Source organism: Castor canadensis, chromosome X, assembly GCF_047511655.1.
Source record: "Castor canadensis chromosome X, mCasCan1.hap1v2, whole genome shotgun sequence".
Taxonomy (NCBI): Eukaryota; Metazoa; Chordata; class Mammalia; order Rodentia; family Castoridae; genus Castor; species Castor canadensis.
In genome coordinates, this window is record NC_133405.1 from 54,347,035 (window position 1) to 54,419,123 (window position 72,089).

The 72,089-nt window shown below is 34.2% G+C and overlaps 1 non-coding gene across 1 annotated transcript; it reads left to right on the forward strand.

Annotated features, from left to right (window-relative positions):
• Positions 1-15,932: 15,932 nt before the first annotated feature.
• LOC141419983 (U2 spliceosomal RNA) lies at positions 15,933-16,121 on the forward strand. Its single transcript, XR_012444707.1, has one exon. It is a non-coding gene; the product is annotated as a U2 spliceosomal RNA (small nuclear RNA).
• Positions 16,122-72,089: the final 55,968 nt, after the last annotated feature.

The following is a 72,089-nucleotide window of genomic DNA, read 5'->3' on the forward strand; positions in this document are numbered from 1 at the left end:
TTTGATACTATTATGGTGTTGCAAATAAGGAACCGTGAATAAGAGTAGCAGAAGCCAAAGTTGAGACAATGGGCTAAACCTGACTGCTATTAGACACAGTACTTCTGTAGTAGAGAATGACAACAGAAGAAAGTTAAAGGGCAAGGAATGATACAGCCAAATAGCACACATAGTTTTCAGCATGTACCTATACTGAATAGTTACCTACTCAGAAGACTCATTTCTTTTTCCAAGAATAAAGTAATTACATTGTGATGTGGCAAAGGTTAAGAAGAAATAGCTGACATAATCATCAAAATAAAGCTACAAATACCATCGCTGTTTAAGTGTCCACAGTTTCTCTCTCTCTCTCTCTCTCTCTCTCTCTCTCTCTCTCTCTCTCTCTTTCTCTCTCTCTCCCTCATCTTGTATTTACCTTCTATTTATAGGTTAGAGTACAATCAACTTTGATCACACATACATATCTATAAGTTACATGCTATGTTCTATGATGATTTCTGTGGTAAAAAGGTAAACCAAAGGGTTTGATAATATCTAGAAATATATCATTTCTGGGAAAGTATTGGAGAGTTCTCAATATTATTAGAACTAATCTTTATGAATGCTTTGTTGTTTGCAAACCCTAAGTGCTTTGGGTTTAGAAATCCAGTCAGGTTTCTGATTTTATAAGTTGACAATTTCTTTGGGAAACTAGGTGCTAGAATTTCTCAATGCCAAATGAAAGAGTCTAAGCCAGTGTGAATACATTATCTAGATCAGACAATAAAGAAGATATTTTCCTAAACATAGATGAAGAAACAGCTCTAACCCTAATATATGTATGATAAAGATGAAATTTAATCAGGTGCCAGGAAATATTGACCTTTTCAAGAATACTGGGATGTTAAGCTAATATTGTCATTAAAATAGTCTGTTCGACCATGGTGATAAAGGAGTGAGAAAATTTAGTGAAACAATTCTTCAAAATTGGTGGAGGCTGAAATATAGACTGAAAAGTGGTAAACTCACAAAGTAACAGAATCCCAGTTGCTAGTATTTCTCAGATTTTGGGTTGTTGAAATTCAGTGTCAATTGGTAATTAAAAAAAGACAAATCAAGAAGTATTTGACTTCTGCATGAATTTCTCAAATACTGGATGTTTTTGTCTATTTCTGTTCATTTTATTTTTAAAAGTTGATGATTTTTTCCCTAGTAAACATTTTGTCCATTTGGTGGTGATATGATGCCAATACATAAGTATTACTTTGCATTTTCTTTAGGAAACAACTGGGGAATGTAGCAATATAATTAACAACCATTATAACTTGATGAATATTCTATTTCTAAGCATTTGTGTTTCCTTTGAGGCCCCCTGTGTTTAATAGTGTGAACATTGGCAGTAGCCATGAAACACTGCTCTTTGATATACTTAAACATTCTGAATGGAGCTTTTTTGCTTTATTTTTAGGCCTTGGAAAAACATTTGCATATGGTAGAATTAAAAGTCTGAAATAACTGTCTAGATTTCGCATTGACAGTTCAGTTTTACCCCATTGTAGGCACTTCTATGCTTCTGGGAAGAATTCCAGAACCACCAATTATGTCAAAATATGTTTTACTAAGATACAGTGCAGCATATAGTACATAATCCTATGATGTGTATTAAATCCTTGCCCTCTTTCCTGTTAAGTGCTTCTTCAAATAAATCACCTTAAAGTTCTAAAAAATGGAAATGAAAAATAGGAAAACCCAGGCTTCTGGTGCTGAAAAGTCCTCTTTCATTATGATGAAGGGATCAGAACCCTGAAGTGTTGTCTTGCTGAAGTTCTTATACTGGTCAAACTTGAAAGCTCAAGAGATTCTTCTTACATAGGAAAAAAAATCAATACACAAACCCATTAGGTTAGAAATGTTGGGAATGAAACAAAAAATTATCCACCTATATACTAAGATAGACTTTAGGAAAATAAATGGGAGAAGATATGGGAAATAAATAAGCATATGAAAAAGAAAAACATCTGACATTTAAATGAAAAAACCAAATGCCATTTTGAGAGGATTTGTTTAAGTCTTTTAATTTTTTGAAGAAGTGTCTTGAACTGATGGTAAAATCCTATGTGAACTAGAATAAGAAGTCATTTTCAATAAGTGAGTGCTTAAGGACTGTCTTCTTATGCAACTAAATGTGTGCCAAGTAGAGGCCAAAGAGAGAGAAATTCAATGTAGAATTAGATAATAAAAAAAATGGCCATTTATCTATCTTTTCAGATAGACAAAAGCAATACAAAGTATTGCATTTCAATGCAAAGAACTTCAGGGATCCATTACCTATAGAAAATGAAACCTTATATTCTACTATGGGAAGAACTATTCTTGTGGAATTTTTATTTTTATAATGCTGTAAAAAATCTGAATTGTAAGAAATTGGTAGAAAAGAGATTCTTGTCTTGGTTTCAGCTTTTGTTTAGGAGAAAAAATTTTTTAATCATGGAAAGAAAGAAAAATGTATAACAAATACATGGCTGTTTATTTTCTTAGAAAGTCTTCTTTTACTTTCAAGCTTATTTGCCTTAAAATAGTCAGCAGGGAGGACCAAGAAAATAGTAAATATGCTAACTGCTGTTCAATGGTCTGTTCAGTACCACATTTATTATTCTGCAATTCTTCTATGATTATTAAGAATACCATGTTTATTGAACATAATATATACCATATTTATATACTTACTTTAAGAGTAAGTATATAAAGCAAAATTTGAAGGAGAAAAAAAGAAAACATTTGCTTATTAATAAGTTTTGAAATTTAAATTAGGCTTGTTCTGCAAGCATCCCTGACTTTACCTGATTGCCTGCACTTAGAGTTTTACATTATACCACTGAGATTAATCTGTATTTTTAAATTGACATACATAGTACATGACACAAAGAACTCTGAAAATGTGGTATTTCTTTTCTCTCTCTAGTGTTTCATTTGTAAATATTGTTTTTTTGTGTGCATTGTGTAGGATATGCCACAACAGTATAATAAGATATTGGTCAAATGTTACCTATGAGCCACATAGATGTTCACTCTTTGGCTTCTGACTATAGTCACATTTCTAGTCAACTCCCCTTTACAAATATTGCATCAGAGGAGCACAGTAGTTTCTCTGAAAACTACTGCTCTGTACAATGCTCAAGAAAATGTGATCCAGGTTTCCGGTAGTTGAAGTTTCATTGCATGTGAGACATAATGGGTGCTAGCTGAGAGACTTCACTTTCTGCTGGTAAAGTGACAAACATTTATTAGTGTCAGGACTAGGGTTTTCCCTGGTAATGTGGAACTTTCAGTGGCAAACCAAAACAGAAAATTGAGATGGTTGATGTGGTAAGCTAACTTCTAAAATGGTTTTAAGACTTTTATGTACACACCTTATGTGTTTCTTGCTCGGTGAGTTGGCAGGAACTCTGGATGTAATATCACTCTTGTGATTAGGCCACTAATCAGTTGGATTGGAGTTAATTACAAGGGTTATTGTATTGGGTGGGTATGACCTAATCAGGTGAGTCCTCAAAAAAGGCTTGAGGAATTCCTTAAAAGAGAGAATGTCCCACTGACCATGAAGCCAGCCACCATGAGTTCTACTGCCACAGAATAGAATTCTGTCCCAAACTACTGAACTGAGGCACAGACCCCAAGCCTCAGATTTCATCACAAATGCAACCAGCACCTCAGTTTCAGCTTGGGGAGACCCAAGCAGACTTTCATGCTAGCAATGCTCACAAATGTCTGACCCATGGATGGTATTGTTTCCAGCTGCTAAATAATGCAATGCTCATTCTACTTTGGGATAAAATAAAAATTGTTAACTTGTCATCACTTCTTAGACATAAAAAGTATGCCAGAACCAGTTGCTATGGATAGGAAAACAGATGTAGGAAGACATACAATGAACATAATGTACTTAGAAGGAAAAAAGGAAATGGCCTCCCTTGTGGTGATGAAGACTCAAGCAGAGCATACAGTAGGGGAGAAGGGAAATGGATCACATTTTCTTAAGCATTGTATGGAGCAGTAACTTTTAAACTGTGGTTAGTGACCATCCAATGGGTTATGAAATAAATGAGAAGGTTGCAATTAGCAATGTAAGATATAATAGAATAGATTGTAATAGTAAATAACCAAATGCTTGCATAGTAGTCAGCATAAATATTTTTGTGAAACTTTTGTTGCAGTTTTTTATCTCTGTATGATATAAAATATGTATTTAATTGGGGATTTCAGCTAAATAATTACAGAGAATACTGATATAGTATAGTGACTTAGAAGAGAGCATTGCAAATTTGTTGCACAGTAGAAAAATTGTAAAGATTTTTTTGTTCCATTATTTATGCCTCAGCCCCATTATAAATTTAATTGAAATCTCTAGGAATTTGATCTCATTGTATATGTTTTTGAAAAGCCCCTTAGGTGACCCTGATTGCATTAAAGTTTGAGAGCTACTGGATTAGAGCATGTGCTTTGGGATTTGTACACTTGAGCAAAGTGAATAATCTTCAAAATCTCAGTTTCCATAGTTGTAAAACTGAGCTAAAATTTCACATACCTCAGAGAAGCATCCAGAAAATGAATGAGGATAATAAATAGAGAACATATAATGCAAGTTTGTGGCACAGAGTAACACTATATAAATGGGTACTTGTTATTAAAAGAATTCTTACATATTGGTGGGTAAGTATCATAAAACCACAGACAATGACCATATCATTCTTTATTAGGATACAGAAATTTTTCAGAAACAGGAAACCCTCCATTGTAAAAGATTCAGCATACTGTGGCATAGATTTCTCACGTATTTGCTAAAGGAATATGTGGTTAAAGGCTACATTGTCCACATGTGATACTGCCCTGCTAGACCTCAGAAAAATCACTAGATCTCATACAATAGTAAGTAATTTCCCAAGCTCTAAATATTTTGTCTTCTGGACCTATTGACCTTTCTGAGATAATTTACATTGAAAATTCATGAATTTTCATTAAATCAAATTTTTCCAGTGCTGTATTCCTTTAATTCTTAAGAAAAAAAAATAAACAAAAATTAAAAGTCATATTCTTATTTGGGAAAATAGTTTCTCATCCTCCATGAAGCTCAGCTCCTAAGAGCTTCGAACTTGCATCCTAAAACACTTTACAGACTTTACGTCATTTAATTCTTCCAGTAATCAAATGAGGTAATCATTGCCATTCTCATTTTGAAGAAATGAGGCTCAGGGTTTTAGGGCCCTATACGTGTTAGGGTGTAACTCAGTTGTTGTAGTAGAGGGTGCTTGTGTCAGGGATTGCAGAAGGATGGGGATGTGTACAGTTGGTACAGTAGGCTAATCAGCAGGTGGTAAGTGTAGAGGAAGGAAGGGTGACAGATAGAGGAAGGCAAGGAAGGGGAAGTGAAGTCAGAGGGAGAGAGTGGATGAAAAGCAGCAGAAAAAATAGTTGCAAGGGTAGAAAAATGGATTGTAGCATAAGAAAAGGAAAGTGAAGGGAGTAAGAAAAGAGATTTGAAAATAATCATAGTTGGATTAAAATAACTAAATAAAAAAGGGGGAAACTAAGAAAAGAAAAAAAAATGACAACAACAAAAAACTGCAGTGAGTTCAGTGAAAGTACTGGATTTATTCCTTTGGCATCCAATCCAGGTATTAGCACTGCCCCTCTTGTCAGACAGCTTTTGAGGGAGTGGGTGAGGAATTTTTAATACTGTTTTCCTTGGTCTGATGGGTATGTGTTATAAGTATGAGCTCTGAAGTGTTAACACTTGGCCCTAAAGCCCTATAACTCCCACACCCCTTCAGTCCCAATCTTATCCCCCTCTTTTTGCCCCACTTTTTAGCACCACCTTTTCAAATTATCCAAGTGTCTATCTCTATCTAAATAACCATTACCCCCCCAAGACATTTCCCACTGTTTATAGGTATTGTTACAAAGGATTTTCTATATAGTATGTCAACAACTGATCTGGCATTGAACTTGTGAATTTGTTACTGCTAATTTACAATTCAAGACCAGGGACAGAAATAACACATCAACACAGCTAACAACTGAGCCAGCCACAGTATAATAATTAAATCAATGGGAAGAAAACAGAGATTAAAATCACCAACTTGCCAATCAATAACATAAGAGCACAGCACAAATTAAGCACATGGCAAGAAGAAAAAGGCAAAGAAATTCTCCCTCAAAAGAATAATAATGCATTAGAGGATTTAGTGGGAAATGAAGAAAATGAATACCATTTTCCTCCTCCTAACAGAATGATGATAAATATGACCAGTGAGTTTAATGACAGCCACAAAAAATCTCTCAGAGGAAATCATGGATGAGCTCATTGAGATACTCATGGAGAAGTTAAACAGAATATACAGAATGAACTCAAGTAATATGAAGACACCATAAATATAAAAATCAAGAAGAAACAAAAACAACTACATGAACTTAGAGAAGACTTCAACAAACTCCAAAGTGCAACAAAGGAGACTATAAAACATGAGATATACAAAATAAAGTAGTCAACACACAATATGAAAGTGGACCTGAACAAAGATATATAAAATCTCAGAATAAAGAATGAAAAATAAATCATGGGGGCTGGTGGAGTGGCTTAAGTGGTAGGGTTCCTGTCTAGCAAGCAAAAATAAATCCTGGAATTAAAAAGTCCCTTAAGTCAAATAAAAAATACAGTGGAAGGCCACTCCAGCAGACGAGAACAAGTGGAAGACAGAATCTCAGGGCTCAAAGAAAAAATAGATACTAAAGAAAACCGGAAGAACTCTTAGACAAAAGACTCGAGAGTTATGAAAGGAATATGTAAGAACTCAGTGACTCCATCAAAAGACCAAATCTGCAAATCATGGACATTGAAGAAGAGGTGCAAGCCAAAGGGATGTGTAATATATTCAACAAAATAATCCCAGAAAAAAAATCATAGCAGAAAATTTCCCAAATCTTGAGAACAAGTTGCCCATTCAGGTACAGAAGCCTCTAGGACACCAAATAGACTTGACCAAAATTGAACCACTCCAGAGAGAAAGAATATTGAATGCTGTAAGAGAGAAAAAACAAATAACACATAAAAGTAAGCCCATCAAAATAACACCAGATTTCTCAACAGAAACCTTAAAAGCAAGAAGAGCATGGAATGAAGTATTTCAAGCACTGAAAGAAAACACTTTCAGCCCTAGGATACTCTACCCAGCAAAGTTATCATTCAGAATTGTTGGAGAAATAAAAGTCTTCCTCAATATACAGAAGCTAAAACAATGTATGACCACCACGTCACCACTACAGAAGATTCTGCAAGGAATTCTACACACAGAAGATGAAAACAAACAAAACCACGAAAGAACAGGAAGTATTAAACCTCAGCAGAAGAACAGACAAGTACACATAGAGTAGCAATGAATTGGCTGCACAACTCAAATTCTTAAACAACAAAAACAACTAAATGGCAGGAATCACCACATACCTATCAATATTAACACTGAATGTTAATGAACTCAATTCCCCTCTCAAAAGAACTATTTGCAAAGTGGATTAAAAAGGAAGATTCAACAATCTGTTGTTTACAAGAGACCCACCTTATTGGCAGAAATAAGCACTGGCTTAAGGTGAAAGGATGGAAGAAGATTTACCAAGCTAATGGCCACCAAAAACAGGTAGGAGTAGCAATACTTTTATCAGACAAAGTGGACATCAAACTGAACATTTTTTAAAAGAGACAAAGAAGGTCACTTCATACTAATAAAAGGAGCAATACACAAGGAGGAAATAAGAATTATCAAAGTATATGCCCTCGATGTCAGGGAACCTAACTTCATTAAACATACATTAAAGGACTTAAAATTACATATAGACTCCAACACAGTGATAGTGGGGGACTTCAATACTCAGCTATCACCAATACACAGTTCATCCAGACCAAAAAAAATCAACAAAGTAATCCTAGAACTAAATGATACCATAGGTCAAATGTACCTGGCAGATGTCTGCAGAATATTCCATCCTGCAGCAGCATAATATACATTCTTCTCAGCATCCCATGAAACTTTCTCCAAAATAGACCATATCTTAGGGCACAAAGTAAGTCTCAATAAATATAAGAAAATGAAATGCTGTCTGATCATACTATATGATGCATACTATCTAATCACAATGCAATCAAACTAGAACTCAACAACAAAAGAAGCAGCAGAAAAATAAGCAAACAACTGGAGTTTGAACAACACATTGCTCAACAATTAGTGGGTCATAGAAGAAGTAAGGGATGAAATAAAAAAAGTTCCTGGAATTTAATAAAAATGAAAATACAACCTATCAGAACCTATGGGTCACAGGAAAGATAGTCCTGAGAGGAAAGTATATAGCCATGAGAAATATCTCAAATAAATGGCTGAATGCTACATCTCAAACTCCCAGAAAAACAAGATCAAGCCAAACCCAAAATAAGCAGAAGGAGAAAAATGACAAAAATCAAGACTGAAATAACCTAAATAGAGACCCAGAAAAACCAAAGAATCAATGAAACAAAAAGTTGGTTCTTTGAAAACCTTAACAAGATTGACAAACCATGGGAAACCTAACTGAAACTATACTACAGATACATAACAATAAAAACAGCATGGTACTGGCACCAAAACAGATATGAAGACCAGTGGAACAGAATAGAGGACCTGGATATGAATCCATTCATCTATGCCCACCCAATTTTTGGCAAAGGTGCCAAAAACATATGATGGAGAAAAGACAGCCTGTTCAACAAATGTTGCTGGGAAAACTGGATATTTGCCTGCAAAAAACTGAAACTAGATCCATGTTTGTCGCCTTGTACCAGTTTCAACTCAAAGTGTATTAAGGACATTTATACCAGATGTGAAACCTTGAAGCTAGTATAGGAGACAGCAGGGAATACATTGGAAGCAATAGGCATAGGCAAGGACTTCCTGAGCAGAACTTAAGCTGCTCAGCAACTAAGAGAAAAGATTGACAAATGTGTGCCTAAATGCAATTAAAAAGCTTCTCCACAACAAAAGAAATGGTCTCTAAATTGAAGAAGCTGCCAACAAACTAAGAGAAAATCCTTGATAGCTGTACATCAGACAAGCAACTGATAACCAGAGTATACAGGGAGCTCAAAAAAATTAAACTCCCCCAAAATCAGTGACCCAATAAAGAAATGTGCATCCAAACTGAACAGAACCCTTTCAGATGAAGTCCAAATGACTAAAAAAAAAAACACATGAAAAAAATGCTCACCATCTGTGGCCATAAAGGAAATACAAATAAAAACCACACTAAGATTCTACCTCTTGTTAGAATAGCTACAATCAAGAACACAAACAACAACAAATGTTGGCCAGGATGCAGTGGAAAAGGAGCCCTCGTACACTGCTGGTGGGAATGTAAGCTAGTACAACCACTACAAAAACAATACAGAGGCTCCTTTAAAAACTGCCATGCAATCCAGCAATACCACTACTAGGGATATTTTTGAAGGAATGTAACTCAGGTTACCACAAAGGTACCTGCACACTCATGCTTATTACAGCACTGTTCACAATAGATAAGCTATGGAAACAGCCAAGATGCCCCACTACTGACAAGTGAATTAAGAACATGTGGTATTTAGACACAATAATAAGCCACAAAAAGGAATGAAATTTTGTCATTCACAAGTAAATGGATAGAACTTGAGAACAACATTTTAAGTAAACTTAGTCAGGTTTGGAAGGCCAAGAGCCACATGTTCTCCCTCATATGCAGATTATAGACCTAAAACAAATGCAACAATATTATGGGACACTGGTCACACTAAGGGGAGGCCACACAATGGAAGGATAGGACAAGGGAGAGAAAACAAAAAGTTGAATTTGTTTGATATGTTCATGGTACAGGAATGAATATAGAAATCTTAAACTGACCAGAGCCATGGGAAGGGTATTAGAAAGGAGTTAGAACTGGTAGAGATGAACCAAGTGAGATTGTAATACATATATGCATGAAACAACACAAGGAGACTCCCTGTGTAGCTATCTTTATCTCAAATAACAAAAACACCATGTTTCTCTTTTATGTTTTTTCTTCTACATAATCTGAGAACATGAGGTGGCATGGGTGGGAGGGAGGAGGTGGCAAGGAAGGGGGTAGGAGGATGAATATGGTGCAAATAGTGTGTGCACATGTACGCAAATGCAAAAATGATACCTGTTGAAACTGTTCCAGGAATCAGGGGAGGGGGGGATGAAAGAGAGCAGTGGAGGGGGTGAATTTATCTATGGTATATTTGATACATTGTAAGAACTTCTGTAAATGCCACAGTGTACCCCCATCCAGCACAACAATAAAAAATAATGAAAAGAAATGAGGCTCAGAATAGTTGAACTGGTAGAAGATCACAGATGTAGTAAGTTCTATAGCTGTGATAATGTATTCAGCATGGTTCTCCAGAGAAACAGAAAGAATAGGTTCAGTATATGTATAGAAGAATGGTATTATAAGCAATTGGATCACGTGATTATGGAACTGGCAAGTCCAAGTTTGCAGTGCGGGTCTACGGGCTTTAAATCCAGGAGAGCCAAGAGTGTAGTTATTTAGTCCTTCACCTGACTTGATAAGGCCCATTCATGTTATATAAGGCAATTCAATTGCTTAAAATTCACCCGTTGAAATGTTAATCTCATTCAAAATCACATTCCAATTTGACATAAAATTGGACCACAGATGTGGAAAATTAACTACAGATGTGAACCCAAGTAATCTAAGTAGAGATCTTAACATCTGGGGGCATTTAATTTGTAAAGCTTTACTGTTTAATCCTCACCACAACACTTAGATGGTTGTACTATTATCTTAATTTTATGGATGAAGACAGCAAGGCTAAGACAGTGAAAGAAACTTGCCTATGTGTCATACACATAGGCTAACAAACAAATATTAGAGATGGAATTTGAGTACAGTCTTTCTAATAAAGAATTTACCTTTCCCCTTTCACTCTATTGCCTGAAAGGTAGTTTGAAGTTGTTGGGGTAATTTTTATTTTTGTGAAAATGTCAAAAATACCAGTTATATAGTTATGTAAATAATCTATCAGTAATTTTATTAAGATCCAATGATCATATTTATATCATATACATATGTATAATTGAATTCCTTTGGGATAGATTCTGAAGATCATGAAAAAAATTACTATGTAGTGAACATATATATGTTAACTACCCTGTAATGGTTTTACATGTGCTATGATAATCCACATTGGGCAAATGACGAAATTGAGACAAAGAAATGCAGGTGGCAGAGTCAGGACTCAAACTCAGGCACTCTGATTCTGGAGTCTGAGCTTTTCATCTCTGCAGTATATTATCTCTGCTGATAACACAAAACTCCGTCGCGATGTTTATTTTTATCACATCTGTGAAAGGAGGAGAACCATAAAGAAAGAAAAAATAAAAGTAGTTGGGGAGGTTTCAAAATATAACTAAGGCTCAATGGCAAAAATAGGGGTGAATTTATGGTGGATATAATTTTAGATAAAGATTCCATATTTCTGACTGATGGTGGAAAACTGGATGTCTCAGTTCTGGGAACATTTAAAATTGGACCGTGCGTTAGAAAATAGCCCTTAGGAAAATGTCCTTGGCAGTAAAGCCACAAGAAAGAATGCTATTCATAATTTGAAGATATGACTTGTATTTTATAATACTATCTGGACATTAATATGTTTTTAAAAATTAGTGATCTTTTTATTATAATGTCTCAGAATTTGAGACTTGTTGATAGAAGGCTATGGAAGTCCTTTTCAGTTAATGCTTTTCTGAAGATAATTATTATATTGATGTTTTATCTCAGGTTAGAAACTCAGTTAAATGTAAGAAATTTCTTCTAGAAAGGGTACTAAGAGAACAGATGGTAATTATGAAGTCTACCACAACCTAATTCTGTCTCTGTGCACGTCTCAACTTCTTTAGTAATAGCATTGTAGTATCTATAGTTCACATTGTTCTTGTATGTTTATATGTTCTTTGAAAAATGAATGCTCTATGGAACCATGGAGAATTGCTTATCTCCTTGTTTAAATGTATCAATGAATAGATTTTCCCTCCAATATTATTTTGAATCTGTGTACCCTAATCTCTCTCTCTCTCTCTCTCATACACACACACACACACACACACACACACACACACACTCTCTCTCTCTCCCTCTCTCTCTCTTACTAAAGGGAATTCATTTAGAGTAGTAAACAACAACAACAAAAAAACAGTGTGGGGGATAACATGTTGTAATTAAGTAAACTTGTTTTCAGTGTAAGCTGCTTTGATTATAAGAAATTGGCCTCCAGTATTTTTATGAACCTTCACTACTATTGGGCATTCAAAGACACTTTTATTAGTGATTATTAGAAATGGAAAGGATAAAAATAGTAAAGTCATATTAAATCATTAGTAAATACCACCAGCACCAATATCCCATTGAGGGAAGAGAGATATTGAGCTACAAAGAAAATAGGAAGCTCCAATCAGGTCCTATAGAAAGAAAGGACAGGGGACAATTTATTAGTGAAAATTCTGTGGCAACAACTCCAGGAATAGTTGATTTGCTATTCTCTTTCAAGCTTTTAGTCCTTAGAATGAGGAACAATTACCCTCTTCCACAATCCTAAACTGTTAGATTTTTTGCTGCTCCAGCTCTTTGGGACTCAGGTAATTTATTCATCCAAGCATGCAGTTAAGTATCTGCTATTATTTTTTGTTTTTTTCATTGTTATCTTCACGGTTTTATAAGCAAGTATTCACCTGACATAAAAGAGAAAATATGGGGGGAAGAAAGGGAAACAAGGAGGAAGAAATGAAACATATAAAGAGATTCTGTGAGTGTTATTGTAAAATATTAGTGCCTAGCAGAACACCAGAAACTGTTTTAAAGCTGCCAAATTGATAGCAGCAAGTTTTGTCATGCCAAGAATTTTTCCAATTTCTATGAAATAACTGGACTCAATCATTTCATGGAGAGCCCCTGGTGTGGATATTCTTGTTATTAACCATGTCTGAGCATTTTCTTATCAAAAAATTCCTAAGTTAAAGGGATTTTATTTTTGTTTTCTTTTTGCAGATATATTACTTATAAAATGTGTATTTAGAGAAATTCTTAATGAAACTTTAAAATTATTCCTTTTATAAAAGGAACAGGCATTGTATCATAGAAAAGAATTCATTTATTTTCTGCCCCTTTCCAAGCTAAGAAAGCAGCAGCCATAAGGTACATTCCTTTTTTGATGAGTTTAGCTCTATTCGTACAGGTAACTGTAGAAGCAACATTTTGACTTTATTCTAAGTATACTTGGTACTTTTAAATATTAAGAAAATAAATAATGATATCCTGGTTTAGTGTTCTTTATTGAACAGGGGCACATATGAAGGAGGAATATACTATATTTAGTTTAAGTTATGAACCATTGCAGAACTTGTAATGCAATTTATAGCCAACTCAAAGAGTTTACTATAAAGGTGCCTAGTTCTGGGAATGATCTAGGCTAAAGTTGAACCCTTGTTTCTATTTTGCCATCTGAGCAGTTTTCTCTCTTAATGAGATACTGGTATTATCCCTTTTGACAAAATAAAAGTGAACTTTCAATAAAAGTACTCCCACAGTCTTGATTCACAACCTCACACTTATTTCCCACTGTTTCTGAGCACTTTTGAACAAGGGGTTTCTTGTGTCTGGTGTTGCTGCCTCGGGTGCTTGTACTACATTACTGGAGGCTCCCAATTATAAATTGCATCATGATAGAAAAGGAACAGTTATTTAGATGCCTTCTACCCCTCTGAATCTGGTACAAAGTTCTCATATATTATTTTCAAAAGTATGTCTAATTGGTCCCCAACAGTGTCAAATAGTATTCACACTTTCCATATCATTTTAAGGAATAGATAAATGTATGTATTAACTATACAAATAACACTGGTAGGATGCCCGAGGTCATAGTTGAGTTTGTTGAAGTCTAAACATATTGATGCTATAACAGTTATACAAGCTTACTATAAAAAGGAAGTTTAGCCTATGTTTCATTCTCTATGTCTATGTACTGTTGACTCCTATGACTGCAAAACGATAGAAATATATGAATAACTAGATTTGGTCAGCCATTAGAGAAGTGTTTGTGAGAGAGACACTGATAGAAGTAGATATCCAGGGTCATAGGGAGAAAGATACGACTGGAAAGTTTAAAATCAACTCTCAAAGTAGACAATGATCATAGCTCACTTCTTCCTATGCTTGCTAGGCAGGCACTTCACCACTTGAGCCACTCCACCCCCTAAAATATCCATTTCAGATATAATTATACTAAATCTGAAATACTATAGCATGCTATCCATCTGGATGAGGAGAAATGTGATGGGCTCCTTAGACATATCCTTGATGAAAAATAAACCCATTAATTAAAACACTAGAGAAATCCTTTTTCAGTCTATATGGAGACCATGTACTGAAGTGTTATAGAAAAATTATATTTTTTATTTTTTACTAAAGGGAGATTGGTTAAGTTTATGATAAAACTGGAACTGTATGTTTACTTGAAATGGCATCTATTTGTGAGAATATCTATCATGCCTGGATTAATATAGAAAACAGTCTTCATAGTAGCTTGGACTGGGAGAATAAAGGGCTAAAATTTGGGCATGGCTACAAAATGAACACTTGAGACTCCACTTCAGGAAAACTTTAATCTTCTAGAGATTTCAGAGAGATAAAGATGTTAGTAAGTGGCCAGATGCTGGTATTGAAATCCAGATTGTCTTTCCTCTCTAAGTAATCTGTCTGTATTTGAATAGCTGGCAAATACTTTCCTGACAACTATTAAGGCACTTCTGGAAGTGACACATTTTATTCATCAAGAAATTAATGGATGATATTATGACGACCAAACTAAGATTATAATCAGAAATCCACAAAGGCGAGGGAATTTATTCCCTCTGTAAACATTTTCTTTTTTGTTATTTTTTCCCCACATGGTTTTACTTTGTTGTGGTAATGCAGAGCTCAACATTCCTTGTGAAAAGAGCTGTGAAGAAGACTGAAGATTAGTTCCTATAAAGAAAAAAAGTTAGAGAATCCTACAGGTGACAAAGTAAGTAATAAGACACCCTAGGCTTTATTATTTTCCTTCTTCAAAATCCTTGAACTATATATTATGCACATAATAATAAGTCTGTTTTAGATGAGACAACCCCTTTATATGGGAAAAATAATTTTTGAATGGAGAATATATTCTTTGATGATTACAGATGTACATGCTTACAGAGTTTTGGAAGAGGAAAAATTGGTTAATAAATATAGTTTGAATATGATTGGGTCCTACAATATTACTTTATTTTCATTTAGTGAAATGTGGTGGAAAATTGAAGAACAGTATGATTTCTTAATTAAACTGGTCACTTCATCAAACTCCTTTATATACTAGTTGCTAAAGACAGTTGTATATTTTTTGCTAATGTAATAAATTGCTTAGATTTTAAGTAATATTCGTCACTACAAGGAATTTCTTCTTTGGGGGAAATTCTAATTCCTGGGTTAGGTCAAGGAAAGTACAAAATTAACCTAGAATATCTTGCTATGTAAAAAACTAGGAAAAATTTAAAAACTGGTGTGAGTCTGATGGAGGGGCTCAGGTGGTAGTATACCTGCCTAGCAAGCATTAAGCCCTGATTTCAAACCCCAGTACCACCAATAAAAAAACAAAGCAAAAGAAAAATGATGGGAAATTATTGAAATAACATAGAAGCTGATTTGAAAGACATCCCAATGGCCAATGTTGGAACAATTTAAGCAACAAAATGGGCAATGATAGTAATTAATAGTAATCTGTATAATAAAATAAACTTCCAGGAGTCACTGTTTATAAATGCAGATAAAAATTCACAGAAGAGATCACTGTTGGCCTATTAGTTAGGATTAAGTGTAGTATCTGTGCTTATCAGTTTAGTATCTGATATATCCTCCACTCAAGGAAATACATTAAGCGGATTTTTGGAAGAGGGAGATGGAATAGGAGCTTGCTCTATCCACTACATGCATCGACCTGATATTGTAGTATCTTTAGGAGCAAGGCACCCTTTCCTAAAATTATGGTTGCTAAAGATAGATATGCATTTTTCAGTTCAAATCCCAATGCCACTAAAAAGAATTCATAGAAGAGAAAGCTCTTTTATATGACATACTAATTGCTACATGAGAAAGGAATTATGGAAATGGAAAATTTGGCATATAATAATTACCATAAGCATAAATTATCAGTGGAATATAAAATTTGTAGAGAAAAACATGATGATAGAGAGTCACTTATTGATTAAATAGAAGCACATACTTTATGGTAGAGAAACCTGACAGGAGTCACTTGAGTCAAGTAATATATGTCAATACCATGACCTTCCTGAAATAGTCCACTAAAGACAGCACAATCTTACTTTATACAGTATTACTATAAAAATGCATGACATAAATATAATCATGGGCAACATTAGATAAACTAAAATTAAGCGATGTTTTACAAAACAACCAATATTCTTCAGAAGTGTCATGGTCATTGTTAATAGGCTTTTTGTTCCCCTCTCCAAAATTCATATATTGAAATTCTATCCCCTAGGATCTCAGAGTGTAACTGTAACTTTTAGATAATAACATTTAAAGAGGTTACTAAGGAAAAAGGTGGTCATATGGGTGGCCTGTAATCTTATATGACTGATGTCTGTTTAAGAAGAGATTGGGACATAGTCAGAACATAGAGGAAAGACCAGGTGAAGATAATCATCTACACTTGGAAGTAGAAAGCCATCTATCAAGCCCAGAGGAGAAGTCTCAGAAGAAATTGACCTTGCAGAGATCTTTATGTCAGAATTCTACCCTCAATACTGGTTAGAAAATGGTATGTAAGATACTTAGTCTTCAATAATTTGTTGTGGCACCCAAAGCAAACTAAAACAGTTGTGAAACACAAAATGAAACCGAGAAATTATCACATAGTGGAGGAAACAAAACAGACATGAAAATCAAATGTAATGTGGAATCCTGGAACATAACAAAGGGCATTTATGGGTGATATTCAAGTCAAGTCTGTAGATTAGTTAGCAACATTATATCATTATTAATATTAATATTCTGATTTTGGTAAACATACTGTGGTTATGTAAGATGGTAAATCATGGGGAAGTTGGTTGGAAGGTATGTAGGGATCTTTGTAATACTTTGCAAATTTTACAAATCTGAAATTATTATAAAATAAAAAGTTAAAAATAAAATATAAGGAATGCTTGAAAGATGTGTGTTGGAGGAATTTAATTGATGATTTGGGACACTCACTTCTTGTTAAGTTACTAAATAAAAATCTTTTTTTTTCCTCTTTGAATTATTTTTATTTTCTAGACCTAAATGAGTATTTTGTAATATTCTCTACAGAAGAAGCATTTCTGTACCCAACATTTACTTGTATCATTAATAAATTTCTTTGAGTTGCACTGGTTGATGTCAAGGGAATATAGTAATATGGGTAAAGTTTATTTAATAAAGAATTTATATATTTTTTTTTTCATTTTTCTTTTATTATTCTTATGTGCATACAAGGATTGGTTCATTTCTCCCCACTGCCCCCACCCCCTCCCTTACCACCCACTCCGCCCCCTCCCTCTCCCCCCCCAATACCCAGCAGAAACTATTTTGCCCTTATTTCTAATTTTGTTCTAGAGAGAGTATCAGCAATAATAGGAAGGAACAAGGGTTTTTGCTGCTTGAGATAAGGATAGCTATAATTATTGATTATTAAGTATGCCCTTGAAAGTTTTCATTCAGTAAATATTTATTGAGTATTTAAAATGTCCAGGAAACTGTGGATAGAGAGGAAAATAAAGATAGTGCTTGCCCTATAGTAGTCTAGACTCTAGAAAGTGAGCTAGGGAATCAAGGGAAGGGATGATAAATTAACTTCTATTTCATATCTGATAAGGGCATCATTATGGACAAACATTAGTAAGTTAAATTTTATAGCTCAGGGGAATCTTCCTAGTGGAACTAAAATCTGAGTTGTCTCCAAAAGGAAGAGTTACAATAGGAGGCATGTTTAATGGAAAAAATTGTGTCTTAGAGAAACATGTGCAAAGACATGAAGGCACTGAGCTCATGCTGTATTTAAATAAGTTAAGGATTTTAATATGACTTTAAGTATAAAATGTTATAGGTTAGTGTATGACATGAACGTGCATCAGTAGGCTGGGTTTAGGTTATTCTTGTATGCTATTCTAAGGAATGTAAAATTTGCACTAAAATGACAGCAATTACTTTAAAATTTTTCAGATGGGAAATAAAGGGCATTGAGGTATAAAGATGAATACTTTTGAATTAATTCCAATAAACAATGACCTTGTTTTAAAGTTCTTTACCAAATCCCTTATTATATATCTTTGAATTGGCATTTTCTCCCTAAGTCTTAGTTTCATTCACTTTCCAACAGAAGCATCAATTAGAAAGTAATAGGTGGAAACTTGAGAAACAGTTGACTTAATGGAGGTGCTTTAGTTTATCATTTCCCTTTGAACAACTTAAAACAGCCTTGCTCATCCTGTTCTCTAAATTTAGGGGTGTCTCAGTTAGATGTACAATAAGTAACTGCAGGAACTCACATCAGTAATCAATAATGATTAAGGACACCTTTGATTTTACTATGAAGTGTCTGTGAAAACCCTAATGAAAAACTATTTTTGCACCATATAAGTACATTTTTACTTTGTGAGAGAATCCATAGTTTTAAAGATATTTAAATATTTGTCTGTAATTTCACAGGAACCAGCCATCACTACAAAAACCATTTTACCTTCCTTGGGTTTTAAAATACTGTTGGTGGAAGTACAGTTGAAAAGTTATTAGTCATTTTTTTCTTTTTTAATTAAGACACATAATAGCTGTATATATTCTTGGGTAAAAGTGTGATAATTCAATAGATGTGCAATGATAAAATCAATGTCATTAGCATTGTCCTCTCAAACATTTATCATTTGTTTTAATTGGGAAAATTTGAACTTCTCTTTTAGCTCTTTATAAAGTATATAATAAAGTATTAATCATAGTCAACCTATTACACTGTAGAATATAAAAATTTATCCCTCTTAGGCAACTATATTTTGGTAATATTATTTAAACTTCCTCTACCCACACTCCACCTTTCCTAACCCTTAGTGGCTACTATCCTATTCTCTACTTCTATAAAATATACATTTAACTTCCATATATAAAAAAGAAAATGCAATATTTGTCCTCTGTGCCTGACTGATTTCATTTAACATAATATCTTCTAGTTGCAACTATGTTGTCACAAATGACAAATTTTCATTTTTTTGGCAGAATAATATTTCATTGTGTATATATACTGCACTTTTTCCACTCATCTGTTGATGTTTACCTCAGTTGATTCTATATCTTGACTTTTGTGAATAGTACAGAGTAAAGCATGGAAGTACAGGTATCTCTCTGATATACTGATTTCATTTCCTTTGGGTATACCCAACTGAATCATATGGTAATTCTATTTTTAGTTTCATGAGGAATCTCCATACTGTTTTCAGCGATGACTGTAAGAATTTAAATCCCATTAACAATGTAGAAAAGTTTCCTTCCTCTTTGTTGACAGCAACATTTGCTATTTATTGAAACCATTCTAGCCTGTTGAGATATTGCATTTTGATCTTGATTTACATTTTCCTGATGATTAGTGATATTGAGCACATTTCATAGGCTTCTAGTCATTTGTATATCTTCCTTTGAGAAATGTTCAGATAGTTTGCCTGTTTTTAACCACATTGCTTTTTGCTTTTGAGTTTTTTGAGCTCCTTATATATTGTGGATATAAATTTATCAGATGAACAGTTAGCAAATCTTTCTTCTCTTTCTGCATGCTGTCTTTTCATTCCATTGTTTGGTTCCTTTGCTTTGCAGAAACTTCTCAGTTTGATATAATCTCATTTGTCTATTTGTGCTTTTGTGTCCAGGTGTTTGTAGTCATATGCCCCAAATCACTGTCCATACTAATGTTGTGAAGTGGTTTCCTTATGTTTCTTCTAGCAATTTCATAGGCTTGGGTCTTACATTTAGATTTTGATCCTTTTGAAGTTGATTTTCCTACATGGTGAGAGGTATTATTTTTCATGTGTATATCTGCTTTCTCCAGTACCATATATTTAAGAACTTGTCTCTTCTCTGATATATGTTTTTGGACCCTTTCTTAAAGATCACCTATAGATACATGTATTTATGTTTAGGTTTTCTCTTCTGGAATAAATGTTAGCTGTCATCTTAATACCATACTGTATTGATTACTGTATCTTTGAGTACGCTTTGTAGTAAGAGATTGTGATGCCTCCAGCTTTGTTCTTTTTTCCTCAAGACTGCTTTGATTGTTCTGGGTTTTGTGGTTCCATATGAATTTTAAAATTGTTTTATTATTTCTGTGAAAATGGGGATTTCATTGAATTTTTAAATTGCTTTGTGAGATATAGACCATTCAACAGTTTAAACAGTTTAAATTCTTCTAGTCTACGAGCATTGTTTGTCTTTTGTGTTATCCTCTATTTCTTTCATCACTGTCTTAAATTTGTATTGTAGAGACCGTTGACTTTCTTGGTTAAATTTATTCCTAAGGTTTTTTAATTTTAATTTTGTAGCTATTGCAAAGGGAACTGATTTCTTTTTCAACAAGTTCCTTACTGGCATATAAACTGCAACTTTATAAATTAGTTTTGTATTCTGCAATTTTTCTGAATTTGTTTATCGGGTACAGCAGAATTTTAGTGGAGTCTAGGGTTTTCTCTATGTTAAATCATCTTATCCACAAACAGGGATAATTTAACTTCCTCCCATCCTTCTCTGATGCTCTTTATTTCTTTATCTTACCTTACAGCACTGGCTAAGATATTCAGTACTTTGTTGAGTAATAGTGGACAAAGTGGATATCCTTTTCTTGTTTATTTTCTTAGAGGATATAGTTTCAATTTTTCTCCCACTCAATACTATATTGACTATAGATTTAGTATATATAGCTGTTATAATTTGAATCTGGTATGTCCTCTACAATTTCATGTGTTGAAGACTTGGCCCCTAATGTAACAGTGTTCAGAAGTAGGCATTGGAAGGTTATTTTATCCTAACCTCATCAATGGGTTAATCCATTTATAAATGTTTAGCTTAACGCATTTGAGGGAAAAGCTTTGTTAGAAAAGCTCTCTTTCTGCTTCCTGGCCACTATGAAATGAGCAGCTTTTCTTATCATATGCTTCTCACCAAATGTTCTGGCTCAACACAAGTCCAGAAAAAACAGACATGTGATTATGGACTGAAACCTCTGAAACAGTGAACGGAAATATATCATTCTGTCTTATAAGGTTTTTATCTTATGTATTTTTTCAGTGACTGATTAACATTATAGCCTTTATTGTGCATGGGACATTTCTTCTATACATAATTTGTTGTTGGTTTTGATCATGAAGAAATGTTAGGCTTTATTAAACAATTTTTCTTTACCTATTATATGGTTTTCATCATTCCTTCTGTTTATGTGATGCATATATTGAAACATCCTTTCATCTCTGGAATGAATTCCACTTGATAGTGATGAATAATCTTTTGGGCATGCAGTTGGATTTAGATTGCTAATATTTTGTTTAAAATTTTTGCATATGTACTCATCAGAGATATATATCTGTAGCATTCTTTTTGTTGATGCTGTTAGTGTTTGTATTAGGATAACATTGTCTTCATAAAAGTTTTTGGAATAACTGTTTCTTTTTAAATTTTTTTAGAATAGGTTAAGAAGAAATGGCATCAGTTCTTCTTCCAAACTTTGATAAGATTCAGCAATGAAGCCATTTGGCTTTTCTTTGTTGAGAGGCTTTTTATTACTGATTCAATCTCATTACTGATCATTGGTTCATTCAGATTTTCTATGACTTCAGGGCTCATTTTTGATAGCTATATGTGTCCAGAAATCTATTCTAGATTTTCTAATTTCTTGGTATATGTTGTTCATGAGCTCCAAAGGATCTTATATATTTCTGTGGTATCAGTTGTCTTCTTTTTCATCTTTGATTTTATTCATTCAGGTTTTCAGTCTTTTTTCTTGGTTAGTTTAACAAGGTTTCCTTGATTTTATTTCTCTTTCCAAAATATATTTGTTTCATTGATACTTGTATTTTCTAATCTCCATTTCATTTATTTCTGCTTTTTTGTTCTTTCTTTTTGAATTTATTTTTCTTGCTATTCTAGTTACTTGGTTTTCATAATTAGATTGTTTTATGAGATCTTTCTGTTTCTTTATGTATTCACTCATTGGTATTAGTGTACCATGGGCATTCCTTTTGCTCTAGCTCAGAAGGTTTAATATGCTGTCTTTACATTCTTATTCATTCCAAAATACTTTTAAAATATCTCTTTTGTTTATCTCTTGACTTGTTGGTTGTTCAAGAACATATTGTTTAGTTCTGTGTATTTGTATAATTTCTGAAATTCTTCTTATTATTAAATTCTGAAATTCTTCTTATTAAGCTGTGGTTTTATCTAATAGTGACTAAAGAAGACACATAATATGATTTCTGTATTTTGGAATTTGATGCGGACTTTAGATCTAGGGCAAATGCAGCAATGTGGTTGGACTTGGGTCACATGACAAGGAGAGAACACTTACAGGAGGTATGGGGATAGGTAGAAAACCCAAGACATGAAAGCATTTGATGTCCCCACTCCAGAGGAACTAATACAGAAACCTTAAAGTGACAGAGTTTAACATGAGAAGGGGATCAGGAACCAGTGTAAAGATTAGTTAGGGATGAATCAACTTGGGTTGTAGCACATGGGTAATGAAAGCAATGTTAGGAATCTCTCTGTACAGCTATCCTTAACTCAACTAGCAAAAACGCTTTGTGTTCCTTATTATGCTTGTGTCTTTTCTTCAACAAAATTAGTGATAAGGGCAGAGCAGGACCTGCCTAGAACTGAGGGGGGAGGGGGAGAAGGTGGGGGAGGGGAACAGGGTGGAGAAATGACCCAAACAGTGTATACACATGTGAATAAATGAATTAAAAAAAAAGAATTGTTTTGTGGCCTAGCATTTGACCTGTCTTAGAGAAAGTTTTATGAGCTGATGAGAAGAATATGTATTCTGCAGCTGTTGGATAAAATGGTTTTTAAATGTTTGTTAGGTCTATTTTGTCTATAATATAGTATAACCCCAATATGTTTTATTGAAATTTTTGCCTGGAAGATCAATCCATTCATTTAACATCCTGTTAACATTTCCAACCAATAGGTGTGGCTCTCACTCCCTTTAGATAACTTTATACAACTGGGTGCTTTAGCACTGGATGAACATATATTTATAAATGCTATTTAATCATGCTGAATTTATCCATTTATCATTAAAGAATGTCATTCCTTGTCTCTTTTTGTTTATTGTGGCTAAATTCCATTTATTCAATATAAGCATAGCTATTCCTACTGGCTTTGGTTTCTACTTACATGGATTATCTTTGGCTATCCATTTACTTAAATCTAAATATATTTTTAGCAGTGAGGTGAATTTTTTATAGACAGTATGTCAATTTTTTTTTAAATCCATTTAACCATTCTCAATCTTTCAGTTGGGGGATGTATTAATCAGCTTTTCATTCCTGTAACAAACATCTGATATAATCAACTTATTAAAGGAAAATATTTATTTTGGCTTATGGTTTCACAGATTTAAGCCCATGGTTGTTTCTTCCCATTGCTTTTGGAGCTGTGGTGAGACAGCACATTATGGCAGTGATCTTGTAGTAAAGGAAAATCTCCTTATTTCATAGCCAGATTGAAGAAAGAAAGAAAGGAAGAAAAGAAGGAAGGAAGGAAGGAAGAAAGAAAGAAAGAGGAAGGAAGGAGAGAAAGAAGAAAGAGAGAAAGAAATAGACAGAAACAAAGAAAGAGATAAAGAAAGAAAGATAGTAGAAGGAAGGAGAGAAAGAAAGAAAGAAGGAAGGAAAGAAGGAAGGAAGGAAGGAAGAAGGAAGAAAAGAAAGAAAGAAAAGAAAGTTGATTTAAACATCCCACTAGACCCCATCTCTTAATCACTCTCTTGTTAGTATGACAGGCTGGTGACCAAACCTTTACCATATGGGTCTGTGAGAGTACCTTTCATTTATTTTTTGTTAGTTTAGTTGAGTTTATTATCACTTTAACATGATCCTATACATTTTCAACTTCCAGATTCTAAAGATCTTATAGACTTGGAAGGTACATTTTAGATCCAAATTATAGCATTCTACCCATGACCCCCAAAAGCTCATTTCCATTTCTTAATTCTAAATAAATTTATCCCCGAGTCCCCAAATAACTGAAGTTATTCCAGAATTACTCAAAAGTCCAAGTTCAAAATATCCTTCAAGACTCAAATCAAATTCAACTGTCAGCCCCTAGAAGAAATTAAAACACAAGTTACATAAGTGCAAGATACTAAGACCAGGGATAAACTTTCCTATGCTGTGTTAGTCAGTTTTCCTTCATTGTCCAAAACACCTGAGAAAATCAACTTAAAGGAGGGAAGATTTATTTTGTCTCACAGTTTCAGTTCATGCTCACTTAGCTCCATTGTTTCTGGACCTGTGATGAGGCAGAAGTTGCATGGCAGAGGAAATCTGCTCACCTCATGGGGGATAGGAAAGCATAGAAAGAGCAAGAGATGAAGAGTCTGGTCACTAGATATTGTCACGAGGGGTTTGTGTACAAAAACCCAGTTCCTTCACCTTCAACTGGGTCCCACCACCTAAGTTTCCATCACCTTCTAATATCCCATTAAATTGTGAACTCATTGATGGATTCATCCACTGATGAGGGCAAAGGACTTTTGATCCAATCACTTTTTAAAAGTCTCTCCTCTTAACATTGTTGCATCAGGGACTAACCTTTAACACGTGAACCTTTCAAGGACATTCTAAATACAAGTTACAACACATACTGAAAAGGAGGAATAGGGGAATAGAAGAAGGGATCAGACAAAAGCAAGACCTAAACCCAGAAAGGCATACATTAAAACCATGTCCAGCATCTGTGGCACATTGTGGTGAGATGTTGGCTACCAAGGGCTTGGGAACCTCTCCCAACCCATGCAGCTTTGCTGCTTGTCTCCCATATGGCCACTCTCTTGGGCAGGTTTTGCATGCTGCTTATAGTTTCCCTTGTCAGAAATTCCATATTCCTGTCATCTCTATCAATTGGGGGTTTCTAGTGCAGCTTCAGTTTTACTCTGAAAGTCACACATTTCCCTGTCAGAGGATGCTGGCAGTGACTCAGCTCAGATCTGATCATACACTGTCAGTTTTTCCTTTGAAATTTTACGGGATGCATCTATAACCCCATAACTCTGGTATTTTGCATCCTTGTAGAACTAGTATCATGTGGATGACTCCAAGGTCTGTTAGCAGCGTGAGCTGTATCTGGGACCTCTGAGTGACTTGCTGGATGAACATAGGGGAAGGAAAATGATTCCTTCAGTGGTCTTGGATGATGAGGGTATCTTTAGCTCACTTCTCAAAAGTCTTTGCCTTGGAAAGTCTTTATAAGAAATTTGCACTTCTACATCTGTGAGCCTGTGATGACTGTGACATTGCCAATTTCTGAAATTCCCTCCAGACATCTTTTCTGTTGTTCAGATGTAAAGCACTTGAATTCTTTCTAATGGCACTGCCAAGTACAATTATATTTTCTTTGGCCAAAACTTTACAAGCACTACTTCTCTGGATACACTGCAAGTTTTCTGAATCTTTCTACTCTGATGTTGGTTTTGCTACCAACTGTTACTACAACTTTGGCTAAAAGCAGATAGTAAGATCCATACAACTACCTGAATGTTGTGCTGCTTTGAAATTTTCTCCACCAGATATACTAATCCATCACATTAAACTTAGCCTCCCACAAGTCCAATTCTTTGCATGATGTAACATGGATGACTCTATTGCAATTACCAAGAGAATCTTCATTCCATCTGAACCTTCCTTTACTGTCTGTATCCCTATCATCATTCTGGTCCTCTGAGCCTCCACCAGTATTATCAGTAAGCTCCACTTATTGCATCCTAGACTATGGCTAGTCTGCTTTTCTTAACTCTTTCTGCAAACAAGCTAATTCTAGAGTTTTTCATATTGTCAGATATATTGACAGCAATTATCCCACTTCTCAGTAAAAATTTTCTATGTTAATCAGCTTACCATTATTGTACCAAATATCTGAAATAATCATGTTATCAAGAGATGTATTTTGACTCATGGTTTCAGATGTTTCAGTAATGTTTGGTGAGCCCTGTTGCCTTGGGGCCTGTGGCAAGTAAGCATATCATAGCAAGGAGCATGTGGCAGAGCAAGAAGCCCACTTACCTCATGGCTGGGATGTGAAAAAAGAGAAACAGGAAGAGGCTGGGGTCTCACAATGCCTTTTATGGCACATCCTCAGTGACCTAAAATGTAGGTACCACATCTTAAAGTTTCCAAAACCTCTCAATAAGGCCATGGACTAAACACCAAGCCTTTAAACACATGAGGCTTTGGGGGAATAATTTAGATCCAATCTATAGTAGAGAATTTAATCTTTCAGCGTTGATAAATGGAAATATACTCCAGTCATTATATTAATTATTTTTCTGGTAAGTTTTATATTATTTGATTATTTCTTCCTGTCTTGTTGTGGTTTTCTGTATTAAAGTTTGATTCTTTTGTTTGTCTTTTGGCGAGACTGGAGTTTAGACGAGATCGGGCGCGTTCAGGGTGGTATGGCCGTAGACACGAGACTGGAGTTTAAACTGAGAGCTTTGCACTTGCAAAGCAGGTTCTCTGCACTTGAGCTACATCCACAGTCCACTTTGCTGTAATAGTTATTTTGGAAATGGGGTATCATGAATTATTTGCCTGGGTTGGCCTCTAATCACAATATTCCCGGTCTTGGCCTTACAAGTAGCCACTGGCACCAGGCTAAAGGCTGATTCCTTTCTCTTACTATTTTCTGTATCTGATCTACTGATGAGTTTAGTGCTTTATTTTTTTTTTCATCTTGGTAATTATTATCCATTCACTTTTACAAGCAGGATCCACTTAAGCAATTCTTGTGGGATCAGCCTGATGGTGATAAATTCAGTTTTTGCTTGGGACTTTGACTATGCCATTCCATTTTCTCCTATAGTGCTTCTGCTGAGAAATCTGCTGTTAGTCTGATGAAGATTCCCTTATATGTGACTTTAACCTTTTCTCATATTATTCTGAGAATTGTTTCATTGGATTCTGCTTTCGACATTTAGACTATAATATGCCTTGGAGAGCACCTTTTTTGGTGAAATGTAGTTGGGGTCCTTTGCAAGTCCAGACCTAGATGCCTGTTTCTTTCCCAAGATTTAGAAAGTTTATAGTTATTATTTAGTTATATGTGATTTCTTATGCTTTTCCCTTTTATTCTCCTTATATTACATCAGTCAAATATTTTTCACTGAGTAGTGTCCCAAGTCTCATAGGCTTCCTTAATTGTTTTTATGATTTTGTCTGATTGGATTATTTGAAAAGTCCTATCTTCAAGCTCTGAAGTTTGTTCTCAGTTTGTTTTATTCTTTTATTGAGGCTTTCAATTGTATTTTAATTTCATTTAAACTCAAATCTCATTGGAGTTCTTTAGCTCCAAGATTTCTGCCTGTTTCTTTTTTGCAATACCTTTCACTTGTCTGAATTTCAGATCATGGTTTGTTCCCCTTATTTTATTGAATTATGTGCTTGAATTATCTTGTATTTCACTGAGTTTCTTTTAAACTATTATTTTGAATTTTTCTGGCTACTTATCAATTCTATTTTGTTCAGAGCCAATTGCTAGAGAGTCTTGCTCCTTTGAAGACATCATGTTACTTTACTTTTCCATGCTTCTTTTACCCATATGTTGATATTTGCCCACCTGATGGATTAGTTAGCTCTACCAATTTTATATTGTGACTTTTTAAGAAAAATACTTTCTCCTGGTTATGTATTCTATGGTAACAGTTGGATGGGCTGTGTTGGCTTTGTTTCCAGGTGAGCCTAGTATTATAGTGTCCGTTTAGCATCTTTAGCCATAATCAGCATCAATGATACTTGTGGATATGTCAGTGCTGTAAGCTGCAGGGGTTTATTGGATTTTTCCATTAGCTAGGATTCAGCTCTCTTAGGCAGATTGGGTTTTCCAGTGTGCTAGGTATAGTATTCCTGGCTGCAAGTGTGAGATACCTGTACGTTCCTGTGGGTCATGTGGATAGTCTGGCAGGAACATTCAGGCAAGTGATAATAGACACAGAAGTGGAGGCAGAATCTCCATTAGTTTATGAAGGCCACCTGGAGGCAAAGCTATTTCAGTGGGCCCTGGCAAGCCCATTGCAGTATGTGTAATTTTAGGGTCAGGGTTCCTATCATAGTCTTAGTACTGCAGAAGGAACATATTGTACTAATGTGTCATGACAGTGCTTGAGAATTATTCCATTACACTTGTGGTGCCCTTGGAAGTTGATCTCTTCATAAGGTTGACTGTCCAGGTGCTTCTCAGGTTCCTAGGTAGGTGGCTGGGGTTACCTGGCTGATTCCCAAAGCCACAGAAGTGTAGATGGGGTCAGCTAGTTTCTTTTGTGAAGCCTCAGTAGACTAATCATTTCAGAATATAATATCAGGTTGCTTCCTGGGGTTGGGGTTTGGTGTGAAAGACCACTGCCTGCATCCTAGGCACCTCAGGTAGTACTTTCTGGCTGCTTCATGGGGCCATGAATACTGAATTGAGAGGGCAGCTACCTGAATACTTCACAAGACCTCTGATAGGTAAAATATCAAGATATATCTGTGCACTTAGGGATTGAACCATGGACAGAAGAGCATGGATGGAGCTCTCTCTGGTGTAATGCAATCACTTGGATTTCTGGAAAGCTCCCCAAACTGGGCTCAGGGCAAATAAGGGATGCAGGTTTTTCTAAAAGCAAATACCTTGGTTATCTTGTTTATAACTTGTGTATCAGTTTGAACTTCTGGGAATCTAGTCATGTGAAGTCCTTCTTGACACTAGCTTGATATCTATTGAAGATATGAGATGGTCAATTCTGTATGCATAATTCTCTTCTTTATCAGAACATTATGTGTCTCTTTACTTACTGACATCTTTGCCACATCTGTACTGCACTCCTTACTCTTTCCCAAACATTAAAATTGGATAGTGGCTGGGTTTTTTCCCCCAATGTTCTAATCCTTTTTAAAAATTTTTATTGTTTTGCTGTGTTGGGGTACATTGTGACATTTGCAAAAGTTCTTACAATGTATTGAATAAATAATATTTGAATTCACCCCCTCCACTACTCTTATTTATCCCCCCTCCCACATTCTTGGAATAGTTTCAACAGGTATCATTTTTACATTTATATACATGAGCACACAGTATTTGAACTATATTTACCCTCTTGCATCCTTTCCCTACCACCTCCCCTCTACCACTGATACCAACCACCCTCAAGTTCTGCCCTCCTGTTCTCTTATTTTGTAGAAGAAAAAAGAAAAAAAATGATGTTTTTGTTTGTTTAAGATAGCTACACAGGGAGTTTCCTTGTGACATTTCCATGTATATATGTATTATAACATCAATTGGTTCATCTCATCTATTTTTTTTTCATTCTACATTAGTCTTCTTCTTATGGTGGTTCAACTGATTTAAAACTTTTATATTTATTCTTACATAGGGAGTACATCAATCATATTCACCCTCTTAGTTTTCTTCTTTTACTCTACTTCTCTCATATGTGACCTCCCCTTAGTGTGACCTATTTTTCATAATATTTAAGTATTTGTGTTAGGTCAATACTCCACATATGAAAGCAAACATTCTTTTGGCTTTTAGCCTTCTGAACCTGGCAAACTTCACTTAAGATGATATTCTCCAGTTCCATCCACTTACCTGTAAATGACAAAATTTCTTTCTTCTTTGTGGTTGACTAAAATTCCATTGTATGTAAATAACACATTTTAATCATTCATTTATCACTAGTGGGTTATCTTGGCTGTTTCCATAGCTTAGCTAATGTGAATAATACTGCAATAAACATGGATGTGCAGGTGCCTTTGTTATAACCTGACTCACATTCCTTTGGGTATATTCCTAGGAGTGGTATTGCTGGATCATATTGAAGCTCTATTTTTAGTTTTTTAAGGAGCCTCCATACTGTTTCCATAGAGGTTGTACTAATTTACATTCTTACCAGCACTATATGAAAGTTCCTTTACCTCCACACTACTCGTCAACATTTGTTGTTGTTTGTGCTCTTGATGATAGCTATTCTAACAGGAGTGAGGTGTAATCCTAAAATGGTTTTGACTTGCATTTTCTTTATGGCCAGAGATGGTGAGCATTTTTCATGGGTTTGTTAGCTATTTGGATTTCTTCTTTTATAAAGGCTCTGTTCAGTTAATTTGATCATTTCTTCATTGGGTCATTGATTTGGGGGGCATTTAGTTTTTGAGCTCCCTGTATATTATGGATATCAATCCCTTGTCAGGGATGTATCATTGACAAAGATTTCCTCCCATTCTGTAGATGGCCTTTTCAATTTAGAAACCTTTTCTTTTGCTGTACAGAAACTTCTTAATTTCATGTAGTCAAATTTGTCAATCCTTTCTCTTACTTGCTAAGCCATTTGAATTACATTGAGGAACTCATTGCGTATGCCCATAGCATCCAGTGTATTCCCTGCTCTTCCCTAAAGTAGCTTCAAAGTTTTAGGTCTTATATTAAGGCCTTTAATCCACTTTCAGTTGATACTTGTACAGGATGAAATACATGGATCTAGCTTCAGCTTTCTGCTGGCAGATATCCAATATTCCTAGCAACATTTTTTGAAGAGGTCGTCTTTTCTTCATCGTATGTTTTTGGCACCTTTGTCAAAAATTTGGTGAGCATAGCTGTGTGGATTCATATCTGCATCCTCTATTCTGTTCCACTGGTCTTCATATCTGTTTTTATGCCAGTACCATGCTGTTTGTATTGCTATGGCTTTGTAGTATAGTTTGAACTCGGGTATTGTGATACCTCCAGTGTTGCTCTTTTTGCTCGGTATTGTCTTGGCTATTCATGATCTTTTGTCCTTCCAAATGAACTTTAGGGTTGATTTTTCAATCTCTGTGATGAATGTCATTGGAATTTTGATGGGAATTGCATTGAACATGTAGATTGCTTTTGGTAGTACAACCATTTTCATTATGTTGATTCTATCAATTCACGAGCATGGGAGATCTTTCCATCTTCTACAGTCTTCTTCAATTTCTTTCTTCAGTGATTTATACTTTTCCTTGTACAGGTATTTCACGTCTTTGTTAAGTATATTCCTAGGTATTTGGTTTTTTGTGGCTATTGTAAAAGAATTATTTTCCTGTATTCTTTTTCAATCTGTCATTGTTAGTGTGTAGAAAGGCTATTGATTTTTCTAAATTGTTTTAGTGTCCTGCTAATTTGCTAAAGTTGTTTATGGTGTCTAGGAGATTTTTGGTGGCATTTTTTGCATCTTTTAGGTGTAAGATCATGTCATCTGCAAATAGGTATAGTTTGACTTCTTTCTTTCCTACTTGTACTCCTTTTATTTCTTCTTCCTGTCTTACTCCTCTGGGTAAGTATTTCAAGACTATGTTGAATAAGAGTGGAGAGAGTGGATAACCTTGTTTTATTCCTGGATTTAGAGGAAATGGCTTCAGTTCTTCCTCATTTAGTATAATGTTGGCTAAAGGTTTGTCATACATAACTTTTATTATGTTGAAGTACAGTCCTTTTATTCCTAGTTTCATCAGAGCTTTTATCAGGAAAGGATATTGGATTCTATCAAAGGCTTTTTCTGCAACTATTGAGATGATCAAGTAGTTTTTGTTTTTGCTTCTGTTAATATAGTGCATTACATTTAATGATTTGCATATGTTGAACCATCTCTACATCCCTGGGATGAAACTAGTGTATGCTTTTTGGATATGCTGTTGAATTCAGTTTGTTAATATTTTATTGAGGAATTTTGCATCTATGTTCATTAAAGAGATTGGCCTGTAATTCTTTTTTTCTTCTGTCCTTGTCTGGTTTTGGGATGAGTGTAATACTGGCTTCATAGGATGAGATTGACAATGTTCCTTCCCTTTCTATTTCATGGAACAGTTTAAGAAGCATTGGTTTTACTTCTTCTTAAAAGGTCTGGCAGAATTGAGCAGAGAATCTGTCAGGTACTGGACTTTTGTTTTTTGTAAGACTATTGCTGCTTCAATTTCATTATGTGTTTTAGATCTGTATAAGTGATTAATATCTTCTTTGTTCGATTTTGAATGGTCATATATTTCTAGAAATTTTTACATTTCTTCTAGATTTTCCAGTTTATTTGAATATAGGTTTTCAATGTAATTCCCAAGGATTCATTGGATTTTCTTGGCATTTCTTGTTATCTCTCCTTTGTCATTTCTAATTTTACTTATTTGTTTCTTTTCCCTCCTCATTTTAGTCAGATTCGCCAAGGGTTTGTCAGTCTTGTTTATTTTCTCAAAGAATCAGCTTTTTATTTTGTTGATTCTTTGTATTGTGTTTTTGACTCTATTTTGTTGATTTTGGCCCTGGATTTTTGTTATTTTTCTCCTTCTGCTTATTTTGGGTTTTTGTGGAGGTAACCTTGCTAGGCACCTCTGCTCAGCCGTGTTGCTAATATTGTCCTCCTCTCAATTCCAGTTCTATGTTGGAATTTTCAGTGGGCCTTATATAATTATTTCATCTCTGAGTTATAAGTTAGCTGTATAGTTTCAATGAAATACAGTATATGTTGAATAATAAAGTACTTTCCAAAATTTTTATAACTGTAGAATATCTGATCAATCTTGATAAAGCTTTTAGTTTATCTTGAGATAAGAATGGAAAATTATTTTACGGAAGATGAAATACTGTTCAGATTTAAAATCATTGCACTCCTTCCTTTATATTATGACATTATCTTGCATACAAATAGCTATGGCTAAACAATATTTTAGCCTCATCTAATAGTCCATACAGCATATAAATCTAATAACTAAACCATATTGATTATTTATAATTTATAGAAAACTGACTTGGGTAAGGTTGAACATCTCCCTCTTTGCATGTAATATGGTGCTTTTCTATAAGAAAGAGGAAGTGGAAAACATACATATATCTACAAGATATAACTAACACAGATGGACGAACCAGAAACTATTCAATTGGCTGTTTATAAATTGTGTGTTTGCGGGGGGGTGCACAGTGTAGAAGGGATAGAGGAGGAAATAATTATGATGCTGTACACATAAAAGGAATGAAATTAAAATAACTAGAATGGGGGAAAACACAGTAAAACTGAAAGGAGAGAAATACAAATGTACCTGGATATATTTCAAACTGGTAATATAATAAAATTTAAGAGTTAAAAAACAGAAATAATACACACCACATTTTAAAAATTTTTGTATTTGTTTTAATTATATAACTTCTGTGATTTCAGAGAGAGGATACACAGTGACCTGTAAGAAACAACTTCAATTTTCAGATAATGTGTTTGTTAGAATGTTTCTTCTCCTGATGAAATGAAGTCCAAGTTAATGTAATGTTTATACTATTACATTCAAGTCATCTGAAGTTGAGTGTATTTGCTTGAATTATTTTTAAATTGTTCAAAATCAGCACTGTACTTCTTTGATTTTATTATGATCACAAAACTTTCAGAGATTTTTTTATTTTTACTTTTATTCAGTATTAGGTATTTTGAGATGATTTTTCAAACAGTAAAAAGTCTTTGTTTTATTTATTGATTTATTATTTTTTGTTATGCTGGTGGAGTACATTGTAGCATTTACAAAGGTTCTTATAATGTATCAAATATATCATACTTGAATTCACCCCATCTACTGCTATCTCTCATCCTCCCCCCTCCCCCTGATTGCTGGAGAAGTTTCAGCAGGCATCATTTTTGCGTTTGCATACATGTATATACATTATTTGTAACATATTCACCCTCCTACCCCTTTCCTGGCCACCTCCACCATCCACTGGTACTAAACCCCCCTGGGAAGAGCCTCGTCCCCCCTCCTGTTCTCTGATTTTATAGAAAAAAACATAAAAAATAAAAAGAGAAACATGACATTTTTGCTAGTTTGAGATAAAGATAGCTACACAGGCAGCTTCCTTGTCACATTTTTAATACCTTATTTTTATTATTGTTGTACTGGGGTACATTGTGACATTTACAAATTTCTTACCATATCATAGCTGAATTCACCCCTTCCATCATTCTCTTTTATCTCTCTTTCCTCCATTCCTGAAATAGTTTCAACAGATCCCATTTTTCCATTTACATGCATGTGTACAAAATATTTCCATCATATTCATCCTCTGACCCACTTTCCTCATATCCCCTTCCCACTAGTACTCATCCCCAGACAGGACCTGTTTTGCTTTCCTATTCTTTTTTTTTGTTAAAAAATGGCATTTTGTTTGTTTAAGATAGCTACACAAGGTGTTGCATTGTGTCATTGCCATATATATATGTATTAGAACCTGAATTAGCCCATCCCCTCTATTGTTCTTTCTACCTTAATCCCTTTCTTATGGTGATTTCAGTGTGTTTACAAATTTTATACTCATTCTAATATAGGAAGTACATCAACCATATTCACCTTCTTAACTTCCTTCTTTTACAGTCCCTCTCTTGTATGTGATCGCCCCTTAATATGATCTGTTTTTTATAATATTGCTCATATTTGTAATGAGTCTATATTCCACATGAGAGAAAATATGTGGTCTTTGGTTTACTGAGCCTGGCTGACTTCACTTAAGATTATGTTCTCCAGTTCCATCCATTTACCTGCAAGTGACACAATTTCATTCTTGTTTGTGCATGAGTAGAATTCCATTGTATGTAAATGCCACATTTTCTTAATCCATTCATTGGTACTGGAGTACCTCGACTGTTTCCATAGCTTAGCTATTGTGAATAAACATGGGTGTGCAAGTGCCTTTATTGTGACCTTACTTACATTCCTTTGGGTATATCCCTAGGAGTGGTATTACTGGATCATATTGAAGTTCTATTTTCAGTTTTTTAAGGCACCTCCATACTGTTTTCCACAGTGGTTGTACTAATTTACATTTCCACCAGCACTATATGAGGGTTCCTTTATCCCCCCACCCTAGTCAACATTTTGTTATTGTTTGTGTTCTTGATGATAGCCATTCTAACAGGAGTGAGTTGGAGTCCTAACATGGTTTTGACTTGCATTATTTCCTTTATGGGTGTTTTAGCCATTTGGACTTCTTCCTTTGAAAAAGCTCTATTCATTAATTTGTCCATTTCTTCATTAGGTCAGTGATTTTTTGGGAGCTTAGTTTTTTGAGCACCTTGTATATTCTGACAAAGAGTTTCTCCCATTCTGTGGGCAGCCTCTTCAATGGGGTGATCATTTCTATTTTGTGCAGACACTTTTTAATTTTATGTAGTCCCATTTGTCAAGCACTTCTCTTAGCTGTTGAGCCTTTTGAGTTCTATTTAGGAAGTCATTGCCTATGTCTATTGCTTCCAGTATACCCAACATTTAAAAATGATAATTTATGTAAAGGAACTGTATATGAAATTGCAACTAACCTTAACACTTTTTGTTTGAACAGATACATTGATAGACAAACGTACATTGATAGACAGATACATAGATGACAGATACATAGACAAACAGACAGATGATCAATGATAGAATGGTAGATATTCTCAAAAGATTTATATGTAGTATGGGACCAAGCAAATGTGTAAGTGTATGCTCTTTTGGAGGGAGATTTTGAATTTTATTATGAAAGAAGGGATGCATTACTGTGGGTAAAAGAGGGCAAAGCTGTGTTGGGATAGACTGGAATTCAATATATTAGTATAAACATGATTTCCTGGCAGATGAAAAGATACAAAAATAATGATATCTCCTTTAGCACTCACATCATGGTTTCCAAATAATCCCTTCTAATAAGTTTACAATTCTTTGGATAAATTTCTCATGATAGGATTGGCCTAGGTAAAGCCCAAGGTGTAACTGAAACATTTTGTGACAAAGAGTTCAGAAAGTGATGGAAGTATATTCAATATCCAACTTGAAGGAAATTTGGAGTATGAAAAAAATTAAAATAGCAATGTAAAGTAACCATTTGACTTAGTTTTTAAAGGAATCCATGACTTTATACTTATCATAAGGAGACAAATGATTAATAAACACATTAATTAAGAGGGGCAATAAGGTGTTTTCTTATAAAAGAAGGATAAGTAATAAATATAAAGGAAGTGGTAGAGTTGGAAATGGTGATAATCGTGTGTGACCATAATCATAACAATGGTTTAGGCCAGAATAATCAATGAATCAAAATTCCAGTGGGTAAGAATTATGAGAAGCAGACTAATGGCAATGGCTTCAGAGTATCTTCCACATAGAATCATTATCATAAAATGTAAAGGAAAAGCTAGCAACTGTGCAACAGAGAAATCTGGGTATGAAGAAAATGTACATTTAATACAATAGAGAAAGCTTATCATTAAGCATATATAAATACAGCTAGTTAATATATAATTGAAACTAATAATAAATTAATAACAATTGGGTGTTATGTGATATATAATATTACAAGTGTTATTGTAACTCTTTGTACAATAATTTCTACATATATGTGTGCACATATATTATAGATATGTGTATACACACATACATATATATGTATGCATATATATACATATATATGTATATGTATTCAGAGAGAGAGAGAAAGAAGAGCCAGACAAATGGAATTGGCAAAATTGTTTCAGTAAAATATATCTATTAATTTTTGCTACTCTTGTATATGTTTGAAAACTATTTCAAATTTTTTTCAAAAGTTTGAAGGGCACAGAAGCAACTCTTATGGCTCCATTATGTTGGTTAAAAGCAATCTCTGTTAAATAACCTAGAAGTATTGTTAATAAATGAATTTTTATCATCAATCATATATTTGGGTATAGCACTTAAGATTTTTATATGCTTTGGACATCCATTTTTATTACCCTTTATAATACTCATGTGATTAAGATATATATTTTCCTTCACTTCAAAGTTGACAAGAATCCAAGTGCAAATAGGTTCTTTTGGATACTCATATATAAAATTATTTTGGGTTATATTAATTTCATATTTTCTCATAATTATAGTCCTGACACCTTTTTGCAGGGGTGAAATGAATGCACTTCTTTATTTTCATGGTTTTTTCCCATGTTTTTGGGTTTAATCATTTGTCATACCATCCCATAGGTAAACTGTCACATTTCCTTTGTAACATGAACTCCTCTTTAGAATCCAGTAGGCATATTTGGCTTTCTGCTCTCTCCAGTTTACATATAAAATTCTAAACCTGTGTTTTCATATCATACCTCTGGATTTTCTCCAGATAGTTCTTTGAACTATTTATCTCTGTTGGAAGAATATTAGTGTAATGTGAGATAATCATCAATATTATACACTGAGGACTGAGACTCAGAATTAAGAAGGGAAACATTTAAGCAGTAGAGAAAGAGTTACAAATGAATAAGTACATAGGAAGACTTATGACCTTGAACATTTGACTCACTGATTTTTTTCTCTGGTCTTTAGTCTTGCAACAGTCAAGTCCTAGGCTAAGAATTACCTTTGCTCCTCCAACTTTCTTTACCTGAGATCACCACCTGCTGTTCTAACATTTCTCAGGATCATGCAAAAACTCAGAGTTAGAAGAGGTTAGTCCCTACATTATTCCTGCACTTTCAATCCTCTTTAGCTAACTTTTTCTTTCTTGACCACTCATTCTGCCAGAAATTTTGGGGAAATAGATAATATTCTGTGCATATCTAGAGACTTGCTTTCACCTCTGCCTGCTTCATTCTAAAACTTCTTTGCTTCCAGCTTGAATCTCTTAAGATTCCATGTAGCTAAGAGTGTCCATTCTGAATATTCATTGACTATTTTAACGAGTTCCTAGTTTCCTGAAACCTCTGTGATTTCATTCTTTATATCTCTGGGATTTTTTTCTAACACCCAGAGGGAAAAAATGGTGCACAATTTTAGATTCTTGAATTTTCCTTTTCACCTTCCTTTTTTGTTTAAACTTGCCTTATGTGGCAATTAATGCTTCTGCTTTCTCCAAGGAGTCAATAAGAAGCTCCATGTTTCCATGATTAAAACAGTAATCTTCCCTAACATGTCTTTTAAGATTGTAGGTAGTTATAACACATTCAGTCGGAGGATATTAACCACTGTGGTTTTTACTGATTTTAGCCACCTGCATTACCTCCTGTGTCTCTTTTGTTCTTTCATACCATTCATTGTTCTAATAACCTCCTTTTCTGTTTTTAAATTTTTGCACACTGTCTTTTAAATGTCCTAGATAAGGCTTGGGGAATTTGTATTTTCCTCTTGACAATTCTTTTGACCTTAATTAGACAATGGATTGAGCCAAGTGTCAATTCTCTTAATTGCTATGAAAATCTGGTGGAGTTTTAAATGACAGTTCATTTCTATCAGTGGCTTTAAAACTCTGGTATTTTCATCATGTAGCATGGCTTTATTGTGTGTGGTACTTGTCATCCAAGGCAGATGAAAAGGAACTATGGAGAGTGTAATAATACAAGGTGACTCATTCTCTCAAGGTAGTTCTCAAACAATGGATTTGCCAATTCTCATAATCTGGATTAGGAGTATGGATGAAAGACATTAAATGAAAACAACATGATTTTATCACACTCCAAAGGAGCTGCTGTTGGAGGAATTAAAAAAGCTTATCCTTTGGCAATGTCACTGCCCAGCTAGGCCATCAAACTCTTGGCTGCTCTGATTAAAGAACAGGCTTACAGATGAAATGGGAAACTACTGAATGTGGCCACTTGCCTAGTATTTAGGTAAAAATGGTGAAATTTGTGCCAGTAGCTTGGCAATTGGAACACTACTCTCAAAAAGACCTCCTGAAGTTTCACTTGCACACATTTCCCCCCTTACTTGGAATTAAAATTTCCATTTTTTTCACAAGGTGTACGAGTTTTTAGCCTGAGGTACCTGGGGCTCAAAAAGTTGGCCTTAGTCTACAACTCAAGTGACCAGCCTGCAAGAGTAGCAGCTGAGAGTCCTATATGCCCGCCAAATCTACGTCTTCAGTGTGCACACTGAAGATGATTGCATTGCCCCAAATTTCGGTAAATGCAATATTTCTGCTGAGTGTATAGAAACATTGCAAATATTCAGGGTACATACTGATATTTAAAATCAAGAGAAGCCCTATTCCTTCAGCATTAAAAAAAGGCAACTGCCAATTAATTTAAATCAGGAAGAGAAAATACAGAACTATTTTAATAGTTCTAATGCTTTTTATGCCAGATTAAAACCTCCAGTAATTTGCCACTTTGCCCTTGATGCCATTATCTTAATATCTTGGGAGGAATTCTCATAAGAAACTGCCTCTATTTTGACTGGTTAGACGGAACACCAACAGAGAAAAGAAGTATATGAAAACATTAGAAAAAAGTTCATTGTATTTTTTCCAAGCATTTTACTGTGGGGCAAGATTTTGATGACATTACAGTAACTAATTTGTTATCTTTAGTATACAAGAACTGAACAGATTAAACAAGCTAGCTTGCTATCTACTAGATAACAGAGAAAAATATTTTCATTTTTTCCTGATTACTATCCATGCAGGTAATTATACTTCTTCTTTACACATAATTAAAGTGAAGGTTGATTTCAGTTCATTCTTCTCAGTGGTAAAATTATCAATTTAGTTCTCAACTAATTATTTTCTGTAGTATAGCACTGTTTTAGATTCCTGTCACATTCCATTTGGCAAACACAAAATAGCTCTGAATTAGAGTTATCGCAGCCTGGGACTTTTATACTTTTAATTTGTAGGGGGAAAAATCTTTAGATGGATGTTATACAAGCTGAAAATGAATTCTTCTGAAAGATTCCAATTGGTTCTTGTTTTTCTTCATCTGGTTCTAAAACTTCTTGCCCTTTCACAATCTCTGTTATTTTTGGGGTTTCCTCTTTTTAATTTAGGGTTGCTTAATTTGCTCTAGTCAAACATAGCCTTTTCTTGCCAAACAGCGAGGTTGAATGATTTATCATTACTCTTTATGTGCATTGCATAGTTTTCAAGCTTATAGGTGTAAGATGCTTACTTTTTGAAATTAGGGACACTTTTGCTAATATTGCACTGTAGAAATATGTGCACAATTTTAGGAAAGTTTTAATCACAGAGAATTAGTGAACTCACTTTGAACAGAATCTCTGTGCTCTAATTATGTTCATGAGGTAGGGGACCCACTATAGAAGATTATTCGCCTTCCAAAAGGAGGCAGTCTCACTGAAGTTTCCTTAAGAGACACATTTCCATGGTTCACTTTGAATAGTCTTTTCATGGCAAAAACTTAGTATATGTACTCTTTTTTTCAGTATTAGATCAACCCTGTAATACTAGACACTCCTGCATTCTTGGGAAACAGTGTGAGATTAGACTATTATTTGGGAATAACAGTGATTATAATTTGTACCACTGATATTAATTCAGACCGATGTTGCTGATTGTTTTATTTAACAGTCCAGAGTGACTTGTTTCTATTTTTTGTTCACAATTGTTTGCTAAAAGTAATCTTTTATACTCTGATTTCTCTTGTGTTATTATTTATTTATTTTGTATAATGGGCTATGGCCTTCTTTAGCTGCTGCAAAGAATGTATGGTAAAGTGGCCATCCTTTCTTCCAGCTCCTACAATTCCTGGTGGCCAATCTGTACTTTTCCATTTCATTCTTATGCTTTAAGTTCCCTTTAAAGCCCATGCAAATACACTCCCTTTCTCTACCATCTACTATTTCTAGAAACAGTCTTTGGCTTCCTCTTATTTTCTTTTCCTTTATCCAAAGACTACATTTACCAGCAAAGCTAGTTAATACAAGTTTTTGAGAAACTGTCATCTTCACTTATTTGTAATTGATTTAATGTTTTATTATAAAGAATTCAAGTGGCACAAAGGACAAAGGACCAAATGTCCTTTTGTCCCCCATCTTCATTTCCTAAGAGGCAAATGCTGATTACAGTTATTTATATATCATGCCAGAGTTAATTCATTATAAATGAGCACATATGGATATCTGTATCATTTTTATTGTGGTGAAATACACATAACATAAATTAACCAGTTTTGTAAACACTTTTTTAATATTTAGTATAGTCACAATTTATATACCCTCTTCGTCCATCTAGCTTCAAAACATTATCATTACCCCCCAGAAATAACTCATACCCATTAAGCTGATACTACCTATTCTCCTCTCCATTCATCCCCCGGCATCTAACAATCTGTCTCCTTTCTATGGATCTATGTATTCTAGATATTTCATATAAATCAAATCAGATAATGTATGCTCTTTTTTATCTGGCTTATTTTAATATGCATAATGTTTTTTGAGTTTCATTCACATTGTAACACATGAAGGAAATTCATTCATTTTTTGACAAAATATTATTCCATTACATGCATATAACACAATTTTCTTATCCATTTGTTCATTGATGGATAGGGTTTTTTTCACTTTTTTGCTCCTGTGTATAGTGCTGTTATGAACATTTAGGCACAAACATTTATTTGTGCACCTTTTTAGTTTTTTTGGAATATAGTCATGTGTTGTTAATGACAGGAATACATTCTGAGAAATATGTTGTGAGGTAGTTTCATTATTGTGCAATCATAGAGAGTAGTTACAAAAATTTAGATGGCAAAAGTAAATTACTCAATGGGGCCACCTGATGTAATTGAGAAATCTGATAAACTAGAGTATATCTCTAGTTTATATAGATATATAAACTAGATATATATTATCTGAGGCTGCTATTACCTGTATACTGTTTTATAAGTGTAAACAATTTTTTATAAGTAGGAGAAGTACATTCTAAAATAAGAAAAAGTGTAGTATAGTAAATACATAAACCAGTGATGTAGTCATTTATTATCATTACCAAGTATTATGTATTATACATAGCTATTGGTGCAATACTTTTATATGCTTGACAGTACGGTAGGTTTGTTTACACTAGCATCAGTACAGACATATGAATAATTGCTTATGATATGATGGCTAAAATGTCACTAATCAATAATCTTTCAAATCCATTATAATTTCATGATACCACCATCATACATATGATTGATTTTGTATAGAAATGTGGAAAATTCTATACATGTGGGAGTGGAATTTTTGGGTCATATGGTAATTCTATTTTGAGCTTTTTGAGGAACCACCAGAAAAAGTACACAAAATTGTTCCATAGCAGCCATCCAATTTTATATTCCCATTAGTAACATACAAGTGTTCCAATTTCCTTAATTGTAATGCTAGCAATTTTCTATTTTTGAAAAATTATTGTTATTATAGTTATCTTGATGATGTGAAATGATGGCTCATTGTGTTTTAAATGTACATTTCCTAATCATTAACAATGTTAAGCATCTTTTTATTAGCTTATTACCCATTTGCACATCTTTGTTGGAGAAATTTCTATTCAAGCAGTTTTCCATTTTTTAAATTGGGTTGTTTGACTTTTAGTGGTTGAATTGTAAATATTATTCATATAATCTGGATACTAGAATCTTATTAGATATGATCTGGAGATATTTTATTGCATTCTGTAGATTGCTTTTTCAATTTCTTGACAATCCTTTGATACACAAATACATTCTATTTTGATCAATTAAAATTTATTTTTATCTGTTTCTTATACTTTTGATGTAATATTTAAGAATCCATTGCAAAACTCAAAGTTATCAAGATTTATTTATGATTTCTTCTAAGAGTGTTATGCTTTTAACTCATTGACTCATTTTGAATTATTTTGAATATGGTATAAGATATGTGTCAAAATTATTTGTTGTATATGTGTTTCACATTTTATCAGTGTCATTTATTGAAGAGACTTTTCTCTCCTTATTGAATCATCTTGTTTCCCCCGAAAAAAATGAATTGAGCAGAAGTACATGGGTTTATTTCTGAACTCTCTATTTGGTCTCATTGTTCTGTCTATATGTCTTCATAAGTATACCACTCTCTTGATTACTATAACTCTATAGAAAGTTTTGACATAGGAAGTGCAAGTTTTCCAACTGTGCTCTTCCTTTACAGTATTTATTGCTATAAGTTTAGATGTCAAATGCTCCCAATAGCCTATGTATTAAAGGCTTTGTCCCCACTATTGGGATGTGACAGAACTTTTAAGGAATAGAGCCTAGTGGGAGGTCTTTGGCTATTAGGTGATTCCCTTGGAGGGGATTGTAGGACACAAATTTCACCTTCTTTAGTTTTCTCTTTTACTCCCTTCCTCCTGACGTAAGTGGTTTGAGTCTACCGCATGTTTCCTTTATGTTGTGTTCCCTTACCACAGGTCCAAATTGATCATGAACTGGAACCTCTAAAACTGTGAGCCAAAATAAACCTTTTCTTTTCTTTTAGCTCTTTCAACATTATTTTATTTTGTTTTTTTTGTTCATTTATTCACATGTGCATACATTGTTTGGCCATTTCTCACCCTGCTCCACTTTCCCCCACTCCTCCCCCCTCAGTTCCAGGCAGGTCCTGTTCTGCCTTTATTACTGATTTTGTTGAAGAAAAGACACAAGCATAATAAGGGAGACAAAGCGTTTTTGTTAGTTGAGTTAAGGATAACTATACAGAGAGATTCCTACTATTGCTTTTGTGTACCCATGTGTTACAACCCATGTTGATTCAACTCTAACTGATCTTTACATTGGTTTATAATCCCCTGCTCATGATAACCTGTCATTTTAAGGTTTCTGTATTAGTTCCTCTGGAGTGGGGACATCAAATGCTTTCATGTTTTGGGTTTTCTACCTATTCATATATCTCCCATATGTGCACTCCCCTTGTCTTGTGATCCAAGTCCAACCACATTGCTGCAGTGCTTTAGATCTAAAGTCTGCATATGAGGGAGAACATGCTAGTTTTGGTCTGCTGAGCCTGGCTGACCTTGTTCAGAATGATGTTCTCCAGTTCCATCCATTTACCTGCAAATGATAAGATTTCATTTTTCTTCATGGCTGAATAAAATTCCATTGTGTACAAGTACCACATTTTCTTGATCCATTCATCAGTAGTGGGGCATCTTGGTTGTTTCCATAACTTGGCTATTGTGAATAGTGCTGCAATAAACATGGATGTGCAGGTGCCTCTGGAGTAACCTGTGTTGCATTTCTTTGGGTATATCCCCAGAAGTGGGATTGCTGGATCATATGGCAGGTCTATGTTTAGATTTTTAAGAAGCCTCCAAATTTTTTTCCAGAATGGTTGCACCAGCTTACGTTCCCACCAGCAGCAGACAAGGGTTCTTTTTTGACCACATCCTCACCAACACATGTTGTTGGTGGTGTTTTGATGATAGCTATTCTAACAGGGGTGAGGTGGAATCTTAGTGTGGTTTTGATTTGCATTTCCTTCATGGCCAGAGAGGTGAGCATTTTTTTCATGTCTTTTTTGGCCATTTGAATTTTCTTTTGAGAAAGTTCTGTTTAGTTCAGTTGTCCATTTCTTAATTGGTTCATTGATTTTAGGAGAGCTTAGTTTCCTAAGTTCCCTGTATATTCTGGTTATCAGTCCCTTGTCTGATGTATTACTGGCAAATATTTTCTCTCACTCTGTGGGTAGTCTTTTCAGTTTAGAGACCATTTCTTTTGTTGTGCAGAAGCCTTTTAATTTTATGAAGTCCAATTTGTTCATCCTTTCTCTTAGCTGCTGGGCTGCTGGGGTTCTATTGAGGAAGGCTTTGCCTATATGTATTAGTTCCAGAGTGTTTCCTGCTCTTTCCTGTAGTAACTTCAGAGTTTTTGGTCTGATATTTAGGTCCTTGATCCATTTTGAGTTGATACTAGTACAGGGTGATAGACATGCATCTAGTTTCAGTTTCTTTCAGACGGCTAACCAGTTTTCCCAGCAACATTTGTTGAAGAGGCTGTCTTTTCTCCATCATATATTTTTGGCACCTTTGTCAAAAATGAGGTGGGTATAGTTGTGTGGATTCATGTCTGGGTCCTCTATTCTGTTCCACTGGTCTTCATATCTGTTTTTGGGCCAGTACCATGCTGTTTTTATTGCTATGTCTCCATAATATAGTTTGATGTCAGGTATTGTGATGCCTCCAACATTGCTCTTTTTGCTGAGTATTGCCTTGGCTATTCGTGGTCTTGTGTATTTCCAAATGAACTTTAGGGTAGGTTTTACAATCTCTGTGATGGCAATTACATTAAACATGTAGATTGCTTTCGGTAGTTTAGTCATTTTTACTATGTTAATTCTATCAATCCATGAGCACGGAAGATCTTTCCATCTTCTCTAGTCTTCCTCCATCTTTCTTCAGGGGTTTGTAATTCTCCTTGCAGAGGACATTCACATCCTTTGTTATATTTACTCCTAGGTATTTGATTTTTTTTGAGTCTGTTGTGAATGGAATTGTTTCCATGTATTCCTTCTCAGTTTGTTCATTGTTGGTGTATAGAAAAGCTAATGATTTTTGTAAGTTGATTTTGTATCCTGCCAACTTAATGTAGCTGTTTATGGTGTCTAATAGTTTTTGGGTAGAGTTTTTTGGGTCTTTAAGGAATAGGAGTATATCGTCTGCAAATAAGGATGTTTTGACAGTTTTTTTACCTATTTGAATTCCTTTTATTTCTTCTTCTAGCCTAATTGCTCTGGCTAGGAATTCCAGTACTATGTTGAACAGGAGTGGGGATAGTGGGCACCCTTGTCTCGTTCCTGATTTCAGAGGGAATGGTTTCAGTTTTTCACCGTTAAGTATGATTCTAGCTGTAGGTTTGTCATATACAGCCTTTACAATGTTGAGGTACATTCCTTATAGTACTAGTTTTCTTAGAGCTTTTATCATGATGTGGTGTTGGATCTTGTCAAAGGCTTTTTCTGTGGTTTTTGTCTTTGCTTTTATTGATGTGCTGTATTACATTTATAGATTTGCATATGGTGAACCACCCCTGAATCCCTGGGATGAACCCGACTTGGTCGTGGTGAATGATCTTTCTGATGTGTTTTTGGATTCAGTTTGCCATTATTTTATTGAGGATTTTTGCATCTATATTCATTAAGGATATTGGCCTGTAGTTCTCCTTTTTGGAGTTGTCGTTTTCTGATTTGGGGATGAGAGTAATATTGGCTTAATAAAATGAGCTAGGCAGTGTTCCTTCTCTTTCTATTTCATGGAACAATTTAAGGAGAGTTGGTATTAGTTCTTCTTTAAATGTCTGATAGAATTCAGCCCTGAATCCATCAGGTCCTGGACTTTTCTCTTTTGGGAGGCTCTTGATGGCAGCTTTAATTTCTTTTTGTGTTATAGATCTATTCAGGTGATTGATATCCTCTTGGTTCAGTGTTGGGTGGTTGTAAATTTCTAGAAATCTGTCCATTTCTTCGAGATTTTCAAATTTATTAGCGTATAGGCTCTCAAAGTAGTCTCTGATGATTTCCTGGATTTCCGTGGTGTTTGTTGTTATCTCTCCTTTTGAATTTCTGATTTTACTGATGTGGGTTTTTTCTCTCCTCATTTTAGTCAGGTTTGCCTGACTAAACTTATTTATTTTTTCAAAGAAGCAGCTTTTTGTTTCATTGATTCTTTGTATGGTTTTTTTGTTTCTATTTCATTGATTTCAGCCCTTATCTTAATTATTTCTTTCCTTCTGCTTATTTTGGGCTTTTCTTGTTCTTGTTTTTCTAAGATTTTGAGCTGTAATGTTAGGTCATTGATTTGTGATCTTTCTGTCCTTTTCATATATGCACTCATGGCTATAAACTTTCCTCTTAGTACTGCCTTTGCTGGTAGGTCATATTTTCATTTTCATTAACTTCCAGGAACCTTTTCATTTCCTCTTTTATTTCATCAGTGACCCATTCATCATTGAGCAATGTGTTGTTCAGCTTCCAATTGTTTGCATGTTTTTTGCTGCTGTTTTTGTTGTTGATTTCTAGTTTTAATGCATTGTGGTCAGGCAGAATGCATGGGATTATTTCTATTTTCTTATATTTGCTGAGGCTTGCTTTGTGCCCTAAGATATGATCAATTTTGGAGAAGATTCCATGGACTGCTGAGAAGAATGTATATTGTGCAGAAGTTGGATGAAATATTCTGTAGACATCAGCTAGCTCCATTTGATCCATGGAGTGATTTAGTTCTAGGATTTCTTTATTGATTTTTTGTTTGGATTACCTATCTATTGGTGATGGGGGGTATTAACGTCTCTCACTACCACTGTGTTGGAGTTTATATATGCTTTTAGGTTCTTCAGAGTATGATTGATGAAATTGGGTGCATTGATGTTGGGTGCATATAGGTTGATAATTGTTATTTCCTTTTGGTGTATTTCCCCTTTTATTAATATGGAATGTCCTTCTTTATATTGTTTGATCAATGTAGGTTTGAAGTTTACTTTGTCTGAGATAAGGTTTGCTACCCCTGCTTGTTCTCGGGGACCACCGGCTTGGTAAATTGTCTTCTACCCTTTCACTCTCAGTCAGTGCTTATTTCTGTTGATGAGGTGGGTCACTGTAGGCAGCAGATGTTGGATCTTCCTTTTTAATCCAGTTTGTCAATCATGTTTTTTGATGGGAGAATTTAATCCATTAACATTCAGTGTTAGTATTGATAAATACATGGTGATCCCTGTCATGTAGTTGTCTTTGTTGATTAAGGGTTTGATTGTGTGTAGCTGATCAGTGTTACTCTTTACTTTCTTGCCTTTCCTTCTCCTGTGGTTTGGTATTGCCTACCCTTTCATGGTTTTGTTTGCTTTCATTTTCTGTGTGCAGAATTCCTTGGAGAATCCTTTGTAGTGGTGACTTGGTTGTCATATATTGTTTTAGTTTCTGCTTATCATGGAAGATTTTATTGCTCAATCTATTTTGAATGATAGTTTTGCTTGGTAGAGTATCCTAGGATTGAAGTTATTTTCATTCAGTGCTTGGAAGACCTCACTCCATGCTCTTCTTGCTTTTAATGTTTCTGTTGAGAAGTCTGCTGTGATTTTGATGGGTTTACCTTTGTATGTTATTTGGTTTTTCTCACTTACAGCCTTCAATATTCTTTCTCTAGTCTCTGTACTTGTTGTTTTCATGATAATAACCTACATCGTGGGGTAGTTTTATTTTGGTCAAGTTTATTCAGTGTTTGGAGGCTTCCTGTACCTGAATGGGCATAGTTTTTTCTAGATTTGGGAAGTTTTCTGTTATTATTTTGTTGAATATATTATTCATTCCTTTTGCTCCAACTCTTCTTCTTCTGTGCCCATGATTCTCAGGACTGGTCTTTTGATGGAGTCAGTGAGTTTGTGCATTTTCTTTTCACAGGTCTTGAGTTGTTGAACTAATAGTTCTTCAGTTTTTCCTTTTCTTTCCATTTCATCCTCAAGTTCTGAGATTCTGTCTTCTGTTTATTATAGTCTGCTGGAGTGGCCTTCCATTGTGTTTTGTATTTCTCTTTCATTCTTTTTTGTGAGGTTTTCCATATCGTGGGTTACTTCCTCTTTAATATTGTCAATTTTTGCCCTTAATTCATTTATCTCTCTGTTTATTGTGGTCTCAGTTTCAGTTTGGCATTTATTTAGGGCTTCTATGGTTTCATTTATTTGTTCCTGGTTTTTCTCATATTCTTTGTTGTTGTTGTCTTGGAATTTCTTGAGTGCATCCTGTACATTTTGATTGACCATGTCTAGTAACATCTCTATGAAGTTCTCATTAATTTCTTTTAGGTTTCTTCTTTCAGTGTTTTCTTGTGGGTTTTGTTGGGTTCCTTGGTATATTTTGTCTTTGTATTGATGGAATCTGGATCTGGGTTTCTGTTTTCTTCATTTAGCTCTAGATCCTGTAGTAGTTTATTTTTAGGGGGAGAATGGTTTCCTTCCTTTTTTCTTCTTCCCATGTTTCCACTGGATACTGTTTCTATCCCTGGACTATGTGTAATTTAGTATTAGCTGGATAACAATATTAATACTAACAAAACCAAGAAAAAAGGATAAGAGAGAAAGATGGGAAGATAAACTGAATAGAGAAGAGAGGAAAAGAAAAAAAAAGGAGGAAAAAAGAAACAAAAGATGGGAGAGACGGTGGATGATCAAACAGCAAACTAGGCAGCAAATCCTTTAAAGAAGGGGGGAAATAAAAATCACCAGTTCTGGAACAGTAGAATTGTAGACTTAGTTGTTCTGATGTTAGTTTTTAGCATCCAGACCTGTCTGTATGTGTCTCTTACATAGGTTTGGAGACTTCCTCTGGTGAGTGGTGGTGGATGGGGTCCCATGAGCCTAAGGGTGGAGGCCTTAGCTGAGGCAAACTAGCTGGCCTTTGGAGCATAGGCCTGGCATGCCTAAATGGTGCAGGTTGGTGGAGTGGAGAGCCTGTGTGTCTGTGGATCCCTGGCTTGACAGGCTTGGGCGGGGGGACACGGCCCAGTGGATCAGAGATTTTGTGTGTATGGGTCCGCAGCTTTGCAAGCTTTGCAGGCTTGTGGAGTGGATATTGTGCAGGCCTGGAGGGCATGGCCCAGCTGAATGGAGATGGTGCATGTGTGTATCTCAGGCATGGCAGGCCTTGGGGGTGTGGCTGGCAGAGCAGAGATTGTGCAGGCTTGTGCAGGTCTTAGGGATGTGGCCCAGTGGAACAGAGATCATGCATGTGGCAGGCCTTGGGGACATGGCCCAGTGGAGATGGTGCAGGCCTGCGCAGGGCTGGAGGGGCTGGTCCAGCGGAACAGAGATTGTGTGTCTGTGTATCTCAAGCGTAGCAGGCCTGGCAGCACTGCCCAGCGAAACAGATCCTGCAAGGCTGTGCAGGCCTGAAGGGATGGCCTGGCAAAGATCATAAATGTCTGTGGATCCCTGGCCTTAAGGGCTCCACCGGTGGAGATATTGCTGGTCTGAGGGGTGGAAGTTTGGGGTAGCTCAGCCTTGGTGGGGCAAAGGAGAAGGACCGGAGGATCAGAGATCCCATGGCATGTAGAGCAGCGCCTTCTCAGGCCTACAGGGAAGTGGCTTGGTGTGAAGCACCGGCTCTTCTTTTAGTATATGGTGGAGTGTAGAGGCCTTCCATGAGCTAGAGGTTCAGAGTGCTGATGTTTCAGCTCTCCCTGGTGCTTTACCTCAGTCAAGTGTGTCTCCTGCTTCTCATCAAAGTCCCTGGATCATGGAGGTCAGAAGGTCTGTGGCTGTGTTCTGGTTACCATCTTGGATTTCTCAACCTTTTCTTTTTAAAAGTTAGTTTTCTCAGGTATTTTGTTATGGTGACAGAAAACTGACTAACACATCCATTTTGCTCCTTTGGGCTCTTTTGATTCCTTGTGAATTTAAGAATTAGCTTTTTCACTTCTGCTAAATGGCAGTTGACATTACAATAGAGGTCATTGAATCATTAGATCATTTTGGGTCATGTTGACATCTTGACTATTGTTGAGAGGAAGCATATATTTTCCCCATTTCTTTGTGTTTTTACTAATTTCTCTTTGAAGTCTTGAAGGGAAGAAAGACAATGAGAGCTGGGATTCAAAACTCATAATAAAGAAACCAATCCTAAGAACAGAAAACTGAGAAAAACTAAAATGAAAAGTTCTCAAGATAATACATGTTGTCTTCTGGAAAAATGATAAAAATCACCTAACTTCCTTGATTGCATTGTTTGGGTTTCTGATTTAGTTCTCTAAATGCTCTTCTAGCTAAAATTAATCTCTTTATCTGAATCAACATAGCATTATTTTCCTTTCTTATTTACAGCAGTGTGCAAATAAGGCCTCACTTGTACCAAGTAACAAATGTGTGCTTACTTGTTCTACTCATTTTAAGTAATTACATCACCCTTCTTTAAAGCTGTAAACTTGGTCAAATTCTCATACTTGATTTTAAATTCATTATTGAAAGTAGGAACTAACCAGTCTTGTGAAAATATAAAGGACATCAACAGATAATATTAGTAAAATTGAGTATGTTTATAAATATGAAATGCACACTTTTTTCTTTTATGCTATTCCCTTAGATGTAATTATTTAGCATTTTTTTCAGTATGCAATTAGACTTCACCATTCTTTATCTTGAAGAAGTCTTAGTTTATTTGAAAATAATAAATGTTTTCTTGCTTGTAGCTATAACATGAGAATCACTGCTTAGCTAACACTATTTTAAACATTGCATAGTTATATTTCTGCATAACATTCCTATACTACTGTCATATTGCTGCTTTCTTAATTTTATATTAACTTTTGTGCTTTACTTATCTTTTCTTCTTTGAGTTTTGCCTCATTAAAACTTTTCCCCTGAATTTTAATAATTGCACTGAAATATTTATAAATTCTAGTTACAACTTATCTTTCCTTTTAAATTTTACCAGCTTTTCTGAGATGTAACTGACCACAATAAACAACACAAATTTAAATTATACAATAGATACATTTAAAACGTGTGAAAATCACTAGAGTTAAGAGAACAAATATACTCATCATCTCCCCAATTTTTCCTGTGGTCCTTTCAAGTCCTTTCTCCACTACCTACCTTTTCCATAATCACTACACTCACGGAAATATTGACCTGAATTTTTTCACTAGTAACTGGTTCACTTTTTCTAGAATTTTTCATAAATATAACCACACAATATACTCTTTGGATTCTTTTAATCAGCATAATTATTTTGAGAGTTATTCACATAGTGTTTTTTATAAATAGTTCACCACTTCTCATTGCTTAGTAATGTTCTGTTGTATGGATATAATGCAGTTTTGTTTTAACCATTCACCTGTTGAAGTACATTTGGGTATTTTACAGCTTTGTACTACTGTAAGTGAAGCTGCTACAACATTAAGGTTCAAGTTTTTGTATGGACATATACTTTCATTTCACCTGTGCAAATACCTGAAAGTGTAATGGTTATGTCATATGGGAAGTTCACGTTCAACTCCTTAAGAAGCTGCCAAAACCTTTTCCAAAAGTTCTATACCACTTTCTATTACTACAAGTGAAAAATGATAATTTAAGATTTTCTAGATACTCAGAAACAGCACTATCAATCTGTTTAATTTTATCCATTCTCATATGTGAAAAGTTATATGTAATTTCAATTTTTATTTGCATTTCTCTAATGACAGAGAATGTTAAGAATGTTTCCATGTGCTTATCAGGCTTATTGGGTTCTTCCTATAAATCAGAAAAGTGACTCCCAAAGCCATATGTTAAAGATTTGGTGCCCATAGTCCATGGTACTATTGGGAGATTGTGAAATCTTAATAGGTGGGGCCTAGTGGAGGGATATAGTGGGATGGTGGCTCTTCTTCTTCATCTCTTGCTCCATGGCTATTAGGTGAGAGGTTTGCTGCACTACCCATTCTTGCCATAATTTGTGATCTTTCCACAGTATCAAAAGCAATGGGACATATTGATCATGGGCTAGAGTCTTTTAAAACACGAAGCACAGTAAACCTTTCATCTTTATAAATTGTCTATTTTCGGTGTTTGAGTAATAGAAAGAGGACTAACACAATTCCACATATTTTGAGTTGTACTTTATTGCAGGTTGGTATGTTTCTATGACTATAAATACTCTTTGGATTTGTTCTAGGATGCAGTTATGTGAAAATTGCTTTTTTCCCTCTTCTTTCTCTTTGAATTTGTGAAGCTTAATTTAGTAGTACATAGTTTATGGGTATTCTCTACTTTTGAAGCAAAATTATTTGGAGACTATCCAATGTTACATAAATCATAAATTTTTCCAGACTGTGATAGCAGCAGACACTATTACTGTCACTTTGTGAGCACCAAACACCACTATGTCTCAATATTTTTCTCCTGGTATTGAACAATTTCCTAATGTGCATGCCCTGGTAAGTACTCAGCTGAAGTCTTGAGGAGGAACCTTTGCAGTTCTTTGAGATTATCTGTCTGTGCTTCTCTCCCAAGAACTGAAATCTAGATGCTTTCACTTTTCAGAATCTCAACTTTGCCTCATCAACATAGAGGGTACAGTGGGCTCTGTGTTGGTTCCTGTTCTCTCATTCATACCCTGGGATTTCTCACAAGGCTCTGGGCTGGGATAGTCATACATATCACCTTACCTCCAATTTCTCAGCATTGTATTCCTTTGTTATCTGAGGTCTAGTGTCTTAAAATTTTTGCTTCATATATTTTTTCATATTTTAGTCATTTCTTATTAGAGTATAAAATTGGTAACTTATTTCATCTCAGTCTCAAATGAATATAATTCTATCTTCTCTTGTGCATTGTTTTTTAATAAACAATTTTCTTGTACCTTTGTCATATGGTTTAGCAGTATTACCCTATTTACCTTCTGACCATTTCACAAAATGCAATCAGTTGGTCAGATTTAATTTACAGTCTGTATATTTTCAGATTTGTTTGTTTGGGAAAATTGAAAATAAAAAGTAGACACTTTTAATAAAATAATTTTTATTTCAAGATAAAATTGCTTCTCATCTAAGGATAAAATTTTCTCCATAGTCAATCACTTTTAATACATGGTAAATAGCTGACATTTTCTAAGGTACCACTCGCTAGTCAGTGTGATAACCAGATGCTTTTGAAAAGCAATTACTCACTTTGGAATTTCTGAAAAGATATCTAGTAGATCTAGAGGATTCTTTAAGTCGATAAAAATGTAGTATATTAGTCCATTGCTTTTTTACATCTTTTATTGTAGATAAAAGCTAGTTTCTGGTTTTCAGTTATTAGAAGTTTTTTTTTTAACTGAAATTGGCATCTGTTCTAGTGATGTAACTGTCCCTGACTTCATGATCTTCATTATCTTTGCCATTCTTTATTCTTTCTGTTTTTCATTTCTTATCCAAGATTTTATAGGAAGCTGCTCACAAATTTTTGGAATCTACTATATTGTCAATAAGAATTGGATTTGACTGATTTTCTAAAGATGGTATTAGAATTCTCAAGAAAGATAAACTATTATGATGGACAGATAGATAGATGATAGATATACATATACATATACATAAGAGTAGATTTATTAGGGGAATTGTCTCAGCTAATTATGGAAGCTAAAAAGTCCTGTAATATGCCTTCTGCCATCTGAAGACCCAGGGATGCCAGCATCATGGCCCAGTCCAACTCTGAAAGCTCTTAAATTGGGAAAGAGAAAGGGAGAAGAAAAGGGAGAGAGAGGAGATGGAGAGAGAGGAAGAGGGGGAGGACGAGGGGGAGGGGGAGATGAAGAAAGAGAAAGGAGGGGGAGGGGGAGATGAAGAAAGAGAAAGGAGGGGGAGGGGAAACAGAAAGAGAGAGAGGGGAGGAGAAGGAAATGTATTTCCTTCCTTCTTCTTTTTTGTTCTATCCAAGCTCCCAGCCAGTTGGATATTGCCACCCATATTTGTGAATTCCTTATTTAGTCCACTGGCTCATAGGCCAGTCTCTTCCAGAAATACTCTCCTCAGTGCACACAGAAATAATGCTTTACCAGCTTTCTAGCTATCCCTAAAACCAGTCCAGTTTACTTCTAAAATAATTGTCACAGGGGGCATTTCTGGTGTATGAAATGAATTCATTTAGTGACTCTTCCTTTTAAGGTTCCTGAGATAGATTTAAGCTCTTCATCTAACAATTATGGCTTCCAATAATTATAAGTAGGTAATGTTATCTGTTTTGGTTCAGACTCACCAATCTGTCTCTTTGTTCCACTATTATAGAGCATAGCCACTGAATCAGAATATTCAATGAGCTCGCTAGCATATTTCATGATATCAAACCAGATATTTTGGTTAGAATCAGTAAGTGTAAGCTTAGTGGCTTTGGTGATTGTGATGGACACTAAAATTTAAAACTCACAATTATAACTTACTATAAGCAATCATCAATAAGAACAATAGCAATAGCAATAGCGATCTTTGAATGTCAAGTATAAATAATTTTCAATGGTGCCTTAACCTCAGTGCTTCTCTTACATATTTTAGCTAACTTGTTTTGAGTGAAATGGAAAAGAGTTGATATTGATAAATTTGCTCAAAGAAACAATTTATAAATTCTCTATTTGTGTTACTGTTCTGACTTTAAGTGTTGCAAGCATTGTAAAAGAAAGAACACTGGTGTGGGAGTCAGATATGGATGAGGAAATTGTCAAAGTCATAAATTTCTAACTTGAAGTCCAGGACATTCACTATTATTTTAATAATGTATATACACATATTTTATAGTGTTTAGTAATAACTAAAATTTAGTGGCTGATATCTATACCTATATCTGTCTCTATCTATCTGTCTTATCTATCATCATCTCTATCACATATGTTCACATTCATGAATCCTAGAATTTTTTTGCAGCAGGGCCCAGCTGTGGTAGATGCAGTTAATACCTTCCACCCCTAATTCTATGGTGACAGAATGGACCCCAGCAGCGTTAGTGACCCCGTGATCAGGAGCACCATCCAGGGTTTATCAGCAAGTTTGAACAGGTGCCCAAACAGGTATGGGAAGCTGCATCTTCATCTTTTTTCTCAAAAGATTATTCATTGTGGGCTTGGGAGCAAGGATAAAGATGATCACTCTTGGTGGGTGGGGGAATCTGGAGGGACAAAATGTTCCCCAGTCATCTTCCTTTGTCTTAATATCAGGGCTCAACACTCAGTTACCTCCTGATGTTGATGAAGATGATGACATCATTAATGTCAGTGGTAAAGACTATTTTTTGTGACATCTGGTAGACACTGAATCCAAGAATTTAAACATAATTTGAAGTAGTGTTTTTGTCTTTCATATAGATCATCATTTTATATCCCAAGATTTTAACTTTATCATTTTTGTAGTTAGAATATTTACCATTCTACAATGTTCTATAATAGTTCTAGCACTTATTCATTTTTCATAAATGGAATTTTTTACTCATTGAACATCAATTTCTTATTTCTCCTCCCCCAAGCCCTTGGGAAACACTATTCTACTTACCATTTCTAGGAGTTTGACTATTTTATATACCTCAAAGTAATGGAATCATGTAGTATTTGACCTACTATCACCAGATTAGCTCAGCCTAAAGTTTCCTAAGTTCATCCATGTTGTCCTATACAGTAAGAGTTTCTTCTTTCTTAAGATTTAATAATATTTCATTGTTTTTGTATGCTTATCACATTTTCTTTATCAATTCAACTGTTGATGGCATTTAGTTTCTTTCATATTTTACCTAATGTGGTTAATACTACAAGGAATATAGAAGTACAGCTGTCTCTTCAAGATTCACATTTCAATTATTTTAGATAAACATCCAGAAACTGGATGGCTGGATCATATAATACTACTATTTCTAATTTTTAGAGGAATCTTTGTAATGTTTCCCATAGTGACTACACCATTTTATATTCCCTTATTAGTGTATAAGAGTTCCAACTTTTTCATGCCTTTGTCTACAATTTTATCTTTTGCTTTTTGGTAATGGCCATTCTGTCAGGTGTGAGGTGAAAGCTCATTGTGGTTTTCATTTGCATTTTCATGATGATTAGTAATATTGAGAATTTTTTCATATAGCTGTTAGCCATTTGAATGTCTTTTTGAGGAATGTCTATTGAAATCCTTTCTCCATTTTTCAATAACATTACTGGGATTTTTCTTTTTTTTCCTATTGAGTTGTAAGAGTTTATTATATAGTTTCAATATAGTGAAACTGAGATTATATAATATATATAATATATTATATATATTGAGATTAGTATATCTCAAAAGAGATATATGGTTTGTAAATATTTTCTTCAATTCCATAGCTTGCCTTTGCGCTCTGTTGATCTCTTCCTTTATTGTGCAGAAACTTTTCAATATAATGTAGTACCATTGGTCACTTTCTGATTTCATTGTTTATGTTTTTGGTGTCATAGCCAAGAAATATTTGTCCAGACCAATGTCTCCTGTGTTTCGTTCTATGAGTTTTACAGTTTTAGGCCTTACATAAAAATCTTCAAGCAAGTTTTGACTTGATTTTACATAGCATGAAAAGAATAAAATACTGCTCAAAGTGGCCTGCAGATATAATGTGATCTCTGTTAACATATCAATGAAATATTTTACAGAAATAGAAAAAGGTCTAAAATTTATTTTGAAATATAAGGAATCTAAATAGTAAAAGGATCATTGATAAAGATCAAATCCAGATTTACTGCATGTCCTGATTTTAAGTTGTATTATTAAGCTGTGGTAAGTTACTGGTATGATACTGGCATGAAAACAAACATATGGACCAATTGAACAGAATAGAAAATCTAGAAATAGAATCATCTCTATGTGGGTATGTGTATATATATCTATGTCTATATCTATATCTATATCTATATCTATCTATATCTATGTCTATATCTATATATGTGTGTGCATTCATCTGTTCCACAACAAGGGTGTCAAAATTCCCAAAAAGAAAGATAGTTACATCAACACATCAACAAAAGTGTTGGGAAAACAGGAAAGTCCATAGAAGATGATGAAATTAATGCTGTTTATTTTTTGAATACTGTATTTTCACCAAAATTGTACTACTACCTAGTCAGTGAAGATAATGCCATACTTATAAACATTTTCTTCCATTGTACATGTGCCCTGTGAGATTAAAAAACTTATTATGGAAAATTTTAAAAACCACACGTGTGACTTTCTTCTATTAGACCATTTTATTTGCTTAACTGCCTGCATGAGAATGATATGAGTGTACATTCTTGTTGTTCTTTTACCTCAATAGTGGCTCTCAAATTGGGAGAATTTTTCTTTTCAGGGGATACTTGGAAAATTGTCATTATTTTATTTTCATGCATTGGGGAATAGCACAACATGTTTCTATGGATTGAGGCCAAGAATGTTGTTAAACCTCCTAAACTGCACAGGATAACAGAGTAACAAAGAATTATCTACTTAAACATGGCAATAATACTGAGGTTGTGAAACCCTGTTTTAGAGCTATAAAGTAAGTTTCTAGGTATTTATACATTCATTTATACTTGCATACACATATAAATGTGTATATACACACGCATACATACATATACATATATACTTATATATATGCATATATGTATATATACATATATATCTATATACTTACACATATATACATACATATAGATATATATGTGTATATCTATTATCTCTCTGTCTATCTATCTATCTATCTATCTATCTATCTATCTATCTATCTATCTTTAAGTACTATCCACTGGGAGTCATGGGATATACTCCCTGTGGATAAGGAAGACCTCCTGAATGCAAAAGAAGAATTTTTGGCAAGATCATTGTACCTAAGAAATTTGAAGAACTCTAGAATGGAGACTAACTGTATCTGCCACATGGGAGAATCATCTTTGTCCTTAGTGGCCTATTCTGTAGAAGGCAATGTCATATCCTAGCAATGCTGCCACTCTGTGAACATCTATGCATCAGACATGTAAGCCAACACACAGTGTATTATTAGTTCATAGTCTGGATTCGTGAGCCATTGTTGATGCATGAGTGCCTGTGTTTCAAAATTCAGTTCTACAGCCACTTAATGAGTGCCTACATCATGAACCTGAGAGCCACAGCCAGGTTCCTAGAGAAATGGAAACCTTGCACAAACCCATGCTCTTAACCCTGGCCAATCTATACCAATCTTACCTCATATATGGTTACAAACATAGTAGTGAGGTGCCACTGCCACCTCAGACTTCAACTCACATTCCAGATTCTAGGTTGATGGCTATCCTATAAGCTTTACACATAAGACATTGGTGTCACCACCACTGTGAACATGATACAAGGTGGATCTAGTGGCAAAAGGGGTCTCTTTGGCCACAACATCCCTCATGGGTGAAAAAGTAGTTAGAAGAACCTTAGCCTCTATCACCACTGAAGACCCAACAGCCAATGTTGCCACTGTAAACATTCATAGTCTTGGCCATTGAGGACTCCTGAAATGTTCACTGATGTACATCTCAGCTGAAAAAGTTGCATGGAGACTATGCTCTTATGCCCTTACCAGTGCTGTAATCATGGAACCCCAATGGTCTAATGACCTTGTATCTACTTATAGAGGAAGGTCTTTCTCCTACTGAAATCAGGCCATATAGCCTGGAGAAGGTAACTGCTGTGTCAAATTTGGAGAGAATAGCACAAGGCAATAATAAGAAACTAAAGGAAACATTGAGTTTCTAATAATTGACCACAAAGATATGAAGATCTATGAATTGTCTGACAAACAATTCAAAATAATTGTTTTAAGGAAGCTCAGAGTAAAAGAAACAGTGTAGTCATTTGCTGCATAATGAATGATATTTTGGAAAATGATGGACTACATATGAGAAGGTGGTCCCTTTAGAATATATTACCTAATTGTATAGTAGCCATTTTACATAGCTAATTAGCATACTAACAAAAGTTTGTGTAAGTATTCACTATGATGTTTGCACAATAACAAAAGCATCTAACAATATATTTTTCAGAACATATCCAACCACTAAGTGACAGATGACTGTACATGGAAAATAATGAGATCAAGACAGAGATAGAAATAAAATTTGAAAAATCTGGAGTTGAAAAAACACTATGAAATAAATGAAAATTTGATATGTAACATTAATAGCAGAACCGACCAAGTGAAGGAAGCTGTCTGTGCAAAAGATAAATCTTCAGAAAATAATCATTCATAAGAAAAAACAGAAAAAAAAGAATGAAAAGGAATAAAAGAAGCCTAAGACATTTATGGGACACCACAAAGAGAGCTAGTCTTGCATTATAGGGATTCAAGAAGAAGACTAGAGAGAAAGGAAAAGAAAGATTATTTAAAGAAATAATAACTGGAACCTCCCCAAATCTGGGAAAAAATATAAACATCAGGAACATGAAGCTCAATGGCCTACAATCAGGTTTAATCCAAGCAAGAGGACAGGAAAATATATAATTAAACTGTCTAAAGTAAAAGACAAAGAGGTAATATTAAAAGCAGCAAGAAAAAAATGTTCTCCACATAAAAGGGAAGTATATAAGTCTATCAGTAAATTCTACATAGAAACTTTGCTGATCAGGAGAGAACAGAATGATATATGCAAAGGAGTGAGAGAGAAAAAACCTGGCAAAGTAGAATGATTTTTATGGCACAACCACCTTAATGATCTGAAGAAGTACAGACATTCCCAAACAGACATTGAGGGATTGAATCACAACTAGAACTTCCTTTACAAGAAATTCTAAAGGGACTTCTTCATGCTTAAATGAAGGGATGATAATTAGTTACATGAAAACTAATTAATATATAAAACTCACTGACTAAGTATATAGTTAAGAATAGGTTAATACTGATCAGCATGATCAAGTGGGATTTATTCCTGGGATTGGATAGTTCAATTAATGCAAATCAATAAATGTGTTTCACAGTACTATATGGTTTTCTTAATGGGAAACAATGTATGCTAGCACTTAGGTACTGGGAAAGTAGTGAAAAATAAGGTTATTCTCATGGAACTTTCAGAGAATATAGACATTAAGCAAACAAGTTGATATATGAAAATTCAATAAAAAGGGATTATAGAATGACATGGTATTGAACAAAATGGGAACTTAATAGAGAGAAAGGGGGCAAGTTTTCATGGTTTTGAAGACAAATTATACATGGGGAAAGTTCATGGTAGATTCATCAAATATGTGTGATCTTAAACCTGAATATATAGCTTGATTTAAATTTTGTCATGTTTGTTTCTATGAACATGATCCAAATTTGGAGTCACTATATACACATACATAATTACATATGTATGTAATTATGTATATACATATCCTCATATATGTAGGTATACAGGAGGAGAGAGATAGAGGTAGGTAAATAGAAAGAGAATGAAAGGGGGAAAGAAAGGTGAAAGATTGAGAATAAATTGAAATTATCAAAGTGCTAATAACTATCTCCACATAAATTCAGTTTTATGGATGAATTTTATTTTCTTCTTTTCTCGTCAATATGTATTACTCTATTTCCCAAATTTCCAGAAGATTCAGTATGATTAGTTTGGAAAAACAATTTGGCAGCAGTTTCACATACATTTACCCATAAATGTACCACATTTAAGTATATATTTCCAATTTTTGGTATTTGCTTCCATTAATTCCACTTCTAGGGATTTATGCAAGGGAAATGAAAATAGAGTGCCCACTCAGAGTCTTGTATATAAATGTTCTTAACAACTTTATTGGTAAGAACTTCAAAGTGTAAACAATTTAAATGTATAGTATATTATGAGGTGAATGAATAAACATACTATGACATATTCATAGAACACAATTCTTACATGCTTTATTTTAAGCAATTAAAAACACATCTGATACATGCAACTACAGTGGTAAATTTCACAGACATGGTTAGAAAAAGAAACTTGACACAAAAAAAGTTCATATGATCTGATTTCATTCAAGTGAAGTCAAATAATTTGAAAAGCTAATCTATGGTGTTAGAAGATAGAACCATAGTTGCCTGTGTCCAGGAATATGAGAGGGAGTGACGGAGAAGCAAGATGAATGTTTTTGCCATAATGAAAGTGCTATGGTGATTGTGGCAGTTGTTCCACAAGTGTATATATTAGTCAAAAGTTATCCAGCAACACATTTAAAATCTATTTATTTTATTGTTCATAATTCTGCCTGACTAATATTCATTTAAAAAGTTTACATCAGCACATAGATTAATGCCTGGCTCATAGTAGGTACATAACACTTATTTTATAAATGAATATGTTAATACATTTTCTATAAGTACCACTTTTACTACAGCCCATAGAATTTGTCACAAATGCCCTGTTTATTGGTGTCTAAAGAAATTGTTAGTTCAGGTTTAATTCCTTTTTTATTGGAGGAGCCTCTTAGAAGAAAATTTTGTCCCTTATTTCTATTGGATTATGTATAAGTAACAGTGCAGTAGGATTGATTGCAGTAGCATCACCACAAATATATAAATCATGTGTTTCTCTATGACATCATAGGAGCTACAATGTCACTAGGTGATTGGAACTTTTCCAAACCATTATAATCATATGGGGCAACCCTCACATGTATGGTCCATCATCAATCAAAATATCAATATGTGGTACATGATTGTACATATACCTATTAACACACCAATCTTTATATTATTTTTAAACACATTATTTAATTGAAGTTAATTTAATATTGTATAATACTTTGGCTTTTTAACAGTTGTTTGTAATAGGTATTCATATTTACCATACTATGTCTTCTAAATGTTCTCTCTCTCTCTCTCTCATTCCCTTTTTCTCCTTCTCTCTCTCTCTCTCTTTCCACTTGCTTTTCTCCCACAGACATTCCTAATTCTCTACCCTCAGCCCTCCTTTTCCATATTTTGTTCGGATTGACTGAATTTTTATTGATTCTTTTTTTCTTTTCACGTTTCTGCTAAGGATGTTGAAAAGCAGTGGAAGCATGGAGATCCTTATTCCTATAGTGATAAATGAATTAGTAGATACGGCCACAAAATAGAATCCTTTAGTTGTGTAGCTTGCTCTGGTGAGTTTTACTAAGGTCATAGCACAGCAATGAGTTTTCTGTATCTGTCATAACTCTGCAGTGATTGCACAATGCCCTTCAAATGAGAACACTGGCTAATTGAAAATGTACACTTATTTAAGCAATTTCCATTTCATTCAAAGTGATTATTTGTTATAAACTTTCTAAATTTGTGTATTCAAAGTTTTAAATTTTGTTCCCACAGTTTTACATTAATATGGTTTGGTTTTCCCTCAGAACATTGAAGACATGGCTTCCAGTGTTGGAAATAAAATGTTAGTTGTCAATATGGCTGTCATAGTTTGTTGTAATTAGTCTTGCTCCACATTTTTTGTATTGAAATGGAATATTCATAACATAAAATCAATCCTTTTTAAGTGAACAATTCAGTGTCATTCTTTTTTTTCTTTATTCATTTATTCATATGTGCATACATTGCTTGTGCCATTTCTCCCCCTTGACCCCCTCCCTCTTTAGTACATTAACAGTGATTTGCAATAAAAACCTTTATCCAGTTCCAAAACGTTTTCACTATCCTCCAATGAAATTCTCAAGTTGTTCTCATCTTCCCTTCTGTTCAGCTCCAGGCAACCACTGATCTGCTTTCTGTCTCTGTGGACTTACTTATTGAAGCTGTTTAATATATATGAATTAATTTAATATATGTGAACTTTTGTGCATGGTTTATTTAATTTAGCATGTTTTCGAGATTTTTCTACATTCTATAGTGTCTGGTAAAATAATTAGGAGACTATTAGGCTGATGCAGATTTAATGCTTTGTAAGCAAATGGAAATCCAAGTCAGTGTAAACAGTAAAATGAAATTTAGCTTTACACATCAGAAACTGCCAACTAACACCAAACTGGGGACTATATGCTGGAATGATACAAATGAGGCTATTCCTGCACTTTTAACCAATCAAATATTTTCTTTACCTTGCTTCCATATTCACCTATAACAGCCTTCCCCTCATGTTCCTCCATTGGAGCCCCCAAGCTGTGTGTTCTGTAACTGCTTGATTCATGAATTGCTGTTGGCTCAAATAAACTCTTTAGTATTTTCATATGCCTCAGCTTATCTTTTAAAAGGTCATACAATTTTTATAGCTGAATGATATTCCATCTTATGCATATACTATGATTTGTATCCATTAATGTTGTATTAATCATAGTTTTTATCACTGTGATAAATACCAGAAAGAAGCAGTTCAAATGAGGAAGGATTTATTTTGGCTTATAATTTCAGATGCTTTTGTCTATAGTCAATTGATTCCATTACTTTTAAGTCAGGGGTAATGAAGAAAAATCATGGTAGAAGGGTGCAACAGAGGAGAGCTATTCACCTCATGGCGACCACAAAGTAGAGAGATAGAACAAGGGGCTGAGGAGAAGATATTCTCTTCAAAGACATACCTCCACTGACATATATCCTCAAACAGCCCCACAACCTAGTTTCCATCAAATTATGTATCCATCAGTGGATTATTTCATTAATTAGGTTGGGGTCCTTATAATCCAATCAGGTCTTAACAATTGGATCTATCAACTGGGGATCAAGCTATCAACACATGAGCCTGTTAGAGGGCTACTTCATAGCCAAACCATAACACATCTATTTATGAAATGTGGACATTTGGCACTTCTGAATATGCTATGAAGATGCATATGCATATATTCATTTGGTATATATTTTAATTCGGGGGATATTTATCAAGGAGCAGAATTTCCGGGTTATATGAAAATATTATTTTTAACTTTTTGAGGAATTTTCAGCTATTTTCCACAGCAGCTGACTCATTTAAATGGCAAGCTTAAATATATGAGGATTTCAATATATACATATTCTTATAAACATTTGCTGTTTCTGTTTTTAAAATATTACATTCACCCTAGTAAGTAGGAACTGTTTTTGGTTTTATTTTGGTTGTGTTTTTCATTTCCCTAGTGATTAAATATGTTAAACATATTTCATACATTTGTCATCCATTTGTATATCTTCTTTGGAAAAATGTATATTCAATTTCTTGACCTGTTTTAAAATTGGATTGTTTATTTGTTTTGTTGTTGAGCTGTAAACACATATAAATGTAATACTTGGCTCTGAGATATGATTTCAAATGTTTTCTGCCATTCTATAAGTTATCTTTTTCTTTTATTAATAATGTCCTTTAATGGTCAAACATTCTTAATTTTAATGAAATCTACTGATTGTTTTCTGGTGTTGCTCATGCTTTTATGTTATATTTATGAAACCATTGCCAAATCCAAAGCTCTAAAGTTTGTCCCTATGCTTTCTTCTAAGAAATTTGTAGTTTTAACTCTTGTATTTATATCATTGATCTGAGTTTTACTTATTTATTCATTCATTTATGCATTTTCCAACTCTCATTTAGACCTAACTTCTTCTCTTTTAATTCTATTTTTACCTCATTCTAGTATTAGCCACACAAGCTCTTTTTCCTTACTTTAATTTTCAGCTTACTTAAATCTTTGAATGTTAAAGAATTCTCTTATATGTGAACAGTTTTTCTTAGTTAATTTTCATTCTTTTCTTTTGTTTCTCTAAATTACTTCCAATAAGTTGTCTCTGAGTTGGCTAATCCCTTCTTGTGTTTATTATAGTCTGCTCTTTAATCTCACTAGTGAATTTTTTCAGTTCAGTTATTATTATCTTCAACTTTGTGGATTTTGTTTGGTCCTTTTTTTTTGGTGGGACTGGGATTTGAACTCAGTTTAGTGTTTGTAAAGCAGGCACTCAACCACTTTAGGTAGTCTTTCAGTCCGTTTTTTTCTGGTTACTTTTGGAGACGTGGTCTCATGAACTGTTTGCGTGGGCTGACCTAAAACAATGATTCTCCTGATCTTGGCCTTCCAAGTATCTAAGATTGCAGATATGAGCCATTGGCATCCAGCTTAATTGAGGTTTTGAATCACTTCTGATTTCCTTTTTGGTATATATATTTAAATATTTTAGTAGCTATTAATGGGGCTACAATTAATACCTTGAATATATAGCAATCTAGTTTTATTTAGTATTACCTTAGTTTTCAGAACATACAAAAACTCTGACCTATACAGCCTTACCATGTTTTTAAGTTGTCATGAATTTTATTTTTGTACTTTTCCCATTAACATAGGTCTATTATAATCTTTCTATACATTACTCTTTTAAACCATATAAAAATGAAAAGAGGAGTTACAAATCAAAAATACAATAATGCTGACTTTCATATTTACTTATATTTAATTTTAGCATCATTCTTTTTTGTGTGCTTTTGATTTATTGTATAGTGTTATTTCCTTTCAGTCTGAATGACTCCATTTATTGAAGGCAAATACTGTGGTAACAAACACTCTGAGGTTTCTTTGTATAGGAAGGTCTTAACGTCTCCTGTATCTTTGAAGGATAATTTTGCCAAATATAGAGTCCATGATTAACAGGTTTATATTATATATATTTATAATATAACAATATAATTATTATTACATTATATTATATTATATTATATTATATTGTTTTCTTTTAATATCTCATTCCACTACCTTCTGGACTCTATGGTTTGTGAGAAATTTATTAATCTTCCGAGAATCTCTTGCACATGGTCAAATCTCCCACTGCTCAAGATTTTGTAGTTGATTTTGGCTTCTAACGGTTTGGTTTGAATTCGTCTCTATGTGGTTCACTTTGAGATTTCACATTTATTCTACTTGCAGTTGATTGAACTTCTTCAATATATAAATTCATGACCTTGAGAAAATGTAGGAAGTTTTTAACTATTGTTTCCTCAAATATTTTTTTCTTTCCTTTATCTCGTCTCCTTATAGCTCCATAATGTGTATATTCATATATTTGACAGTAGGCTCTGTTCCACTCCACTGAATTATTTTTCTTTCTGTTCTTTTGAGTGGAAATTATTAATTATTCTATCTTCAGGTTCACAGATTTTTTTCTCATAGTTTTTTAAATATTCTATTAAATTCCCCCACTGAAATTTTCATTGAAGTTATTATAATTTAAAGCTCCAAAACTACTCTTTTATTTCTTTTTATAGTTTCAGTCTCTGTTGATATTCTCATTTTGTTCTCAATACCTAAACTTTTTGCTTTCCCTTACATCTTTGTTCATGGCTTCCTTTAGCTCTATGAGCACATTTTAGCCAGTTGATTTAAAATCTTTGTGTAGTTAATGTAATATCTGAGTTCACTCAAGGATTGTTTTGGCCTTTTTATATTTTTTCTGTGGGTGGGTCATGTTTCACTACTATATCTTGAAATATTCTATCTTTGATGGAGCATTTTTAAATGTTATTCTAGAAATTATATAGTCCCTTTTCTTCTGAGTTTGCTGTTGTTGATTTTTGAGGCCTACAGTTATCTCCTTTTAGAGATTTCTGTAAATTATTTTTTAGACTACTCCTTGTATGTATTAATTAAAGTCTGTGTTGCATTGTGTCAGTGGTTTGCTAGTGACCTGATTTCCTGTAATGTGTGGTGTTGAAATAAGAAAGAAATACACATTCTCCCAATCTTTGTACCTTGGTACTGAGCTAGGATACTTCTTCACAATTAAGTAAGCCATCTACAACTTTAGCTTCATGTGCTATGTGGATTCCACAAAGGTCCATAGATATAAGCCTAGGGTCCTTTCAGGTCATTTTCTAAGCATGTGTCTGATTCTTGGCATGAGTGTCACCCATTTTTTTTTGGCATACACAGTGGCACTTCTGAGTCTTTATACCTATAAGAAATTCCTTCCTAAGTCTCCTCCTTTCCCAGATTTTGGATCTGTCTTCTATTTGTCCCTGTCTGCCACTTATCCTGGTCATCATGGGAAATATTTGTCTTATATATTTTGACTGGTACCAACACTACCTAGAAATTAACTCTAGAACTGAGACAAGGACAAAAGAAATGTCAGACTCTGTGGTTGTTTCTTCAGAGAACCATCAGACAGGTCAAAATAAATGACCACAGTATTTTCAGAACAAGTTTTTTTGTTAGTCTTTTGACCCCAGAAATCCACACCTGGAATGTAGGCCAACTATTCATACAGTCCACTGCCATCATGCTAGAGATGGAGACTACTGGATGGTTTGCAGAATGTCACATTTCTCTCTTACTGAAATCCAACTGTTCTGTTTTTCATTAGGCAGAGCCTTATACTTGCTTTAAGTTGTGAATTGCATTTCAGAACTCTGAAAAGTTTACTAGGTCTTTGCCAGCTTATGGATAATGTATTTTATTTCTTAAATATGCCTTATTTATACTATAAATTCTGAAATTTCACAATAACCAAGTGTATACTTAAAGATGTACACCATTTTATTTAGTTATTTTGAATTCTTAATGTACCCTTCCAAATAAAGTAATCCATTTATTCAGTTAATAAATACATTGAGCACTTATCTTGGTACTTTAGGCATTGTGATAAATGCAGTAAATATAATGGGGAATCATATAAAAAGGGCCTCTATTCTTCTAGATATTATATTTAACATTGTCTACATGACAGGTTTGTCAATGTTTTAACCTACAGATCCTGTTATGTTAGTAAAGAAAATACACAGTGAGCTACGATGAGTAGCTGGAGAGCTTTAATAGTTCCTTTAGTAAGAGTAGTTCTCCCTGAGCAGAGTGTATATAATATTAGTTTGAACAATGTCTAAGAAGAATATTAGTAAAAAACTTGGGTATGGATTACTAAAAGGAGTCTAGGCAAGAGTAAAGAAAGCCCAAAAGTTAAGAGTTAGAAAATATTGAAGTTCCCTGATAAATATCAGAAGACTACTATTCAATGGGTATGTAATGAAGAAATTTAGTTCTTCCTATACATACAATGGGAAGCAATGGATGGCTTAACCAGAAATTAAATGTTCTCATATATAGTCTAATAATTTACACTGGTTGCTAGCTGGAAATAAGAAATTGATAAACTAGATGTGAGAAAAGAGTTAAAGTGATTTCTACCAGTCCATAGATATGGCAAGTTGAGAAGTATTCCAAGAACTTTCGTAAATGCCAAATGTACCCTCACCCAGCACAATAAAAAAATTAATAAGAAAATCACAAGTTGGTAGCTGTTATTTTTTATTTTCTTCTCTTCATTTTTTATAGAAGTCTTATTAGATGAGTGCTAGAATAAGTTTTTCTCATGTCTTACTATCTTTGTCATTTTGTAGCATATTCTCAGAGAGTGCCTCTGTTCTGTCTTCTAGATATCATTGTGCATCTTTGACTAAATTCTGTTATTTATTCATTAACATCTTTTTTAAATTTTAGCAATCATATTTCTACAATCAATTCTATGTTTCATTTCATGTCAGTCTTTTAAACTGAGTACAATATGGTCTTCTGTTTTTCTATGGGTATAAGCTGTTTTTGCTCTAATCATTCTTTCACTTCCTCTGTGTCCCACAGGTTAATTCCTTAATTTTCTGAGTTAATACCTCTAACCTTTTCAGTAAATACTAGTTCTTATAATTTGACACTTCCTCTTATGCTTGGAACTAAATGGGATATAGGTAAGTTGAGTTGATTTTGTTTCTGTCCTTAACACACACTGTAGGATTCTCATGTCAAAATTTCAGTTGATAGAGTACTACCTAAAGCTTTCTTTCTTTTGGGTGCAAACAAAAGAGAAATAAACTATTCATAAAGAAGAGTTCAGGTTCGGACTTTATGTGATTAGCTAGATGTTAACCTTCACTGACACACTACTGCTTACTATGGAACACTGCATTAGCTCCTTCTGAATTAAGAATATCTAGAGGATTTCTTGTAAAAAATAGATCTAAATTTGGCACTTATTTAAGTCTGTAGTTTTTTTATACAATATAGACTTTACATTAATCTGATCCCATCTTCTTCCTTGAGTTCCAGTAATTCTCTTAACTATGTATCTACTATTTACAGTCTCTTTCTGGTCTTCTATTATATTCATAGTTTGATTATTTGACAAAAATTTTCTTCCTCCTTATTTGCAATTTACTTGCAATTCCTATATCTTTTTTGTCCTTCATAAGTGTAAACATACTAGTTTTATATTCTGTTTCATATTACATTTCCATTATATCAAGTTCTTGCCTTGTGTTCAACCTCTTGTCAAATGTATGTTTTCATGCAGAATTCTACTCTATTGAGTTTTGTAACTTTTACTGTGATATCATGAGAACTAGCATTTCAATAATTCTTGGTACAGGTGTGACAGACATCTTAATTTCTTTGTTCTGCTAAATTGCTTCAATCTGTAATTTTTTATTTTGTGAGAAAAAGTATTGGGTTTTAGTTTTTCTCTCAGTATTCTTAAAACAGACTCTTGAAAATAATTAAGATTTCATTTACATGATATACAGACATGAATGCAGTTAATGCACAAGTTTAAAATAGTAATTATAATGTGTATTAACTTTACCATAAATCAACAATGAAAACCCTCTCATGATCCTATTTTACTTGAATCATTACATAATTCAAATTACGAAAAATTCTGTTGATATTTCATTAAATTGGTTTATTTTTTCCTTCCAAGAAAAATAGCCTTGGAAAAGAAAAGTTTATTTTATTTTGGAATTTTGCATTTTTGCTGGGTAATAATAAGAATAATATTTGCTTATGGGCCTTGGTTTTCCTTGAGAGTTTCCTTCTCTTAGAGATGAATCAATTTGGGTTGTAACACATTTGTACATAAAAGCAATGCTAGGAATCTCTCTGTATAGCTGTCCTTATATCAACTAGCAAAAACGCTTTGTCTTCCTTATTATGCTTATGTCTTCTCCAACAAAATTAGAGATAAGGGCAGAACATGTTCTGCCTGGAAGCGAGGGGAGAAGGGAAGAGAAGGTGGGGGAGGGAGGCAGGGGGGAGAAATGACCCAAACAATGTACACACATGTGAATAAATGAATAATAATAAAAAATAAAGTGATAATGACTATAAAAATTAAAAAGAAAAAAGAAAAAAAATTCTGACTGTCCTGATCTTTTGATTCTGCCAACTTGAGCCTATTAACTTGATATCTGGGCTGATTGTTTTTAATAAGATAAGAGGGAAGGATAAGTTGACATTATTATATGTGTATTTTTAGAATTTGTCTCTGTGTGGCCAAGTTGTAGGTAGTTGGAGCTACACAGTTAAGTACCACACCTATCAATTACTTAGACTTAGCTTAGCTTAGATTTTGGTAATCTTGGGAGAATATACATGAGATTGTGTGTGTCAGTTGAGTGGTTTAAGACACTTAAAAATAATTATTAAGAACAGTAATATACAAATTGTATACTTTAAAATCTTTTCAAATTGCACGTGAACATTGCACAGAACAAAAAAGGGACAGTTTTCCATTGTAAAGCTCACAGTTTTGTTGTGATTTCACTGTCTTCAAAATAGTAGTTTATAGGGTAGTTTAAAAAGATAAATACAGCATTTTCTAACTCATTTGTAACATCTAAAAAAGTTGATCTCATAATTGATGCATGTAGAATAGCAGTCACCAGAGACCATTAAGTGGAGGGAAAAGAGGGGGTAGGGAGAGGCTAGGTGATAGGAAATAAAATATAGTTATATAAGTGGAGCTAGGTCTACTGTTCTTGACTAGATAGAGTAACTATAGACTACAAGAATTTATGATGTATTTCAAAACAGCTAGAACACTTTGATGTTTTCCAACACAGAGAAATGGTAAATATTTGCAGTTACAAAAATGCTCATTACCTGATTTGATCACTACACATTGTATGTATTATCAAATTATCATGCTATAACTCATAAGCGTATACAAACACTATGTATCAATTAATGACAAAATAAAAATAAAAGGCTATAAAATTAAAAAGATTATGTGGCAGTTTTAAACTTTTTTGGTAAAAATCCTAGTATTTTCTTTCATATTCATAATTGTCCTTGGAGACGCCACAAGGAGTTTCTGGAAAAGAAAACATAACCTTTGAAGATGTGAAAATTTAAGTAAACCAAAACATATTCATCACATTGTTTTATGAAAATACTCCATTGGATTCAGGCATGCATGATTTTTCTTGATACTTAGCTGTAATTATCCAACAAGTAGGATGCTAACAATATTAGCATTTTGTTGTGTTGTGTCCATATTTAGATATTTGTCGAAATTATTGTTTTGAACTTTAATGTAGATATGTAGCTTAACAAGTTTTTAGAATTAAAAAAATGCATATCAATCTCTTCAAATTCCCTTTAAATTTGAGATATGGACTTCATAAAATAAAAACTCATATGGAAGTAAGTATATAACTGTTTCAATTGAAGGAGGTAATTCTATTATTTTCCTAATTCTCCCAAGAAGAATGTTTTCTAAGACTTTAAAATATTGATTGTGGTTGGGTACAGTGGCTCATGCCAGCTATTCTGGAGGTGGAGATTGGGAGTATCATGGTTCAAGACCTACGCAGGGAAAATGTGAG